A 72,089-nucleotide genomic window follows, 5' to 3' on the forward strand; every position below is an offset into this window, starting at 1 on the left:
TTTTTATTTACGATGTACCCCTTTTCTAAATCATACAAAATCTATTAAAATAAATATCTTGTAGTTCTAATTAATCATTTTACACATCAACATAAAAAAAGTTTTAGTCCTATAGCATTTTTTTGACTATTTTTGTATTAAAAAAATAACGAAAAGCATCAACATGCAAACGCACATAGGCAAGGCCAACAGGCGACTGCATGACTCAATAGCCACGCGCCAAAAGCGACGAAAACAATAGCTTACGAAAATATAGCTGTTTCTTTGTCTCTCATTGATTCATCGATCAACAAGAATATGCAAGCGAACAGTCAAAAACATGACTTATCGCTACCGCCTTTAAATCCTACTTTGGAACGTAGAAATGTATAAATGTATATTTTTACGATGTACCCCTTTTCTAAATCATACAAAATCTTTTAAATTAATTTTCTTGTAGTTCATTCTAGGAATAAAAGAATTATCGGGTGTATAGCTTTGAAAACCACATAGTTATTACGAAAAACGTAAACATTGGGGCACTTGCATACCCCACTTCAGTGAAGGAGGGTGAAAAAACTCCCATAAACCATGGAATATTCTAAAATTAGCGCCAAAAAATAAACAAAACATTGCGATGAAACCTTTTCCCCTTGTTTGGATCGGTTCTTAATACTGGCCAACAACAATGGCGTGTTTTACAGTTCCTCAAGATAAATTATTTGCAAGTTGGAATGGGTGGGTGGACTTAGGGGATGGGGAGGGGGGTAGATACCAATTTTTAACCGGGCCTCGAATTGAGACAGCACGCGGGCCGAAAACACGTCGGCCACAAATCAATCGACGCGCTATCAGCGAGGAAAGATCGGCCGTATCGGCTTCGTTAGCGATTTACACAGGGGTTGCCCTATACCACCCCACAGACCACCCACCCCGACTGAATAAAGTCGAGGGCCGGTTAAAGGGCGGGGGGGGATGGTGGTAATTTGTCGAGAGTCGGTTTTGAGGCTCGGAACCGCATAGCGTGCGTAGCCTTATGCAAATTCGCGACTGAAAATCTCTTATAATTATTGAGGATAGCGAAGAACGATCACTATTTCTACTAAGCCCCATCCCCTTGGCTTTCACAATTCGCAAAAGTTGAGAGCGTGCCGCAAAGCCACCTAATCACCCTGCGATTAAAGTGATGTTGGATTGGGGTTGACTCTTCGCAACGCGTGCCGCTAAAGTGGCGTCTAAACGACACGATCGCTCTAATCGTTATTTAAAAAGACCCTCGGATTTATTTTCGTAGAGTGGTTTATTCGATTTGAAGGATTTGGTCTGGTGAAAAATTGAAATGTCTACCGATATGAGAATTAAAAGGTTGTCGTTACTGATATTAGAATTAAATAATGTGTTTTCTATTGCACTCTGTAGGTGGATGAAAATTAACACAGAAATTTAAACACTCACGTTTTTCTTGTTTTAAAATGTTGATGCAAATCTTCTGAAATGATATCAAACTTAACAGGTGATGCAAATATTGTGTGGGGTTTGAACTGCGAATTATTTATATTGTTTCAAGAATGAATACGTATGTATAAAAAATGAACACGTATGAATAAGCGTTTGGAAAAAAATCATTTGTTTTGATTTTCATTGTTTTTGTTTGAATTTGAATTTAATAATGTATTTAATTTTTAATATTACCTACTTACAGTTATGTTTTATGTCCAGATTTTTAATATTTTTTTTAAATTCGAAGATAATAGCAATGTTTTCCATATATTACTTAGGTGCGTGTTTTTATTTTTATTTTTAAATGCTTTTTATTATTACTAAATTACATTTGTTCAAAATATAAATTATATATATATTTTTTAATACATCTTAAATACATGTCTATACCTATATTACAATATATGTATATTATTAAACAGCTACTGATCTACTGATCATTTTCTATTTTACATTATTTTTTTATGTTAGTCATTAAGTATTATATTATTTTAATGTAAATGTACAGCATAATTGGATAAAGAGCTCAAAACTTATTAAAAATTATGTATTGTATATGTAAATATGTATACATATGTATAAAGTATACATACCTATACAGTTAAAATTTTCAAATAATTAATTTTAATATTCCCCTAAGTGGTTGTTGAAAATTTTCGGCATTACTATTTTGATTAAATATAGGTATTTTAGAATTAAATATAGTTATTTGGAACAGCTAACCAGACTTTTGTAATTAATGAAACTGTAGATATAACGCTTATAATTTTTCTAGTAATATGATTGAGAGAAAATTTCGTAAATTTCACTGTAGTCAAAACGAAAAAGGAGATGCTGTGTAAAACTTGACATAAGATAATAAACAAAATCGAAATATCAGTAATATATTATTTAAACTGAGGTGATCTTTAAAAAAAATCAAATTTAAAAAAGACAGACTGTCTAAACTTTATTGTAATGTTATCAAAATCAGACGAGATAATACAGAAATCTTAACTGAATTTTTAAAAGGTTTTTTTTATTAGAATATTCTTCTGATTTACATTTTTATTTTATAGCGTTCTAATTTTTAAAAACACAATGTCTACCCAGTCAATTAAATAAGGATGTATATTTTTTAAAAGTCGGCCGATGCCTTTTCGAAAGAATAGACATGAAATCACAAACGGAAATTATTGAATTGTGAAAGTAGTATATATGTATGTATGTGTGTATGTATTTATGTATTTACATATGTACATATGTACATAGGTGTATAATAAAATGGCATATACTGTGTGAATAGTATACCGAGACATAATACATATGAATATGCTAAATAACGCCAACGATTTTCATAAAATCTAATTACAAAATATACATTATTAAACTCATCGGGGAATCAAATGATTTGGGCAACAATTATACGATATACATACATATGTATGTTCATTTGTATAAATATGGTGAAATACAATTTACAGCCACAACATAATCCTCCCCAGTTTTTTCATCAGAAGCTTATTTAAATTATTTATTTTTAAATTTTATTTACAATCATTGCATTAATAATAGTTTTAGCTCTTAAGTTTAGTTTTTAAATATGTCACGTTATTTTGATTTTTAAATGCTTTTTATTATTACTAAATTATGTTCACAATACATCTTATATCTATTTTAATAGCGACTGATCTACTGATCATTTTCTATTTTACAATTTTAATTTAATTTTGTTAGTAATCATAGTATTATATTATTCTAATGTTAATGTACAGCATAATAGCAAAGATAGCTCAAAAACCTATTTACAAGTCTTATAAATGCTCATAATACGTCTAATACATAATATTAATTAAAGACTCTCTAAAGTCGACGATCTAAAGCAAATTGTGTTCAGGTAATTTGTGTGTTTGTACGTTATAATAAGTAGTGGGTTTATCAATTGTTATATTTGTAAAAATGATGAATTATTTTACTTCAAATGCCAATTTTAGAAATCAAACCAAAAGCCTAAAGTATTGTTATTTTAAATTGTTTTAAATAAAATTTAAAACCACAATTTTGGATTAGGCTGTGGTGGTGAATGAAATTACATCTTTTAAGAATGGTAACTGAATTAAAATCATATATGAAATAATACGAATTACCTTTTGTCTCCAAATTTAATCAACTTGTAATAGCAAAAGGTTGTAATAAATTATACAAAACCGAGTTTAAAACCCAAAAAAAAATAAAAAATCGTAAGTAAACGAAGCATGCGAAAAAGCGGCATATATCGACAGTTGCCAAACAAGTTGGCCGCACAAAAGAGCGACACATAAAGACGTGAACGTTAACCGTCCGTTGGATATATATTTATGTCTTTTCCACTGAATACCATTTTCTTTCCAATGATTTTTATTCCTACCCCTACCCTTGAGTCCCTCTCTTTCCTCCAACCCCCGCGCGCGTGCGATCATAAATCACCCGGTCGCACAATAAATGTATTTCCCAATGTATACCCCCCAATTTCAGTGGCGAAAGTTCCTTTTTTTCCCTTCACTTCTTTTTGAACTTCGTTCTAAACCTCGCACTTCTCCTATGTAGACCCCCTCGCCTCCTTATCACCCCCTCTCTCAGGCGTCCTTTAAACAACGACGCGAAGAAGGGCTTAGTCCTCGAATAATAACACGTCGCGCGCGGAACAATATTGGCTTAAATCTTCCGGATCGAAAGTTGAACGAACCATATTCATAAGTAAACTGTTGCAAGAGTAAAGGAAGTGTATAAAAGTTCTCTACAAATCTTCACTTTTTATGTCTATACACATATAATCCATCCCAATCAAATAGCACAGTAGCGTAATCCACAAACACTTGTTTATCATTACATAAATTAATTTAAAAAAAAAAAACCTTACTTATGCAAAGTTTGCATTGATAACACTCAGCGACTAAAAAAATGGACAATTTATACAGATTCTTGATTTTTGGTGTCTAATTTAAAATCTTGTATTTCTGTGCCAAAAGTGAGTATTGTAATCAATAATCAATTTTTTTTTCTATTGACTGATTTTCTATTGCTTTAAAATACGTATAATTAATTATCTATCAAATTTTTAATGTAAAAAATATGCTTATTTTTCTGTGATATTATTTAATTGATCTCGCTTTTTTGACAATATTTTTTGTTTTATTGATACGTACTTATTCTAGCGGTAAATGATTTTAAATTGAGTTTGAAAATGCACACAAATAGATGATGCAAAAGTGAAATGAAAAATTAAAAGCATTCACTCAATCTCACTCTTGCTTACGAAGGATGAGCAATGAACCTAAAACATTTCATATTGTAATTTAAAATCATTTACTGCTAGAATTACTACGTTCAGATAAAATAAAAAATATAATGAAACCAACCCTTTTAAGCGTGGTAAAGTGAAAAATTTGAAAAATTAAACTATTTTGACTGATTTTAATACTTACTTTTGGCACAATAACATGTAATAGATTTTGAATTAAGGATCGCAAAAGCCAAAAATTTGTAAAAGTTAAACATTTTAAACGCTCATATCTCTTAACCTTTGAAGGACGGAGCGTTGAGATCGAACGATTACCCCTAACCGGGTTCGAGTAAGACCCCAGTATTTTTTAAATCAAAATACAGCTTTTCTGAATACAAATGGGTTCAATATACATATATCTTATTAATCATTTTATACTATTTTATATCAACATAAAAAAGTTTTAGTCCTATAGCGTGTTTTTGACTATTTTTGTATTAAAAAATTACGACAAGCATCAACATGGAAAAACACATAGGCAAGGACAACAGGCGACTGCATGACTCAATAACCACGCGCCAAAAGCGATGAAAACAATAACTTACGAAAATATAGCTGTCTCTTTCTCTCGCATTGATTCATCGATCAACAAGAATATACAAGCGAACAATCAAAAACATGATTTATCGCTACCGCCTTTAAATCCTACTTTGGATCGTAGAAATGTATAAATGTATATTTTTACGATGTACCCCTTTTCTAAATCATACAAAATCTTTTAAAATAAATGTCTTGTAGTTCATTCTAGAAATACAATAAATATAGGGTGTAAAGCTTTGAAAACCACATAGTTATTACGAAAAACGTAAAAGTTGGAGCACTTGCATACTCCATTTCGGTGAAGGAGGCTTAAGCAGGAGTAAGCCTATAATATTCGAATTTAGTGGGTTAATCTTAGTTAAGATTATCTCCACTCTGGTAAGTAAAAAACGTGATATTTTGTTGTTCACCATTATATAAATCAAATTTTGATTTTACTATTTCAAAGAATCATATATGTATGATGCTTTATTATAAAGAACATGTTAATAGAACGTCACTCACAAAAGTATAAACCTATAACATTTAACTCGTGTGTCTTTCATTGAATTTCATATGATGTTTGTAGGAGTTGGGACTTTAAGTTTGGCCATATGAAAGCTTTTCACGAGTGTAATACATAATGCAACTGCTCGACCCGAGATAGAAGATGACGACTCCCCTTCGAGTGCCACTTGACGAGTGTTTGTCCAGATTTACGTGGTAAACTTTTCAGACCCCATTTCCCATCAACAGTGAACGGCGTTCGACGACTTAAAAATTGACAAACCATGAAGAATCGAGTCAATCGTCAGAAAGTGGCATATATTTAGAACAAGAGACTTTGGGTTCATCGAAAAAAAATTGATAAACGCGTAATAAGCATATTTATGAGGAGGGCAGGTGGTTTTGGTTGGCTCAAGCCACCCCCTTTGGTAATTGCGTATAGCCGCTGCAGGGCTGTCGAAAGTGGCACTTTCTTTATAAAAATGCAAATTCTTCACAAGAGGGGTTTTGATAAATTGATTGCTTATGGAAAGCATATGCCGGCGCGGATACACCCCATCCTCCCCCTTATATCACCCGCTTAGCAACCCCTGCGGCCCGTCTTCGAGATGACTATTATAAAAGAAAACCAACTAAAACTTCGCAGATGTTTATTCAAACGTGATCGATTCAATGTGGAAAAATTTCAGCTTCGTTATATACCAAGTCCAAATCTAATAGACGGCTTAATTTCGTTATCTTATTAAACTATACGTGGCCAGCAAATGGTTAATCAACGGCCACCAGCCGGCGTGAAACTATACTGGAATATTGACCCTTAATTGTCTAATATTATATATGTAAGTTCATTATAGGTAGGGGCAGTCGTCGAGAGTTTAGCATTAAAATGTTTTAATATAATAGTATAATTAAGAATATGTTTGAATCTCATCTGATTAAATTTCCATTTTGACTTCAAAAGTAGGTACACATATGTACAATTCAATGGAAAAATGTTCATATACAAGTTATGTGGAATCTGAATGTTTTTATTTGATTTTGAATGGAATATTAACTTTTTCGAATGATTGTAGCATTTTTAATGAGATATAGATATATGTATATACTAACTTGAAAAAAACTGCATGCCATATATAATATTCCGTTTATTACAGACATTACTAACAAACTAACCAGTAGATTCTATGACAGAATCACTAATAACCATACTAACACACTTGTGAAGAGTCTCGGTGATTACAACTGAATTTCTATACCCTTCAAGTATAAACACAGATTACCTAAACACAATCTGCTTGAGGTCATCGACTTTAGAGAGTCTTTAATTAATATTATGTATTAAACGTATTATGAGTAGTTATAAGAATTTTAAATAGGTTTTTAAGCTATTTTTCCTATTTTGCTGTACATTAACATTATATGTAGAATAATATAATACTATGATTACTAACCAAATTAAATTAAAATTGTAAAATAGAATATGATCAGTAGATCAGTAGCTATTAAAATAGATATAAGATGTATTGCGAACATAATTTATTTACAAGCATTTAAAAAAATAAAAATAAATAATGAGATATTGTGTTTGAAATTTTATTTTATTTTTCTTTTTTATACATAAGCATTAACAATTTTTCAAACATATGTAACAGTACATAGAATACAAATAGAGACATCTATTGACAGAGAATTACTACTACCCTTATACGAATTCTAAAAAAAACCTTATCAACTCTAAGTTAGAACATAAAGAATACACATTTAATTTTCAGCTTGATACGTTCAGTGGTGTGAAAAAAATCGTGTGACAATTTTGAAGGTAAGTGGAAAAAATACCACTTCCGGTTGTTTAAATTTGATGACTTTATTTTTTTTATCACATTGGTACAAGGATTATACTTGAATGTTCTAGTAAAGAGCACAAATATTTGAAAAAAATAGTGAACTGCAACTTCCGGTTGACGCAGTGGTTTCCAAGCTGGGAGGCGCGCCTCCCTGGGAAGACGTGGACTATTACCAGGGGAGGCTCCAAAACTTTTTAATAAAAAAATAATTTTCATACCATAATGTCTACAAATAAATAAAACTTCATATCGTAGCTTAACAGTAAAAATTCAATGCATGAATGTTTTTATTTTTATTTCATTTTTACATATACATTTAATTAGCAACCTTTCTCGAAGAAAACTAACATGAAAAGGCACATCTGTGGATGAACGATAATTTTATTGTTAAACTTGCCTATTTGGTTGAAATTTTTGTAAAATTGAGCGGTTTAAATAAATCAATGCAGGGATCACAAATACATCCACTTGTTCAAAAAGACAAAGTAAAAGCTTTCATTAAAAAGTTGAAGTTATGGAAATCAAATTTACAAAAGAACGAGTTGGATATGTTTTCACTTTCCTAAGATTTATGGGCCACAGCCAATAGTAAAAATCTTTTTATTGACCACTTGGATGCTTTAGTGCTGCATTTTTCCAATTATTTCAAAGACCTTGATTTCTCAAAGTTTTTGTGTATACAGAATCCATTTAACTACAATAAAGAAGATGAATTCGAGCTGACAACCATCGAAAAAGAAAAATTGATAGAATTATCATGCGATAGCTCACTAAAACAAAAGTTTCAAAATGAAACCATAATTAAATTTTGGAATCTTAGTGGAGAGTATGAATCTTTGTATTGCAAAGCAATGCAAGTGCTTCTACCGTTTGTAACGTCTTATTTATGCGAAACAGGCTTTTCGGCACTAGCTGCAATGGAAACCAAATATCGAGCCAGGTTAATAGTCGAAAAGGAGTTACGAGTGGCACTCTCCATATTGCCCACAAAATTTGATAAACTTTGTGCCAATAAACAACATCCTTCGCATTAAATTTTGATGTGTTAGATGTAGTTTAATTAGTTATTTAATATATGTGTTCGTATAAATTTATGTTATAGCAAAACCTTTTTATTATTCTGTCTATTGTAGTGCTCAGTATTTTTTTTTAAATAAAGGTTTATTATTTAAAACGTGTCTATATTATTATATCTATTAAAAAATAAACAGTAGGGAGGCGCGGAAAAAGGGAGGCGTAGTAGCATAAAGTTTGGAAACCGATGGGTTGACGGATATTGACCAAATTTTATATAAAACTAGGTAAAAATTGCAGTCGAATTTAGTTAGCGGCTTGGGAGATAATTGAATTCAAAAACTTAAAAAAAAGAGGACACATAATATAAGGGGAGGTAGCATTTCCGGTCAACTTAAAAATTTGAAAAAAAAAATTAGGTCGTGTCTATAAGAATTTTAGTAACCAATACTAAGTTTCATTTCGATAGGACTAACGGTGATCAAAAAATCCCCAAACTACACAAAAACACAGACACACACATTTTTTCTAGATCATGAAAACGTGATACGTACATAGATCATTAAAAAATTTGGAAACCCGTTGTTCCAAAATTGTTGTGACCCCACTGGCTTCCACTACCGACACTCTTAATGAGTTTTGCGTATTGTTTGACTATTTGAATCAGACGCTGCTTCAGGTATTCTAGATAACACACAGTTGAAATCTTGAATTAGAGTGACTATTTGTTTCGTAACATCGTTAGAAACTTTAAATGAGTTCACTGTTTTACAAACGAGTCATTCACTACCAGTCTTCGCGCTATAGAGAATTGAAATTAAAAGTTTTCAAAGAAAACCGCAATGACGATGATAACTTCTCAATTAGAAACGCCAGCACACTATAGATATATTCAAATTGATTTACTTATCACAAAGTTACACTTTAAATATCCCAATTTCAACCGCATCTACGTCGCCTTGACGGTTTGAATTCGATAAAACAGAGTCATGCTATCCAGCTAAGAATGTAACCCGTTGCATTTTAGACAGTGAGGTTTGAATTACGAGGCCAAATAGTCATATTCCATAAATTCAGAAATAGAGGCTATCCCAGTGTATACGCTTACTAATGCAGGATAAATAACTCGGCGTTACGGGTGTATAACGGCGTTACGCTTCCTGCGCTCACCTGCACTAACGGAATGCATTTCAAGCATTTTATATTAAACTGAATTAGCTATTTGATGCAATGAAATATTATAATTATAAAAAAAATATTGATAAACTACATATAATTTCAGTTCAATGTGCCATATCATTCTATGACACGTTTGTTTTTAAAATGCTTTTTATTATTACTAAATTATGTTCGCAATACATCTTATATCTATTTTAATAGCTACTGATCTACTGATCATTTTCTATTTTACAATTTTAATTTAATTTTGTTAGTAATAATATTATTATATTATTCTAATGTTAATGTACAGCATAATAGGAAAACGAGCTCAAAAACCTATTTACAATTCTTATAAATGCTCATAATACATCTAATACATAATATGAATTAAAGACTCTCTAAAGTCGATGACCTAAAGCTGATTGTATTTAGCTAATTTGTGTTTATACCTGAAGGGTAGAGACATTTTGTTGTAATCACCGAGACTCTTCACAAGTGTGTTTCACTGATAATTTTCTATTTTATTTTTTTGTTAGTAATTTTATGTAGTATTATATTTTTTTAATGTTATTGTACAGCATAATAGAAAAAAGAGCTCAAAAACTCATAATACATAATATTAACCACAGACTCTCTAAATTCGACGATCTAAAGCAGATTGTGTTTAGATAATATGTGTTTATACCTGAATGGTATAGATATTTTTTTGCTATCACTGAAACTCTTCACAACTGTGTTAGTATGTATGGTTATTAGTGATTGTACATATCATAGAATCTACTGGTTAGTTTGTCAGTAATGTCTGTAACAAGGCATGCAGTTTTTTCAACTTAGTATATATGGGTGTATTATAAATTATTTTTAGGGATTTATTTTGTATTACTTGGAGCTCGGAAAGATTAGTATTCGAGGCGTTATTCCATACAGGTGAAGCATAGGTTAATAATGGTAATATGAGCGCGCGATATAATTTTATTTTATTTTGAGTTGATAAAGAACTATGTCGATTAAATATTGGGTATATTGAGGATATACCCCGCATCGCCTTGCATTTCGCTCCCTCATTGTGAGGTGCCCATCTCATTCTTTTATCGAACGTTACTCCTAAATATTTTATTACTGACTGCCATTTCAGACTTTCTCCATAGGGTATTTTCTGATCTGAACTTGGCTTATGCTTTCTAACACTAATAACAAGAATAATAATAAGAATACGGCGTTTGTTTTGGTTTGATTAATTTGAATTTTCCACTTCGAGAAGTGTTCCGTAATTGTTTTAATTACAAATTCAAGATTTTTACAAATAGTGTCTGATTTTTTGCTACTTGTGAATCAAGCGGTATCATCTGCATATACGGCTATGTGACAGTTTTTGGAATAGGTATGTCATTTATATATGCATATGGAGAACAAGAGTGGGCCAATCAAACTCCCCTTCTATGACACATACAAAACTGTATATGTTTCAATTTATCCATTTTTTTTTTAATATTAATTTAAATATTAATTAGAATCTTGTTTATATATATATATATCATATACAGATATGTAGGTACGTTGTACATTGCCATAAATGCACATTTGCATTTTTGTTCGTTAGCTTCCCAACGCCATAAGCGTTTATGGTCACCGCTAGGAAAACCGTTCTAAGCTGAACTATACATGAAAAAACTTTAATACGGCTATGAGATTTTCTAATATACCCGTGTATGTTCGTATGTTGCACATATTGGTGTGTACTTTTGTGTCTACGGGTCACATTTATAGGGTGGCTGTTTCAAAATGTACCACGATGAATCTATACGCTTAATCGATTGCGCAATGTTTTGTAAATTCTCCCGTGTACAAAACGGTTTCAATTCGATGATTTGTTACAGCATAAAAGCGGTCGTTCGGCTCTTTCGACTAATGGTATGCGTTCAATTCACCGCAAATTACATTTGCAAATTGTATGACGACCGCTGAAAAGTGCTGGCAATTTTTCTACAATGAAAAATTTGGAGCCCAGCGGCTACAGCAATCATTTCAGCTACAATACTGTATGAAAATATATATTTAACAGTAAAGTTGCATTCAATAGGCATTGAAAAATTCTACATCATTTACTCTGGTGGTTTGATAAAGAGATAACGATTAAACAGTTATAACATAATATGACACAAATGTTTCATTTTCTAATAAAATACCAATTGATATACCATTTTTTACGTAAATATACCATATATACATATATAATCAACTATTTGAATTCTAAAATAAAATATTGATCACTCGCCATTTGTTGCACTAACTCATATTTTTATTAAATAAACAGATCATTTTCATTATAACAAACCAAAAGCATTAAACGTGACTGAACAATTAAATACAGGCCATTTATAATATTTTATCACAAAACTCATGGTGCAAAATTGATAGCGTTATACTATTTATAATCAGAAATATATTTTATAAACGAATACTTAATACTGAATAGGTATTTAAAACCTTAAAATTACCAAAATTTTTATTTTTATTAACCATACATTATACAAGACATCGTATATTAAAAAACATATTTTCTTTTTGTTCAGATTTTCTGTTAACCTTTCACGACACACGAGTTGAAAACCGTTGCATAATCTGCTTAAATGCCTTTGACAAAAATTTATTACATCACTTTGTCCATTTTATATGCCTCTATTTATATAATTTATTTATAATAATCTATCTATATAACAAAAAGTTTCATATTTCCAAAATAAAGCCATCAATCTCAAATAAATTCACATCATCACTCTTATATTTCAATTATTTATTTAAAGAATTAAATAGAAAATCACTTAAGGGTAAATTTACGGTAAAGAATACAAAAAAATATTTTGAAGCAACAATACGTGACTCTTTAAAAGAATACTAGCACTAGCATATTCTCACCGACGAATCAGTAATAATAGGCTTTATAAATAGTTTTAGAACCATCCCTAGTTTTCCATCTGCTAATAAATCTATATTTACAAGTATATTTCAAAACAGAACCAACGAGAATTAACAGTTTGAAAAACGAAATACATAAGTAACTTTATAGTGGCATAGTAGGGGTCTTATAAATTCAAGGGTACGTTCCTTTTTTGTAAGAATTTTGGGATCAGGCACGTCTAATCCCCTTCAATTTCATAAGGGCGTATTCGACAATCCGTCTGCTTGTTTATTTGGGAACGTGCCGGTAATTTAAGGGTTTTATGGTGGCAGCGTGCATTTTTCACAATTTCTCCTGGCCTTATTCGAGACACGGCTTTTTCATCTGTGGGCCGATAGCCTGTCGCTGGTATCCGGCGCGATATGTAAGTTTATCTCAATTTATCTTTATTTCTCTATTTTACCCTTGTCTTTCGACCCCCCTTCCTCTCTTATCCCGGGCGCAGGTACGGCCCTGTGCGCCGCCCCTCCCCCACCCACTTTTGCTACGTGTTATGCTTCGGAAATAACCGCTAAATAAATTATCCTCTTCGCCGTTTTGACATCGAATTTATTATGAAGAACAGCCGCAATATCAATATAAAAGTCAAACGCGATTCGTCTTATAATCTTAATGTTTTTACGACAAAAGCGAAAAAATCTGATTAAATTCGTGGGAAATTTTACTTTTATTTTAACCCACGTAAAAGTATTGTTATATTAGCTAACCATCACCGAAATCAAAGAATTCGAGATTGTAAAATTTACACAAAACTCGCAAACCTCACCAAACCTAACCCAACCTAACCTAAACATCAACGAAATCATAGAATTCGAGATTGTAAAATTAACACGAAACTGGCAAACCAAACCAAACCTAACCCAACCTAACCTAAACATCAAAGAATCAAAGAATTCGACATTACAAAAATATACACAATTCATGCTAACCCCACCAAACCTAACCCAACCTTGCCTAACTATCACCAAAATCAAAGAATTCGACATTGCAAATATATAAAAAAAACTCGCTAACCTCACCAAACCTAACCCAACCTAACCTAACCATCACCGAAATCAAAGTATTTGACATTGCAAAAATATACACAAAACTCGCTAACCTCACCAAACCTAACCCAACCTAACCTAACCATCACCGAAATCAAAAAATTCGAGATTGTAAAATTTACACAAAACTCGCAAACCTCACCAAACCTAACCCAAACTAACCGAAACATCAACAAAATCATAGAATTCGAGATTGTAAAATTTAAACAAAACTCGCAAACCAAACCGAACCTAACCCAACCTAACCTAAACATCAACGAATCAAAGAATTCGACAATACAAAAATATACACAATTCGTGCCAACCTCACAAAACCCAACCTAACCTAACCATCACCGAAATCAAAGTATTTGACATTGCAAAAATATACACAAAACTCGCTAACCTCACCAAACCTAACCCAACCTAACCTAACCATCACCGAAATCAAAAAATTCGAGATTGTAAAATTTACACAAAACTCGCAAACCTCACCAAACCTAACCCAAACTAACCGAAACATCAACAAAATCATAGAATTCGAGATTGTAAAATTTAAACAAAACTCGCAAACCAAACCGAACCTAACCCAACCTAACCTAAACATCAACGAATCAAAGAATTCGACAATACAAAAATATACACAATTCGTGCCAACCTCACAAAACCTAACCCAACCTAAACTAACCATCACCGAAATCAAAGAAGTCGACATTGCAAAAATATACAAAAAACTCGCTAACCTCACCAAACCAAACCCAACCTAACCTAACCATCACCGAAATCAAAGAATTCGACATTGCAAAAATATACAAAAAACTCGCTAACCTCACCAAACCTAACCCAACCTAACCTAACCATCACCGAAATCAAAAAATTCGACATTGCAAAAATATACACAAAACTCGCTAACCTCACCTAACCTAACCAAACCTAACCTTACCATCACCGAAATCAAAGAATTAAAAATTGCAAAAATATACACAAAACTCGCTAACCTCACCAAACCTCACCCAACCTAACCTAATCATCACCGAAATCAAAGAATTCGACATTGCAAAAATATACACAAAACTCGAAAACCTCACGAAACCTAACCCAACCTAGCCTAACTATCACCGAAATAAAAGAATTCGAAATTGCAAATAAATAAAAAAAAAACTCGCTAACCTCACCAAACCTAACCCAACCTAACCTAACCATCACCGAAATCAAAGAATTTGAGATTGTAAGATTTACACAAAACTCGCTAGCCTCACCAAACCTAACCCAACCTAACCTAACCATCACCGAAATCAAAGAATTCGACATTGTAAAATTTACACAAAACTCGCTAGCCTCACAAAAGCTAACCCAGCCTAACCTTACCATCACCGAAATCAAAGAATTCGACATTGCAAAAATATACACAAAACTCGCTAACCTCACGAAACTTACCCCCAACCTAGCCTTACTATCACTGAAATCAAAGAATTCGACATTGCAAAAATATAGACAAAACTCGCTAGCTACACGAAACCTAACCCCAACCTAGACTAACTATCACCGAAATCAAAGGAATCGACATTGCAAAAATATACACAAAACTCGCTAACCTCACCAAACCAAACCCAACCTTGCCTAACTATCACCGAAATCAGAGAATCCGAGATTGTACGATTTACACAAAACTCGCTAGCCTCATAAAAGCTAACCCAACCTAACCTTACTATCACCGAAATCAAAGAATTCGACATTGCAAAAATATACAAAAAACTCGTTCACCTCACCAAACCTAACGCAACCTAGCCTTACTATCGCCGAAATCAAAGAATTCGAAATTGCAAAAATATGCACAAAACTCGCTAACCTCACCTAACCTAACCTAACCTAGCCTAACTATCACCGAAATAAAAGAATTCGACATTGCAAATATATAAAAAAAAACTCGCTTACCTCACCAAACCTAACCCAACCTTACCTAACCATCACCGAAATCAAAGAATTTGAGATTGTAAGATTTACACAAAACTTGCTAGCCTCAACAAACCTAACCCAACCTAACCTAAACATCAACGAAATCAAAGAATTCGACATGAAAAAAATATACAAAATTCATGCCAACCTCACGAAACATAACCCAACCTAACTATCACCGAAATCAAAGAATTTGACATTGCAAAAATATACAAAAAACCCGCTCACCTTACAGATCCTGACCCATCCTAGCCTTACTATCACCGAAATCAAAGAATTCGACATTGCAAAAATATACACAAAACTCGCTTACCTCTCCAATACTAACCCAACCTAACCTAACCATCAACGAAATCAAAGAATTCGAGATTGTTAAATTTGCAGAAAACTCGCAAACCTCACCAAACTTAACCCAACCTAACCTTAACATCAACGAAATCAAAGAATTCGAGATTGTAAAATCTACAAAAAACTCGCAAACCTCACCGAACCTAACCCAACCTAACCTAAACATCAACGAAATCCAAGAATTCGACATGACAAAAATATACACAATTCATGCTAACCTCAAAAAACCTAACCCAACCTAACCTAACCATGACCGAAATCAAAGAATTCGAGATTGCAAAAATATAGACAAAACTCGCTTACTACACGAAACCTTACCCTAACCTAGCTTAACTATCACCGAAATCAAAGAATTCGACATTGCAAAAATATACACAAAACTCGCTTACCTCTCCAATACTAACCCAACCTAACCTAACCATCACCGAAATCAAAGAATTCGAGATTTAAAATTTACACAAAACTCGCTTACTTCACCAAACCTAACCCAACCTAACCTAACCATTACCGAAATAAAAGAATTCGACATGACAAAAATATACACAATTCATGCTAACCTCACAAAACCTAACCCAACCTAACCTAACCATGACCGAAATCAAAGAATTCGAGATTGCAAAAATATAGACAAAAATCGCTTACTACACGAAACCTTACCCTAACCTAGCTTAACTATCACCGAAATCAAAGAATTCGACTTTGCAAAAATATACACAAAACTCGCTAACCTCACCAATCCTAACCCAACCTAACCTAACCATCACCGAAATCAACGAATTCGAGATTGTAAAATTTACACAAAACTCGCTACACTTACGAAACCTAACCCCACCCTAGCCTTACTATCACCGAAATCAAAGAATTTGACATTGAAAAAATATACAAAAAACTTGCTCACCTTACAAATCCTAACCCAACCTAGCCTAACTATCACCGAAATTAAAGAATTCGACATTGCAAATATATAAAAAAAAACTCGCTTACCTCACCAAACCTAACCCAACCTTACCTAACCATCACCGAAATCAAAGAATTTGAGATTGTAAGATTTACACAAAACTTGCTAGCCTCAACAAACCTAACCCAACCTAACCTAAACATCAACGAAATCAAAGAATTCGACATGAAAAAAATATACAAAATTCATGCCAACCTCAGAAACATAACCCAACCTAACTATCACCGAAATCAAAGAATTTGACATTGCAAAAATATACAAAAAACTCGCTCACCTTACAGATCCTAACCCATCCTAGCCTTACTATCACCGAAATCAAAGAATTCGACATTGCAAAAATATACACAAAACTCGCTTACCTCTCCAATACTAACCCAACCTAACCTAACCATCAACGAAATCAAAGAAGTCGAGATTGTTAAATTTACAGAAAACTCGCAAACCTCACCAAACCTAACCCAACCTAACCTTAACATCAACGAAATCCAAGAATTCGACATGACAAAAAAAAACACAATTCATGCTAACCTCACAAAACCTAACCCAACCTAACCTAACCATGACCGAAATCAAAGAATTCGAGATTGCAAAAATATAGACAAAACTCGCTTACTACACGAAACCTTACCCTAACCTAGCTTAACCATCACCGAAATCAAAGAATTCGAGATTGTAAAATTTACACAAATTTCGAAAACCTCACCAAACCTAACCCAACCTAACCTAAACATCAACGAAACCAAAGAATTTAAGATTGTAAATTTTACACAAAACTCGCTAACCTCACCAAACCTAACCCAACCTAACCTAACCATCACCGAAATCAAAGAACTCGATTATGTAAGATTTAAAAAAACCTACTAGCCTCACCAAACCTAACCCAACCTAACCTAACCATCACCGAAATCAAAGAATTCGACATTGCCAAAATATACAAAAACTCGCTAACATCATCAAACCTAACCCAACCTAACCCAACCATCACCGAAATCAAACTATTCGACATTGCAAAAATATACACAAAACTCGCTCCCAACTCAACCTAACCTAACCATCACGGAAATCAAAGAATTCCAGATTGTGAAATTTACACAAAACTCGCAAACCTCCCCAAACCTAACCCAACCTATCCTAAACATCAACGAAATCAAAGAATTCAACATGGCAAAAATATACAAAATTCATGCTAACCTCACGAAACCAAACCCAACCTAACCTTACTATCACCAAAATCAAAGAATTCGACATTGCAAATATATAAATAAAACTCGCTTACCTCACCAAACCTAACCCAACCTAACCTCAACATCAACGAAATCAAAGAATTCGACATGACAAAAATATACACAATTCATGCTAACCTCACAGAACATAATCCAACTTACCTTACCATCACCGAAATCAAAGAGTTCGACATTGCAAAAATATACACAAAACTCTCCGCCAACTCAACCTTACCTAACCTAACCTAACCTAACCCAACCTAGCCTAACTATCACCGAAATCAGAGAATTCGATTCTGTACGATTTACACAAAACTCGCAAGCCTCACAAAACCTAACCCAACCTAACCTTTCCATCAACAAAATCAAAGAATTCGACATTGCAAATATATAAAAAAAACTCGCTTACCTAACCAAACCTAACCCAACCTAACCTAAACATCAACGAAATCAAAGAAATCGACATGACATAACTATACGCAATTCATGCTTACCTCACAGAACATAATCCAACCTAACCTAACCATCACCGAAATCAAAGAATTCGACATTGCAAAAATATACACAAAACACGAAAACCTCACGAAACCTAACCCAACCTAGCCTAACTATCACCGAAATCAGAGAATTCGAGTCTGTACGATTTACACAAAACTCGCTAGCCTCACAGGACCTAACCTTAACCTAGCCTAACTATCACCAAAATCAAAGAATTCGACATTGCAAATATATAAAAAAAACTCGCTAACCTAACGAAACCTAACCCCAACCTAGCCTAACTATCACCGAAATAAAAGAATTCGACATTGCAAATATATAAAAAATACTCGCTAACCTCACCAAACCTAACCCAACCTAGCCTAACTATCACCGAAATCAGAGAATTCGAGATAGTACGATTTACACAAAACTCGCTAGCCTCACAAAACCTAACCCAACCTAACCTTACCATCACCGAAATCAAAGAATTTGACATTGCAAGAATATATACAAAACTCGAAAACCTCACAAAACCTAACCTTAACCTAGCATAACTATCACTAAAATCAAAGAATTCGACATTGCAAATATATAAAAAAAACTCGCTTACCTAACCAAACCTAACCCAACCTAACCTAACCATCACCGAAATCAAAGAATTCGACATTGAAAACTTTACACAAAACTCGAAAACCTCACGAAACCTAATCCAACCTAGCCTAACCATCACCGAAATCAAAGAATTCGAGATTTTAAGATTTACAAAAAACCCGCTAGCCTCACCAAACCTAATCCAACCTAACCTAACCATCACCAAAATCAAAGAATTCGACCTTGCAAAAATATACACAAAACTCGCTAACCTCGCCAAACCTAACCCAACCAAACCCAACCATCACCGAAATCAAAGAATTCGACATTGCAAAAATATACACAAAACTCGCCCCCAACTCAACCTAACCTAACCATCACCGAAATCAAAGAATTATAGATTGTAAAATTTACACAAAACTCGCAAACCTCACCGAACCTAACCCAACCTAACTTAAACATCAACGAAATCCAAGAATTCGGCATGACAAAAATATACACAATTCATGCTAACCTCACGAAACTTAACCCAACCTATCCTAACCATCACCGAAATCAAAGAATTCAAATTGTAAGATTTACAAAAAACTCGCTAGCCTCACCAAACCTAACCCAACCTAACCCAACCATCACCGAAATCAAAGAATTCGACATTGCAAAAATATACACAAAACTCGCTTACCTCACGAAACCTTACCCCAATCTAGCCTAACTATTACCGAAATCAAAGAATTCAACATTGCAAAAATATACACAAAACTCGCTTACCTCACCAAACCTCACCTAACTAACACCGAAATCAAAGAATTCAAGATTGTAAATTTTACACAAAACTCGCTTACCTCACCAAACCTAACCCAACCTAACCTAACCATCACCGAAATCAAAGAATTCGACATTGCAAAAATATACACAAAACTCGCTAACCTCACCAAACCTAACCCAACCTAACCTAACCATCACCGAAATCAAAAGAATTCGTTATTGCAAAAATATACACAAAACTCGCTAACCTAACGAAACCTAACCCTAACCTAGCCTAACTATCACCGAAATAGAAGAATTCGACATTGCAAATATATAAAAAAAACTCGCTAACCTCACCAAACCTAACCCAACCTAGCCTAACTATCACCGAAATCAGAGAATTCGAGATAGTACGATTAAAACAAAACTCACTAGCCTCACAAAACTTAACCCAACCTAACCTTATCATCACCGAAATCAAAGAATTCGACATTGCAAAAATATACACAAAACTCGAAAACCTCACAAAACCTAACCTTAACCTTGCATTACTATCACTAAAATCAAAGAATTCGACATTGCAAATATATAAAAAAAACTCGCTTACCTAACCAAACCTAACCCAACCAAACCTAACCATCACCGAAATCAAAGAATTCGACATTGCAAAAATATACACAAAACTCGCTAACCTCACCAAACCTAACCCAACCTAACCCAACCATCACCGAAATCAAAGAATTCGACATTGCAAAAATATACACAAAACTCGCCCCCAACTCAACCTAACGTAACCATCACCGAATTCAAAGAATTATAGATTGTAAAATTTACACAAAACTCGCAATTCTCACCAAACCTAACCCAACCTAACCTAACCATCACCGAAATCAAAGAATTCAACATTGCAAAAATATACACAAAACTCGCTTAACTCACGAAACCTTACCCCAACCTAGCCTAACTATCACCGAAATCATAGAATTTAACATTGCAAATATATAAGAAAAACTCGGAAACCTCACCAAACCTAACCCAACCTAACCTAACCATCACCGAAATCAAAGAATTCGACATTGCAAAAATATACACAAAACTCGCTAACCTCACCAAACCTAACCCAACCTAACCCAACCATCACCGAAATCAAAGAATTCGACATTGCAAAAATATACACAAAACTCGCCCCCAACTCAACCTAACGTAACCATCACCGAAATCAAAGAATTCGAGTTTGTTAGATTTACACAAAACTCGGAAACCTCACCAAACCTAACCCAACCTAACCTAACCATCACCGAAATCAAAGAATTCGACATTGCAAAAATATACACAAAACTCGCTAACCTCACCAAACCTAACCCAACCTAACCTAACCATCACCGAAATCAAAAGAATTCGTTATTGCAAAAATATACACAAAACTCGCTAACATAACGAAACCTAACCCTAACCTAGCCTAACTTTCACCGAAATAAAAGAATTCGACATTGCAAATATATAAAAAAAACTCGCTAACCTCACCAAACCTAACCCAACCTAGCCTAACTATCACCGAAATCAGAGAATTCGAGATAGTACGATTAACACAAAACTCGCTAGCCTCACAAAACTTAACCCAACCTAACCTTATCATCACCGAAATCAAAGAATTCGACATTGCAAAAATATTCACAAAACTCGAAAACCTCACAAAACCTAACCTTAACCTTGCATTACTATCACTAAAATCAAAGAATTGCGAAAAAACTCGCTTACCTAACCAAACCTTACCCAACCAAACCAAACCATCACCGAAATCAAAGAATTCGACATTGCAAAAATATACACAAAACTCGAAAACCTCACGAAACCTAAACCAACCTAGCCTAACCATCACCGAAATCAAAGAATTAGAGATTTTAAGATTTACAAAAAACCCGCTAGCCTCACCAAACCTAACCCAACCTAACCTAACCATCACCGAAATCAAAGAATTCGACATTGCAAAAATATACACAAAACTCGCTAACCTCACCAAACCTAACCCAACCTAACCCAACCATCACCGAAATCAAAGAATTCGACATTGCAAAAATATATAAAAAACTCGCCCCCAACTCAACCTTACCTAACCATCACCGAAATCAAAGAATTCGAGATTGTAAATTTTACACAAAAGTCGCTTACCTCACCAAACCTAACCCAACCTAACCTTACCATCACCGAAATCAAAGAATTCGAGTTTGTTAGATTAACACAAAACTCGGAAACCTCACCAAACCTAACCCAACATAACCTAACCATCACCGAAATCAAAGAATTCGTTATTGCAAAAGTATACACAAAACTCGCTAACCTAACGAAACCTAACCCCAACCTAGCCTAACTATCACCGAAATAAAAGAATTCGACATTGCAAATATATAAAAAAAAACTCGCTAACCTCACCAAACCTAACCCAACCTAACCTAACCATCACCGAAATCAAAGTATTTGACATTGCAAAAATATACACAAAACTCGCTAACCTCACCAAACCTAACCCAACCTAACCTAACCATCACCGAAATCAAAAAATTCGAGATTGTAAAATTTACACAAAACTCGCAAACCTCACCAAACCTAACCCAAACTAACCGAAACATCAACAAAATCATAGAATTCGAGATTGTAAAATTTACACAAAACTCGCAAACCAAACCGAACCTAACCCAACCTAACCTAAACATCAACGAATCAAAGAATTCGACAATACAAAAATATACACAATTCGTGCCAACCTCACAAAACCTAACCCAACCTAAACTAACCATCACCGAAATCAAAGAAGTCGACATTGCAAAAATATACAAAAAACTCGCTAACCTCACCAAACCAAACCCAACCTAACCTAACCATCACCGAAATCAAAGAATTCGACATTGCAAAAATATACAAAAAACTCGCTAACCTCACCAAACCTAACCCAACCTAACCTAACCATCACCGAAATCAAAAAATTCGACATTGCAAAAATATACACAAAACTCGCTAACCTCACCTAACCTAACCAAACCTAACCTTACCATCACCGAAATCAAAGAATTAAAAATTGCAAAAATATACACAAAACTCGCTAACCTCACCAAACCTCACCCAACCTAACCTAATCATCACCGAAATCAAAGAATTCGACATTGCAAAAATATACACAAAACTCGAAAACCTCACGAAACCTAACCCAACCTAGCCTAACTATCACCGAAATAAAAGAATTCGAAATTGCAAATAAATAAAAAAAAAACTCGCTAACCTCACCAAACCTAACCCAACCTAACCTAACCATCACCGAAATCAAAGAATTTGAGATTGTAAGATTTACACAAAACTCGCTAGCCTCACCAAACCTAACCCAACCTAACCTAACCATCACCGAAATCAAAGAATTCGACATTGTAAAATTTACACAAAACTCGCTAGCCTCACAAAAGCTAACCCAGCCTAACCTTACCATCACCGAAATCAAAGAATTCGACATTGCAAAAATATACACAAAACTCGCTAACCTCACGAAACTTACCCCCAACCTAGCCTTACTATCACTGAAATCAAAGAATTCGACATTGCAAAAATATAGACAAAACTCGCTAGCTACACGAAACCTAACCCCAACCTAGCCTAACTATCACCGAAATCAAAGGAATCGACATTGCAAAAATATACACAAAACTCGCTAACCTCACCAAACCAAACCCCACCTTGCCTAACTATCACCGAAATCAGAGAATCCGAGATTGTACGATTTACACAAAACTCGCTAGCCTCATAAAAGCTAACCCAACCTAACCTTACTATCACCGAAATCAAAGAATTCGACATTGCAAAAATATACAAAAAACTCGTTCACCTCACCAAACCTAACGCAACCTAGCCTTACTATCGCCGAAATCAAAGAATTCGAAATTGCAAAAATATGCACAAAACTCGCTAACCTCACCTAACCTAACCTAACCTAGCCTAACTATCACCGAAATAAAAGAATTCGACATTGCAAATATATAAAAAAAAACTCGCTTACCTCACCAAACCTAACCCAACCTTACCTAACCATCACCGAAATCAAAGAATTTGAGATTGTAAGATTTACACAAAACTTGCTAGCCTCAACAAACCTAACCCAACCTAACCTAAACATCAACGAAATCAAAGAATTCGACATGAAAAAAATATACAAAATTCATGCCAACCTCACGAAACATAACCCAACCTAACTATCACCGAAATCAAAGAATTTGACATTGCAAAAATATACAAAAAACCCGCTCACCTTACAGATCCTGACCCATCCTAGCCTTACTATCACCGAAATCAAAGAATTCGACATTGCAAAAATATACACAAAACTCGCTTACCTCTCCAATACTAACCCAACCTAACCTAACCATCAACGAAATCAAAGAATTCGAGATTGTTAAATTTGCAGAAAACTCGCAAACCTCACCAAACCTAACCCAACCTAACCTTAACATCAACGAAATCAAAGAATTCGAGATTGTAAAATCTACAAAAAACTCGCAAACCTCACCGAACCTAACCCAACCTAACCTAAACATCAACGAAATCCAAGAATTCGACATGACAAAAATATACACAATTCATGCTAACCTCACAAAACCTAACCCAACCTAACCTAACCATGACCGAAATCAAAGAATTCGAGATTGCAAAAATATAGACAAAACTCGCTTACTACACGAAACCTTACCCTAACCTAGCTTAACTATCACCGAAATCAAAGAATTCGACATTGCAAAAATATACACAAAACTCGCTTACCTCTCCAATACTAACCCAACCTAACCTAACCATCACCGAAATCAAAGAATTCGAGATTTAAAATTTACACAAAACTCGCTTACTTCACCAAACCTAACCCAACCTAACCTAACCATTACCGAAATAAAAGAATTCGACATGACAAAAATATACACAATTCATGCTAACCTCACAAAACCTAACCCAACCTAACCTAACCATGACCGAAATCAAAGAATTCGAGATTGCAAAAATATAGACAAAAATCGCTTACTACACGAAACCTTACCCTAACCTAGCTTAACTATCACCGAAATCAAAGAATTCGACTTTGCAAAAATAAACACAAAACTCGCTAACCTCACCAATCCTAACCCAACCTAACCTAACCATCACCGAAATCAACGAATTCGAGATTGTAAAATTTACACAAAACTCGCTACACTTACGAAACCTAACCCCACCCTAGCCTTACTATCACCGAAATCAAAGAATTTGACATTGAAAAAATATACAAAAAACTTGCTCACCTTACAAATCCTAACCCAAGCTAGCCTAACTATCACCGAAATTAAAGAATTCGACATTGCAAATATATAAAAAAAAACTCGCTTACCTCACCAAACCTAACCCAACCTTACCTAACCATCACCGAAATCAAAGAATTTGAGATTGTAAGATTTACACAAAACTTGCTAGCCTCAACAAACCTAACCCAACCTAACCTAAACATCAACGAAATCAAAGAATTCGACATGAAAAAAATATACAAAATTCATGCCAACCTCAGAAACATAACCCAACCTAACTATCACCGAAATCAAAGAATTTGACATTGCAAAAATATACAAAAAACTCGCTCACCTTACAGATCCTAACCCATCCTAGCCTTACTATCACCGAAATCAAAGAATTCGACATTGCAAAAATATACACAAAACTCGCTTACCTCTCCAATACTAACCCAACCTAACCTAACCATCAACGAAATCAAAGAAGTCGAGATTGTTAAATTTACAGAAAACTCGCAAACCTCACCAAACCTAACCCAACCTAACCTTAACATCAACGAAATCCAAGAATTCGACATGACAAAAAAAAACACAATTCATGCTAACCTCACAAAACCTAACCCAACCTAACCTAACCATGACCGAAATCAAAGAATTCGAGATTGCAAAAATATAGACAAAACTCGCTTACTACACGAAACCTTACCCTAACCTAGCTTAACCATCACCGAAATCAAAGAATTCGAGATTGTAAAATTTACACAAATTTCGAAAACCTCACCAAACTTAACCCAACCTAACCTAAACATCAACGAAACCAAAGAATTTAAGATTGTAAATTTTACACAAAACTCGCTTACCTCACCAAACCTAACCCAACCTAACCTTACCATCACCGAAATCAAAGAACTCGATTATGTTAGATTTAAAAAAACCTACTAGCCTCACCAAACCTAACCCAACCTAACCTAACCATCACCGAAATCAAAGAATTCGACATTGCCAAAATATACAAAAACTCGCTAACATCATCAAACCTAACCCAACCTAACCCAACCATCACCGAAATCAAACTATTCGACATTGCAAAAATATACACAAAACTCGCTCCCAACTCAACCTAACCTAACCATCACGGAAATCAAAGAATTCGAGATTGTGAAATTTACACAAAACTCGCAAACCTCCCCAAACCTAACCCAACCTATCCTAAACATCAACGAAATCAAAGAATTCAACATGGCAAAAATATACAAAATTCATGCTAACCTCACGAAACCAAACCCAACCTAACCTTACTATCACCAAAATCAAAGAATTCGACATTGCAAATATATAAATAAAACTCGCTTACCTCACCAAACCTAACCCAACCTAACCTCAACATCAACGAAATCAAAGAATTCGACATGACAAAAATATACACAATTCATGCTAACCTCACAGAACATAATCCAACTTACCTTACCATCACCGAAATCAAAGAGTTCGACATTGCAAAAATATACACAAAACTCTCCGCCAACTCAACCTTACCTAACCTAACCTAACCTAACCCAACCTAGCCTAACTATCACCGAAATCAGAGAATTCGATTCTGTACGATTTACACAAAACTCGCTAGCCTCACAAAACCTAACCCAACCTAACCTTTCCATCAACAAAATCAAAGAATTCGACATTGCAAATATATAAAAAAAACTCGCTTACCTAACCAAACCTAACCCAACCTAACCTAAACATCAACGAAATCAAAGAAATCGACATGACATAACTATACGCAATTCATGCTTACCTCACAGAACATAATCCAACCTAACCTAACCATCACCGAAATCAAAGAATTCGACATTGCAAAAATATACACAAAACACGAAAACCTCACGAAACCTAACCCAACCTAGCCTAACTATCACCGAAATCAGAGAATTCGAGTCTGTACGATTTACACAAAACTCGCTAGCCTCACAGGACCTAACCTTAACCTAGCCTAACTATCACCAAAATCAAAGAATTCGACATTGCAAATATATGAAAAAAACTCGCTAACCTAACGAAACCTAACCCCAACCTAGCCTAACTATCACCGAAATAAAAGAATTCGACATTGCAAATATATAAAAAAAACTCGCTAACCTCACCAAACCTAACCCAACCTAGCCTAACTATCACCGAAATCAGAGAATTCGAGATAGTACGATTTACACAAAACTCGCTAGACTCACAAAACCTAACCCAACCTAACCTTACCATCACCGAAATCAAAGAATTTGACATTGCAAGAATATATACAAAACTCGAAAACCTCACAAAACCTAACCTTAACCTAGCATAACAATCACTAAAATCAAAGAATTCGACATTGCAAATATATAAAAAAAACTCGCTTACCTAACCAAACCTAACCCAACCTAACCTAACCATCACCGAAATCAAAGAATTCGACATTGAAAACTTTACACAAAACTCGAAAACCTCACGAAACCTAATCCAACCTAGCCTAACCATCACCGAAATCAAAGAATTCGAGATTTTAAGATTTACAAAAAACCCGCTAGCCTCACCAAACCTAATCCAACCTAACCTAACCATCACCAAAATCAAAGAATTCGACCTTGCAAAAATATACACAAAACTCGCTAACCTCGCCAAACCTAACCCAACCTAACCCAACCATCACCGAAATCAAAGAATTCGACATTGCAAAAATATACACAAAACTCGCCCCCAACTCAACCTAACCTAACCATCACCGAAATCAAAGAATTATAGATTGTAAAATTTACACAAAACTCGCAAACCTCACCGAACCTAACCCAACCTAACTTAAACATCAACGAAATCCAAGAATTCGGCATGACAAAAATATACACAATTCATGCTAACCTCACGAAACTTAACCCAACCTATCCTAACCATCACCGAAATCAAAGAATTCAAATTGTAAGATTTACAAAAAACTCGCTAGCCTCACCAAACCTAACCCAACCTAACCCAACCATCACCGAAATCAAAGAATTCGACATTGCAAAAATATACACAAAACTCGCTTACCTCACGAAACCTTACCCCAATCTAGCCTAACTATTACCGAAATCAAAGAATTCAACATTGCAAAAATATACACAAAACTCGCTTACCTCACCAAACCTAACCTAACTAACACCGAAATCAAAGAATTCAAGATTGTAAATTTTACACAAAACTCGCTTACCTCACCAAACCTAACCCAACCTAACCTAACCATCACCGAAATCAAAGAATTCGACATTGCAAAAATATACACAAAACTCGCTAACCTCACCAAACCTAACCCAACCTAACCTAACCATCACCGAAATCAAAAGAATTCGTTATTGCAAAAATATACACAAAACTCGCTAACCTAACGAAACCTAACCCTAACCTAGCCTAACTATCACCGAAATAGAAGAATTCGACATTGCAAATATATAAAAAAAACTCGCTAACCTCACCAAACCTAACCCAACCTAGCCTAACTATCACCGAAATCAGAGAATTCGAGATAGTACGATTAACACAAAACTCACTAGCCTCACAAAACTTAACCCAACCTAACCTTATCATCACCGAAATCAAAGAATTCGACATTGCAAAAATATACACAAAACTCGAAAACCTCACAAAACCTAACCTTAACCTTGCATTACTATCACTAAAATCAAAGAATTCGACATTGCAAATATATAAAAAAAACTCGCTTACCTAACCAAACCTAACCCAACCAAACCTAACCATCACCGAAATCAAAGAATTCGACATTGCAAAAATATACACAAAACTCGCTAACCTCACCAAACCTAACCCAACCTAACCCAACCATCACCGAAATCAAAGAGTTCGACATTGCAAAAATATACACAAAACTCGCCCCCAACTCAACCTAACGTAACCATCACCGAATTCAAAGAATTATAGATTGTAAAATTTACACAAAACTCGCAATTCTCACCAAACCTAACCCAACCTAACCTAACCATCACCGAAATCAAAGAATTCAACATTGCAAAAATATACACAAAACTCGCTTAACTCACGAAACCTTACCCCAACCTAGCCTAACTATCACCGAAATCATAGAATTTAACATTGCAAATATATAAGAAAAACTCGGAAACCTCACCAAACCTAACCCAACCTAACCTAACCATCACCGAAATCAAAGAATTCGACATTGCAAATATATAAATAAAACTCGCTTACCTCACCAAACCTAACCCAACCTAACCTCAACATCAACGAAATCAAAGAATTCGACATGACAAAAATATACACAATTCATGCTAACCTCACAGAACATAATCCAACTTACCTTACCATCACCGAAATCAAAGAGTTCGACATTGCAAAAATATACACAAAACTCTCCGCCAACTCAACCTTACCTAACCTAACCTAACCTAACCCAACCTAGCCTAACTATCACCGAAATCAGAGAATTCGATTCTGTACGATTTACACAAAACTCGCAAGCCTCACAAAACCTAACCCAACCTAACCTTTCCATCAACAAAATCAAAGAATTCGACATTGCAAATATATAAAAAAAACTCGCTTACCTAACCAAACCTAACCCAACCTAACCTAAACATCAACGAAATCAAAGAAATCGACATGACATAACTATACGCAATTCATGCTTACCTCACAGAACATAATCCAACCTAACCTAACCATCACCGAAATCAAAGAATTCGACATTGCAAAAATATACACAAAACACGAAAACCTCACGAAACCTAACCCAACCTAGCCTAACTATCACCGAAATCAGAGAATTCGAGTCTGTACGATTTACACAAAACTCGCTAGCCTCACAGGACCTAACCTTAACCTAGCCTAACTATCACCAAAATCAAAGAATTCGACATTGCAAATATATAAAAAAAACTCGCTAACCTAACGAAACCTAACCCCAACCTAGCCTAACTATCACCGAAATAAAAGAATTCGACATTGCAAATATATAAAAAATACTCGCTAACCTCACCAAACCTAACCCAACCTAGCCTAACTATCACCGAAATCAGAGAATTCGAGATAGTACGATTTACACAAAACTCGCTAGCCTCACAAAACCTAACCCAACCTAACCTTACCATCACCGAAATCAAAGAATTTGACATTGCAAGAATATATACAAAACTCGAAAACCTCACAAAACCTAACCTTAACCTAGCATAACTATCACTAAAATCAAAGAATTCGACATTGCAAATATATAAAAAAAACTCGCTTACCTAACCAAACCTAACCCAACCTAACCTAACCATCACCGAAATCAAAGAATTCGACATTGAAAACTTTACACAAAACTCGAAAACCTCACGAAACCTAATCCAACCTAGCCTAACCATCACCGAAATCAAAGAATTCGAGATTTTAAGATTTACAAAAAACCCGCTAGCCTCACCAAACCTAATCCAACCTAACCTAACCATCACCAAAATCAAAGAATTCGACCTTGCAAAAATATACACAAAACTCGCTAACCTCGCCAAACCTAACCCAACCAAACCCAACCATCACCGAAATCAAAGAATTCGACATTGCAAAAATATACACAAAACTCGCCCCCAACTCAACCTAACCTAACCATCACCGAAATCAAAGAATTATAGATTGTAAAATTTACACAAAACTCGCAAACCTCACCGAACCTAACCCAACCTAACTTAAACATCAACGAAATCCAAGAATTCGGCATGACAAAAATATACACAATTCATGCTAACCTCACGAAACTTAACCCAACCTATCCTAACCATCACCGAAATCAAAGAATTCAAATTGTAAGATTTACAAAAAACTCGCTAGCCTCACCAAACCTAACCCAACCTAACCCAACCATCACCGAAATCAAAGAATTCGACATTGCAAAAATATACACAAAACTCGCTTACCTCACGAAACCTTACCCCAATCTAGCCTAACTATTACCGAAATCAAAGAATTCAACATTGCAAAAATATACACAAAACTCGCTTACCTCACCAAACCTCACCTAACTAACACCGAAATCAAAGAATTCAAGATTGTAAATTTTACACAAAACTCGCTTACCTCACCAAACCTAACCCAACCTAACCTAACCATCACCGAAATCAAAGAATTCGACATTGCAAAAATATACACAAAACTCGCTAACCTCACCAAACCTAACCCAACCTAACCTAACCATCACCGAAATCAAAAGAATTCGTTATTGCAAAAATATACACAAAACTCGCTAACCTAACGAAACCTAACCCTAACCTAGCCTAACTATCACCGAAATAGAAGAATTCGACATTGCAAATATATAAAAAAAACTCGCTAACCTCACCAAACCTAACCCAACCTAGCCTAACTATCACCGAAATCAGAGAATTCGAGATAGTACGATTAAAACAAAACTCACTAGCCTCACAAAACTTAACCCAACCTAACCTTATCATCACCGAAATCAAAGAATTCGACATTGCAAAAATATACACAAAACTCGAAAACCTCACAAAACCTAACCTTAACCTTGCATTACTATCACTAAAATCAAAGAATTCGACATTGCAAATATATAAAAAAAACTCGCTTACCTAACCAAACCTAACCCAACCAAACCTAACCATCACCGAAATCAAAGAATTCGACATTGCAAAAATATACACAAAACTCGCTAACCTCACCAAACCTAACCCAACCTAACCCAACCATCACCGAAATCAAAGAATTCGACATTGCAAAAATATACACAAAACTCGCCCCCAACTCAACCTAACGTAACCATCACCGAATTCAAAGAATTATAGATTGTAAAATTTACACAAAACTCGCAATTCTCACCAAACCTAACCCAACCTAACCTAACCATCACCGAAATCAAAGAATTCAACATTGCAAAAATATACACAAAACTCGCTTAACTCACGAAACCTTACCCCAACCTAGCCTAACTATCACCGAAATCATAGAATTTAACATTGCAAATATATAAGAAAAACTCGGAAACCTCACCAAACCTAACCCAACCTAACCTAACCATCACCGAAATCAAAGAATTCGACATTGCAAAAATATACACAAAACTCGCTAACCTCACCAAACCTAACCCAACCTAACCCAACCATCACCGAAATCAAAGAATTCGACATTGCAAAAATATACACAAAACTCGCCCCCAACTCAACCTAACGTAACCATCACCGAAATCAAAGAATTCGAGTTTGTTAGATTTACACAAAACTCGGAAACCTCACCAAACCTAACCCAACCTAACCTAACCATCACCGAAATCAAAGAATTCGACATTGCAAAAATATACACAAAACTCGCTAACCTCACCAAACCTAACCCAACCTAACCTAACCATCACCGAAATCAAAAGAATTCGTTATTGCAAAAATATACACAAAACTCGCTAACATAACGAAACCTAACCCTAACCTAGCCTAACTTTCACCGAAATAAAAGAATTCGACATTGCAAATATATAAAAAAAACTCGCTAACCTCACCAAACCTAACCCAACCTAGCCTAACTATCACCGAAATCAGAGAATTCGAGATAGTACGATTAACACAAAACTCGCTAGCCTCACAAAACTTAACCCAACCTAACCTTATCATCACCGAAATCAAAGAATTCGACATTGCAAAAATATTCACAAAACTCGAAAACCTCACAAAACCTAACCTTAACCTTGCATTACTATCACTAAAATCAAAGAATTGCGAAAAAACTCGCTTACCTAACCAAACCTTACCCAACCAAACCAAACCATCACCGAAATCAAAGAATTCGACATTGCAAAAATATACACAAAACTCGAAAACCTCACGAAACCTAAACCAACCTAGCCTAACCATCACCGAAATCAAAGAATTAGAGATTTTAAGATTTACAAAAAACCCGCTAGCCTCACCAAACCTAACCCAACCTAACCTAACCATCACCGAAATCAAAGAATTCGACATTGCAAAAATATACACAAAACTCGCTAACCTCACCAAACCTAACCCAACCTAACCCAACCATCACCGAAATCAAAGAATTCGACATTGCAAAAATATATAAAAAACTCGCCCCCAACTCAACCTTACCTAACCATCACCGAAATCAAAGAATTCGAGATTGTAAATTTTACACAAAAGTCGCTTACCTCACCAAACCTAACCCAACCTAACCTTACCATCACCGAAATCAAAGAATTCGAGTTTGTTAGATTAACACAAAACTCGGAAACCTCACCAAACCTAACCCAACATAACCTAACCATCACCGAAATCAAAGAATTCGTTATTGCAAAAGTATACACAAAACTCGCTAACCTAACGAAACCTAACCCCAACCTAGCCTAACTATCACCGAAATAAAAGAATTCGACATTGCAAATATATAAAAAAAAACTCGCTAACCTCACCAAACCTAACCCAACCTAACCTAACCATCACCGAAATCAAAGTATTTGACATTGCAAAAATATACACAAAACTCGCTAACCTCACCAAACCTAACCCAACCTAACCTAACCATCACCGAAATCAAAAAATTCGAGATTGTAAAATTTACACAAAACTCGCAAACCTCACCAAACCTAACCCAAACTAACCGAAACATCAACAAAATCATAGAATTCGAGATTGTAAAATTTACACAAAACTCGCAAACCAAACCGAACCTAACCCAACCTAACCTAAACATCAACGAATCAAAGAATTCGACAATACAAAAATATACACAATTCGTGCCAACCTCACAAAACCTAACCCAACCTAAACTAACCATCACCGAAATCAAAGAAGTCGACATTGCAAAAATATACAAAAAACTCGCTAACCTCACCAAACCAAACCCAACCTAACCTAACCATCACCGAAATCAAAGAATTCGACATTGCAAAAATATACAAAAAACTCGCTAACCTCACCAAACCTAACCCAACCTAACCTAACCATCACCGAAATCAAAAAATTCGACATTGCAAAAATATACACAAAACTCGCTAACCTCACCTAACCTAACCAAACCTAACCTTACCATCACCGAAATCAAAGAATTAAAAATTGCAAAAATATACACAAAACTCGCTAACCTCACCAAACCTCACCCAACCTAACCTAATCATCACCGAAATCAAAGAATTCGACATTGCAAAAATATACACAAAACTCGAAAACCTCACGAAACCTAACCCAACCTAGCCTAACTATCACCGAAATAAAAGAATTCGAAATTGCAAATAAATAAAAAAAAAACTCGCTAACCTCACCAAACCTAACCCAACCTAACCTAACCATCACCGAAATCAAAGAATTTGAGATTGTAAGATTTACACAAAACTCGCTAGCCTCACCAAACCTAACCCAACCTAACCTAACCATCACCGAAATCAAAGAATTCGACATTGTAAAATTTACACAAAACTCGCTAGCCTCACAAAAGCTAACCCAGCCTAACCTTACCATCACCGAAATCAAAGAATTCGACATTGCAAAAATATACACAAAACTCGCTAACCTCACGAAACTTACCCCCAACCTAGCCTTACTATCACTGAAATCAAAGAATTCGACATTGCAAAAATATAGACAAAACTCGCTAGCTACACGAAACCTAACCCCAACCTAGCCTAACTATCACCGAAATCAAAGGAATCGACATTGCAAAAATATACACAAAACTCGCTAACCTCACCAAACCAAACCCCACCTTGCCTAACTATCACCGAAATCAGAGAATCCGAGATTGTACGATTTACACAAAACTCGCTAGCCTCATAAAAGCTAACCCAACCTAACCTTACTATCACCGAAATCAAAGAATTCGACATTGCAAAAATATACAAAAAACTCGTTCACCTCACCAAACCTAACGCAACCTAGCCTTACTATCGCCGAAATCAAAGAATTCGAAATTGCAAAAATATGCACAAAACTCGCTAACCTCACCTAACCTAACCTAACCTAGCCTAACTATCACCGAAATAAAAGAATTCGACATTGCAAATATATAAAAAAAAACTCGCTTACCTCACCAAACCTAACCCAACCTTACCTAACCATCACCGAAATCAAAGAATTTGAGATTGTAAGATTTACACAAAACTTGCTAGCCTCAACAAACCTAACCCAACCTAACCTAAACATCAACGAAATCAAAGAATTCGACATGAAAAAAATATACAAAATTCATGCCAACCTCACGAAACATAACCCAACCTAACTATCACCGAAATCAAAGAATTTGACATTGCAAAAATATACAAAAAACCCGCTCACCTTACAGATCCTGACCCATCCTAGCCTTACTATCACCGAAATCAAAGAATTCGACATTGCAAAAATATACACAAAACTCGCTTACCTCTCCAATACTAACCCAACCTAACCTAACCATCAACGAAATCAAAGAATTCGAGATTGTTAAATTTGCAGAAAACTCGCAAACCTCACCAAACCTAACCCAACCTAACCTTAACATCAACGAAATCAAAGAATTCGAGATTGTAAAATCTACAAAAAACTCGCAAACCTCACCGAACCTAACCCAACCTAACCTAAACATCAACGAAATCCAAGAATTCGACATGACAAAAATATACACAATTCATGCTAACCTCACAAAACCTAACCCAACCTAACCTAACCATGACCGAAATCAAAGAATTCGAGATTGCAAAAATATAGACAAAACTCGCTTACTACACGAAACCTTACCCTAACCTAGCTTAACTATCACCGAAATCAAAGAATTCGACATTGCAAAAATATACACAAAACTCGCTTACCTCTCCAATACTAACCCAACCTAACCTAACCATCACCGAAATCAAAGAATTCGAGATTTAAAATTTACACAAAACTCGCTTACTTCACCAAACCTAACCCAACCTAACCTAACCATTACCGAAATAAAAGAATTCGACATGACAAAAATATACACAATTCATGCTAACCTCACAAAACCTAACCCAACCTAACCTAACCATGACCGAAATCAAAGAATTCGAGATTGCAAAAATATAGACAAAAATCGCTTACTACACGAAACCTTACCCTAACCTAGCTTAACTATCACCGAAATCAAAGAATTCGACTTTGCAAAAATAAACACAAAACTCGCTAACCTCACCAATCCTAACCCAACCTAACCTAACCATCACCGAAATCAACGAATTCGAGATTGTAAAATTTACACAAAACTCGCTACACTTACGAAACCTAACCCCACCCTAGCCTTACTATCACCGAAATCAAAGAATTTGACATTGAAAAAATATACAAAAAACTTGCTCACCTTACAAATCCTAACCCAAGCTAGCCTAACTATCACCGAAATTAAAGAATTCGACATTGCAAATATATAAAAAAAAACTCGCTTACCTCACCAAACCTAACCCAACCTTACCTAACCATCACCGAAATCAAAGAATTTGAGATTGTAAGATTTACACAAAACTTGCTAGCCTCAACAAACCTAACCCAACCTAACCTAAACATCAACGAAATCAAAGAATTCGACATGAAAAAAATATACAAAATTCATGCCAACCTCAGAAACATAACCCAACCTAACTATCACCGAAATCAAAGAATTTGACATTGCAAAAATATACAAAAAACTCGCTCACCTTACAGATCCTAACCCATCCTAGCCTTACTATCACCGAAATCAAAGAATTCGACATTGCAAAAATATACACAAAACTCGCTTACCTCTCCAATACTAACCCAACCTAACCTAACCATCAACGAAATCAAAGAAGTCGAGATTGTTAAATTTACAGAAAACTCGCAAACCTCACCAAACCTAACCCAACCTAACCTTAACATCAACGAAATCCAAGAATTCGACATGACAAAAAAAAACACAATTCATGCTAACCTCACAAAACCTAACCCAACCTAACCTAACCATGACCGAAATCAAAGAATTCGAGATTGCAAAAATATAGACAAAACTCGCTTACTACACGAAACCTTACCCTAACCTAGCTTAACCATCACCGAAATCAAAGAATTCGAGATTGTAAAATTTACACAAATTTCGAAAACCTCACCAAACTTAACCCAACCTAACCTAAACATCAACGAAACCAAAGAATTTAAGATTGTAAATTTTACACAAAACTCGCTTACCTCACCAAACCTAACCCAACCTAACCTTACCATCACCGAAATCAAAGAACTCGATTATGTTAGATTTAAAAAAACCTACTAGCCTCACCAAACCTAACCCAACCTAACCTAACCATCACCGAAATCAAAGAATTCGACATTGCCAAATATACAAAAACTCGCTAACATCATCAACCTAACCCAACCTAACCCAACCATCACCGAAATCAAACTATTCGACATTGCAAAAATATACACAAAACTCGCTCCCAACTCAACCTAACCTAACCATCACGGAAATCAAAGAATTCGAGATTGTGAAATTTACACAAAACTCGCAAACCTCCCCAAACCTAACCCAACCTATCCTAAACATCAACGAAATCAAAGAATTCAACATGGCAAAAATATACAAAATTCATGCTAACCTCACGAAACCAACCCAACCTAACCTTACTATCACCAAAATCAAAGAATTCGACATTGCAAATATATAAATAAAACTCGCTTACCTCACCAAACCTAACCAACCTAACCTCAACATCAACGAAATCAAAGAATTCGACATGACAAAAATATACACAATTCATGCTAACCTCACAGAACATAATCCAACTTACCTTACCATCACCGAATCAAAGAGTTCGACATTGCAAAAATATACACAAAAACTCTCCGCCAACTCAACCTTACCTAACCTAACCTAACCTAACCCAACCTAGCCTAACTATCACCGAAATCAGAGAATTCGATTCTGTACGATTTACACAAAACTCGCTAGCCTCACAAAACCTAACCCAACCTAACCTTTCCATCAACAAAATCAAAGAAATTCGACATTGCAATATATAAAAAAAAACTCGCTTACCTAACCAAACCTAACCCAACCTAACCTAAACATCAACGAAATCAAAGAAATCGACATGACATAACTATACGCAATTCATGCTTACCTCACAGAACATAATCCAACCTACCTAACCATCACCGAAATCAAAGAATTCGACATTGCAAAAATATACACAAAACACGAAAACCTCACGAAACCTAACCCAACATAGCCTAACTATCACCGAATCAGAGAATTCGAGTCTGTACGATTTACACAAAACTCGCTAGCCTCACAGGACCATAACCTTAACCTAGCCTAACTATCACCAAAATCAAAGAATTCGACATTGCAAAATATATAAAAAAACTCGCTAACCTAACGAAACCTAACCCCAACCTAGCCTAACTATCACCGAAAATAAAAGAATTCGACATTGCAAATATATAAAAAAAACTCGCTAACCTCACCAAACCTAACCAACCTAGCCTAACTATCACCGAAATCAGAGAATTCGAGATAGTACGATTTAACACAAAACTCGCTAGACTCACAAAACCTAACCCAACCTAACCTTACCATCACCGAAATCAAAGAATTTGACATTGCAAGAATATATACAAAACTCGAAAACCTCACAAAACCTAACCTTAACCTAGCATAACAATCACTAAAATCAAAGAATTCGACATTGCAAATATATAAAAAAAACTCGCTTACCTAACCAAACCTAACCCAACTAACCTAACCATCACCGAAATCAAAGAATTCGACATTGAAAACTTTACACAAAACTCGAAAACCTCACGAAACCTAATCCAACCTAGCCTAACCATCACCGAAATCAAAGAATTCGAGATTTTAAGATTTACAAAAAACCCGCTAGCCTCACCAAACCTAATCCAACCTAACCTAACCATCACCAAAATCAAAGAATTCGACCTTGCAAAAATATACACAAAACTCGCTAACCTCGCCAAACCTAACCCAACCTAACCCAACCATCACCGAAATCAAGAATTCGACATTGCAAAAAATATACACAAAACTCGCCCCCAACTCAACCTAACCTAACCATCACCGAAATCAAAGAATTATAGATTGTAAAATTTACACAAAACTCGCAAACCTCACCGAACCTAACCCAACCTAACTTAAACATCAACGAAATCCAAGAATTCGGCATGACAAAAATATACACAATTCATGCTAACCTCACGAAACTTAACCCAACTATCCTAACCATCACCGAAATCAAAGAATTCAAATTGTAAGATTTACAAAAAACTCGCTAGCCTCACCAAACCTACCCACCTAACCCAACATCACCGAAATCAAAGAATCGACATTGCAAAAATATACACAAAACTCGCTTACCTCACGAAACCTTACCCCAATCTAGCCTAACTATTACCGAAATCAAAGAATTCAACATTGCAAAAATATACACAAAACTCGCTTACCTCACCAAACCTAACCTAACTAACACCGAAATCAAAGAATTCAAGATTGTAAATTTACACAAAACTCGCTTACCTCACCAAACCTAACCCAACTAACCTAACCATCACCGAATCAAAGAATTCGACATTGCAAAAATATACACAAAACTCGCTAACCTCACCAAACCTAACCCAACCTAACCTAACCATCACCGAAATCAAAAGAATTCGTTATTGCAAAAATATACACAAAACTCGCTAACCTAACGAAACCTAACCCTAACCTAGCCCTAACTATCACCGAAATAGAAGAATTCGACATTGCAAATATATAAAAAAACTCGCTAACCTCACCAAACCTAACCCAACCTAGCCTAACTATCACCGAAATCAGAGAATTCGAGATAGTACGATTAACACAAAACTCACTAGCCTCACAAAACTTAACCCAACCTAACCTTATCATCACCGAAATCAAAGAATTCGACATTGCAAAAATATACACAAAACTCGAAAACCTCACAAAACCTAACCTTAACCTTGCATTACTATCACTAAAATCAAAGAATTCGACATTGCAAATATATAAAAAAAACTCGCTTACCTAACCAAACCTAACCCAACCAAACCTAACCATCACCGAAATCAAAGAATTCGACATTGCAAAAATATACACAAAACTCGCTAACCTCACCAAACCTAACCCAACCTAACCCAACCATCACCGAAATCAAAGAGTTCGACATTGCAAAAATATACACAAAACTCGCCCCCAACTCAACCTAACGTAACCATCACCGAATTCAAAGAATTATAGATTGTAAAATTTACACAAAACTCGCAATTCTCACCAAACCTAACCCAACCTAACCTAACCATCACCGAAATCAAAGAATTCAACATTGCAAAAATATACACAAAACTCGCTTAACTCACGAAACCTTACCCCAACCTAGCCTAACTATCACCGAAATCATAGAATTTAACATTGCAAATATATAAGAAAAACTCGGAAACCTCACCAAACCTAACCCAACCTAACCTAACCATCACCGAAATCAAAGAATTCGACATTGCAAAAATATACACAAAACTCGCTAACCTCACCAAACCTAACCCAACCTAACCCAACCATCACCGAAATCAAAGAATTCGACATTGCAAAAATATACACAAAACTCGCCCCCAACGCAACCTAACGTAACCATCACCGAAATCAAAGAATTCGAGTTTGTTAGATTTACACAAAACTCGGAAACCTCACCAAACCTAACCCAACCTAACCTAACCATCACCGAAATCAAAGAATTCAACATTGCAAAAATATACACAAAACTCGCTTAACTCACGAAACCTTACCCCAACCTAGCCTAACTATCACCGAAATCATAGAATTTAACATTGCAAATATATAAGAAAAACTCGGAAACCTCACCAAACCTAACCCAACCTAACCTAACCATCACCGAAATCAAAGAATTCGACATTGCAAAAATATACACAAAACTCGCTAACCTCACCAAACCTAACCCAACCTAACCCAACCATCACCGAAATCAAAGAATTCAACATTGCAAAAATATACACAAAACTCGCTTAACTCACGAAACCTTACCCCAACCTAGCCTAACTATCACCGAAATCATAGAATTTAACATTGCAAATATATAAGAAAAACTCGGAAACCTCACCAAACCTAACCCAACCTAACCTAACCATCACCGAAATCAAAGAATTCGTTATTGCAAAAGTATACACAAAACTCGCTAACCTAACGAAACCTAACCCCAACCTAGCCTAACTATCACCGAAATAAAAGAATTCGACATTGCAAATATATAAAAAAAACTCGCTAACCTCACCAAACCTAACCCAACCTAGCCTAACTATCACCGAAATCAGAGAATTCGAGATAGTACGATTTACACAAAACTCGCTAGCCTCACAAAACCTAACCCAACCTAACCTTACCATCACCGAAATCAAAGAATTTGACATTGCAAGAATATATACAAAACTCGAAAACCTCACAAAACCTAACCTTAACCTAGCATAACTATCACTAAAATCAAAGAATTCGACATTGCAAATATATAAAAAAAACTCGCTTACCTAACCAAACCTAATCCAACCTAACCTAACCATCACCAAAATCAAAGAATTCGACCTTGCAAAAATATACACAAAACTCGCTAACCTCACCAAACCTAACCCAACCTAACCCAACCATCACCGAAATCAAAGAATTCGACATTGCAAAAATATACACAAAACTCGCCCCCAACTCAACCTAACCTAACCATCACCGAAATCAAAGAATTATAGATTGTAAAATTTACACAAAACTCGCAAACCTCACCGAACCTAACCCAACCTTACTTAAACATCAACGAAATCCAAGAATTCGGCATGACAAAAATATACACAATTCATGCTAACCTCACGAAACTTAACCCAACCTATCCTAACCATCACCGAAATCAAAGAATTCAAATTGTAAGATTTACAAAAAACTCGCTAGCCTCACCAAACCTAACCCAACCTAACCCAACCATCACCGAAATCAAAGAATTCGACATTGCAAAAATATACACAAAACTCGCTTACCTCACGAAACCTTACCCCAATCTAGCCTAACTATTACCGAAATCAAAGAATTCAACATTGCAAAAATATACACAAAACTCGCTTACCTCACCAAACCTAACCTAACTAACACCGAAATCAAAGAATTCAAGATTGTAAATTTTACACAAAACTCGCTTACCTCACCAAACCTAACCCAACCTAACCTAACCATCACCGAAATCAAAGAATTCGACATTGCAAAAATATACACAAAACTCGCTAACCTCACCAAACCTAACCCAACCTAACCTAACCATCACCGAAATCAAAAGAATTCGTAATTGCAAAAATATACACAAAACTCGCTAACCTAACGAAACCTAACCCTAACCTAGCCTAACTATCACCGAAATAGAAGAATTCGACATTGCAAATATATAAAAAAAACTCGCTTACCTCACCAAACCTAACCCAACCTAGCCTAACTATCACCGAAATCAGAGAATTCGAGATAGTACGATTAACACAAAACTCACTAGCCTCACAAAACTTAACCCAACCTAACCTTATCATCACCGAAATCAAAGAATTCGACATTGCAAAAATATACACAAAACTCGAAAACCTCACAAAACCTAACCTTAACCTTGCATTACTATCACTAAAATCAAAGAATTCGACATTGCAAATATATAAAAAAAACTCGCTTACCTAACCAAACCTAACCCAACCAAACCTAACCATCACCGAAATCAAAGAATTCGACATTGCAAAAATATACACAAAACTCGCCCCCAACTCAACCTAACGTAACCATCACCGAATTCAAAGAATTATAGATTGTAAAATTTACACAAAACTCGCAATTCTCACCAAACCTAACCCAACCTAACCTAACCATCACCGAAATCAAAGAATTCAACATTGCAAAAATATACACAAAACTCGCTTAACTCACGAAACCTTACCCCAACCTAGCCTAACTATCACCGAAATCATAGAATTTAACATTGCAAATATATAAGAAAAACTCGGAAACCTCACCAAACCTAACCCAACCTAACCTAACCATCACCGAAATCAAAGAATTCGACATTGCAAAAATATACACAAAACTCGCTAACCTCACCAAACCTAACCCAACCTAACCCAACCATCACCGAAATCAAAGAATTCGACATTGCAAAAATATACACAAAACTCGCCCCCAACTCAACCTAACGTAACCATCACCGAAATCAAAGAATTTGAGATTGTAAGATTTACACAAAACTCGCTAGCCTCACCAAACCTAACCCAACCTAACCTAACCATCACCGAAATCAAAGAATTCGACATTGTAAAATTTACACAAAACTCGCTAGCCTCACAAAAGCTAACCCAGCCTAACCTTACCATCACCGAAATCAAAGAATTCGACATTTCAAAAATATACACAAAACTCGCTAACCTCACGAAGCTTACCCCCAACCTAGCCTTACTATCACTGAAATCAAAGAATTCGACATTGCAAAAATATAGACAAAACTCGCTAGCTACACGAAACCTAACCCCAACCTAGCCTAACTATCACCGAAATCAAAGGAATCGACATTGCAAAAATATACACAAAACTCGCTAACCTCACCAAACCAAACCCAACCTTGCCTAACTATCACCGAAATCAGAGAATCCGAGATTGTACGATTTACACAAAACTCGCTAGCCTCATAAAAGCTAACCCAACCTAACCTTACTATCACCGAAATCAAAGAATTCGACATTGCAAAAATATACAAAAAACTCGTTCACCTCACCATACCTAACGCAACCTAGCCTTACTATCGCCGAAATCAAAGAATTCGAAATTGCAAAAATATACACAAAACTCGCTAACCTCACCTAACCTAACCTAACCTAGCCTAACTATCACCGAAATAAAAGAATTCGACATTGCAAATATATAAAAAAAAACTCGCTTACCTCACCAAACCTAACCCAACCTTACCTAACCATCACCGAAATCAAAGAATTTGACATTGCAAAAATATACAAAAAACCCGCTGACCTTACAGATCCTGACCCATCCTAGCCTTACTATCACCGAAATCAAAGAATTCGACATTGCAAAAATATACACAAAACTCGCTTACCTCTCCAATACTAACCCAACCTAACCTAACCATCAACGAAATCAAAGAATTCGAAATTTTTAAATTTACAGAAAACTCGCAAACCTCACCAAACCTAACCCAACCTAACCTTAACATCAACGAAATCAAAGAATTCGAGATTGTAAAATCTACAAAAAACTCGCAAACCTCACCGAACCTAACCCAACCTAACCTAAACATCAACGAAATCCAAGAATTCGACATGACAAAAATATACACAATTCATGCTAACCTCACAAAACCTAACCCAACCTAACCTAACCATGACCGAAATCAAAGAATTCGAGATTGCAAAAATATAGACAAAAATCGCTTACTACACGAAACCTTACCCTAACCTAGCTTAACTATCACCGAAATCAAAGAATTCGACTTTGCAAAAATATACACAAAACTCGCTAACCTTTTTTTTTTTTTTTTTTTTTTTTTTTTTTTTTTTATCGTCGGAGGTGGGGAATCTTCCAAAGACATCCTCCAGCCCGAACTGGAGGATAGTGTCGGATTTTTACCGACTAAACCCCACCCCCTTGACACCTCTGCTCCCCGGACACATTTTCATGTTTTGCTTCGGGAAAGCAGTTTTGTCTTAGCCATTTATGGCTCTTCCTTCGAGTTCTCGGGTTCTTTCTGCTTCTTCTTTATTTTTCATTATCATCGAAGCAAATGCTTCCCACGCTGACCAGGCAGTTGCGCTATCCAGTATGACGAAGATTATGTTTATCGGCGTCAGGTGTTCTACGCCGATTACAGTTCTGAATGTTCTTCTGTCGTCTTCCCATGCTGGACAATCAAAGGTTGTGTGGGCCGCGTCGTCTTTCTTGTTTTCACAGTGGTGGCACTTCGGAGTTGTTTCCTTTCCTATTTTGTGTAGGTAGGTCCCGAAGCACCCGTGACCTGTGAGTATTTGGGTCGTGTGGTGATTTAGTTCGCCGTGCTTTCTTTGGCACCACGCTTTTAGGTCTCCGATGAGATGGTGTGTCCATCGACCTTTTTCAGAGTTGTTCCATCTGTCTTGCCATTTGATCATCGTTATTTCTCTGGCTGTACTCTTTTTTTCACCTCTGTAGATCGCTTGTCGTTCTAGAGCGAGTAATTCGATCGGTGGAATGGCGCACAACACCAGGATGGCATCTTCTGATACTGTTCGGTATGCCGCTGCGACTCTTAATGCAGCTCTTCTTTGTACTCTAGCGAGGCTGAGCCTCGTCCTCTCAACCTTTGTTTTTTCCGCCCAAATCGGAGCACCGTACAGGAGGACTGAGTGTACTACTTCACAGTATAGTTTTCTTCTCCTCTGTTTCGGTCCACCGATGTTGGGCATCAGTCTGGCGAGGTCTTCTGCTATTTGGGCCGCCCTAGCTCCCGCTTTTTCCGCATGTTTTGCAAAGCGTAGTTTGTCATCTAACTGCACTCCCAAATACCGCAGTGATCTGCTGAACGTCACCTCAAAACCGCTGACTGTTATTTGAGGAGGCAGCAGCTTTCTACGTCTTGTGAAGAATACAGCTTCGGTTTTCTGGACGGCGAGCTCCAAGCCCGCATCCACGAGCCATTTTTTAACCCTTCTTATGGCTTCTTCGCTTCTTAGGCGTAAAGATGTTGTGTTCTTTGCGGTGACAAGCAACGCGACATCGTCAGCAAAGGCGACCAGGCTCGTTTCATCTGGCATTTGGATCTTCAACAAGCCGTCGTACAAAAATATACACAAAACTCGCTTACCTCACCAAACCTAACCCAACCTAACCCAACCATCACCGAAATCAAAGAATTCGACATTGCAAAAATATATAAAAAAACTCGCCCCCAACTCAACCTTACCTAACCATCACCGAAATCAAAGAATTCGAGATTGTAAATTTTACACAAAAGTCGCTTACCTCACCAAACCTAACCCAACCTAACCTTACCATCACCGAAATCAAAGAATTCGAGTTTGTTAGATTAACACAAAATTCGGAAACCTCACCAAACCTAACCCAACCTAACCTAACCATCACCGAAATCAAAGAATTCGTTATTGCAAAAGTATACACAAAACTCGCTAACCTAACGAAACCTAACCCCAACCTAGCCTAACTATCACCGAAATAAAAGAATTCGACATTGCAAATATATAAAAAAAACTCGCTAACCTCACCAAACCTAACCCAACCTAGCCTAACTATCACCGAAATCAGAGAATTCGAGATAGTACGATTTACACAAAACTCGCTAGCCTCACAAAACCTAACCCAACCTAACCTTACCATCACCGAAATCAAAGAATTTGACATTGCAAGAATATATACAAAACTCGAAAACCTCACAAAACCTAACCTTAACCTAGCATAACTATCACTAAAATCAAAGAATTCGACATTGCAAATATATAAAAAAAACTCGCTTACCTAACCAAACCTAACCCAACCTAACCTAACCATCACCGAAATCAAAGAATTCGACATTGAAAACTTTACACAAAACTCGAAAACCTCACGAAACCTAATCCAACCTAGCCTAACCATCACCGAAATCAAAGAATTCGAGATTTTAAGATTTACAAAAAACCCGCTAGCCTCACCAAACCTAATCCAACCTAACCTAACCATCACCAAAATCAAAGAATTCGACCTTGCAAAAATATACACAAAACTCGCTAACCTCACCAAACCTAACCCAACCTAACCCAACCATCACCGAAATCAAAGAATTCGACATTGCAAAAATATACACAAAACTCGCCCCCAACTCAACCTAACCTAACCATCACCGAAATCAAAGAATTATAGATTGTAAAATTTACACAAAACTCGCAAACCTCACCGAACCTAACCCAACCTAACTTAAACATCAACGAAATCCAAGAATTCGGCATGACAAAAATATACACAATTCATGCTAACCTCACGAAACTTAACCCAACCTATCCTAACCATCACCGAAATCAAAGAATTCAAATTGTAAGATTTAGAAAAAACTCGCTAGCCTCACCAAACCTAACCCAACCTAACCCAACCATCACCGAAATCAAAGAATTCGACATTGCAAAAATATACACAAAACTCGCTTACCTCACGAAACCTTACCCCAATCTAGCCTAACTATTACCGAAATCAAAGAATTCAACATTGCAAAAATATACACAAAACTCGCTTACCTCACCAAACCTAACCTAACTATCACCGAAATCAAAGAATTCAAGATTGTAAATTTTACACAAAACTCGCTTACCTCACCAAACCTAACCCAACCTAACCTAACCATCACCGAAATCAAAGAATTCGAGTTTGTTAGATTTACACAAAACTCGGATACCTCACCAAACCTAACCCAACCTAACCTAACCATCACCGAAATCAAAGAATTCGACATTGCAAAAATATACACAAAACTCGCTAACCTCACCAAACCAAACCCAACCTAACCTAACCATCACCGAAATCAAAAGAATTCGTTATTGCAAAAATATACACAAAACTCGCTAACCTAACGAAACCTAACCCTCACCTAGCCTAACTATCACCGAAATAGAAGAATTCGACATTGCAAATATATAAAAAAAACTCGCTAACCTCACCAAACCTAACCCAACCTAGCCTAACTATCACCGAAATCAGAGAATTCGAGATAGTACGATTAACACAAAACTCACTAGCCTCACAAAACTTAACCCAACCTAACCTTATCATCACCGAAATCAAAGAATTCGACATTGCAAAAATATACACAAAACTCGAAAACCTTACAAAACCTAACCTTAACCTTGCATTACTATCACTAAAATCAAAGAATTCGACATTGCAAATATATAAAAAAAACTCGCTTACCTAACCAAACCTAACCCAACCAAACCTAACCATCACCGAAATCAAAGAATTCGACATTGCAAAAATATACACAAAACTCGCTAACCTCACCAAACCTAACCCAACCTAACCCAACCATCACCGAAATCAAAGAATTCGACATTGCAAAAATATACACAAAACTCGCCCCCAACTCAACCTAACGTAACCATCACCGAATTCAAAGAATTATAGATTGTAAAATTTACACAAAACTCGCAATTCTCACCAAACCTAACCCAACCTAACCTAACCATCACCGAAATCAAAGAATTCAACATTGCAAAAATATACACAAAACTCGCTTAACTCACGAAACCTTACCCCAACCTAGCCTAACTATCACCGAAATCATAGAATTTAACATTGCAAATATATAAGAAAAACTCGGAAACCTCACCAAACCTAACCCAACCTAACCTAACCATCACCGAAATCAAAGAATTCGACATTGCAAAAATATACACAAAACTCGCTAACCTCACCAAACCTAACCCAACCTAACCCAACCATCACCGAAATCAAAGAATTCGACATTGCAAAAATATACACAAAACTCGCCCCCAACTCAACCTAACGTAACCATCACCGAAATCAAAGAATTCGAGTTTGTTAGATTTACACAAAACTCGGAAACCTCACCAAACCTAACCCAACCTAACCTAACCATCACCGAAATCAAAGAATTCGACATTGCAAAAATATACACAAAACTCGCTAACCTCACCAAACCTAACCCAACCTAACCTAACCATCACCGAAATCAAAAGAATTCGTTATTGCAAAAATATACACAAAACTCGCTAACATAACGAAACCTAACCCTAACCTAGCCTAACTATCACCGAAATAAAAGAATTCGACATTGCAAATATATAAAAAAAACTCGCCAACCTCACCAAACCTAACCCAACCTAGCCTAACTATCACCGAAATCAGAGAATTCGAGATAGTACGATTAACACAAAACTCGCTTGCCTCACAAAACTTAACCCAACCTTACTTTATCATCACCGAAATCAAAGAATTCGACATTGCAAAAATATACACAAGACTCGAAAACCTCACAAAACCTTACCTTAACCTTGCATTACTATCACTAAAATCAAAGAATTCGACATTGCAAATATATAAAAAAAACTCGCTTACCTAACCAAACCTAACCCAACCAAACCTAACCATCACCGAAATCAAAGAATTCGACATTGCAAAAATATACACAAAACTCGAAAACCTCACGAAACCTAAACCAACCTAGCCTAACCATCACCGAAATCAAAGAATTAGAGATTTTAAGATTTACAAAAAACCCGCTAGCCTCACCAAACCTAACCCAACCTAACCTAACCATCACCGAAATCAAAGAATTCGACATTGCAAAAATATACACAAAACTCGCTAACCTCACCAAACCTAACCCAACCTAACCCAACCATCACCGAAATCAAAGAATTCAACATCGCAAGAATATATACAAAACTCAAAAACCTCAAAAAACCTAACCTTAACCTAGCATTACTATCACTAAAATCAAAGAATTCGACATTGCAAGCATATAAAAAAAACTCGCTTACCTTACCAAACCTAACTTAACCTAACCTAACCATCACCGAAATCAAAGAATTCGACATTGCAAAAATATACACAAAACTCGAAAACCTCACAGGCCTAACCTTAACCTAGCCTAACTATCACCAAAATCAAAGAATTCGACATTGCAAATATATAAAAAAAACTCGCTTACCTCACCAAACCTAACGCAACCTAACCTAACCATCACCGAAATCAAAGAATTCGACATTGCAAAAATATACACAAAACTCGCCCCCAACTTAACCTAACGTAACCATCACCGAAATCAAAGAATTCGAGTTTGTTAGATTTACACAAAACTCGGAAACCTCACCAAACCTAACCCAACCTAACCTTACCATCACCGAAATCAAAGAATTCGACATTGCAAAAATATACACAAAACTCGCTAACCTCACCAAACCTAACCCAACCTAACCTAACCATCACCGAAATCAAAAGAATTCGTTATTGCAAAAATATACACAAAACTCGCTAACATAACGAAACCTAACCCTAACCTAGCCTAACTATCACCGAAATAAAAGAATTCGACATTGCAAATATATAAAAAAAACTCGCTAACCTCACCAAACCTAACGCAACCTAGCCTAACTATCACCGAAATCAGAGAATTCGAGATAGTACGATTAACACAAAACTCGCTAGCCTCACAAAACTTAACCCAACCTTACTTTATCATCACCGAAATCAAAGAATTCGACATTGCAAAAATATACACAAGACTCGAAAACCTCACAAAACCTAACCTTAACCTTGCATTACTATCACTAAAATCAAAGAATTCGACATTGCAAATATATAAAAAAAACTCGCTTACCTAACCAAACCTAACCCAACCAAACCTAACCATCACCGAAATCAAAGAATTCGACATTGCAAAAATATACACAAAACTCGAAAACCTCACGAAACCTAAACCAACCTAGCCTAACCATCACCGAAATCAAAGAATTAGAGATTTTAAGATTTACAAAAAACCCGCTAGCCTCACCAAACCTAACCCAACCTAACCTAACCATCACCGAAATCAAAGAATTCGACATTGCAAAAATTTACACAAAACTCGCTAACCTCACCAAACCTAACCCAACCTAACCCAACCATCACCGAAATCAAAGAATTCGACATTGCAAAAATATATAAAAAACTCGCCCCCAACTCAACCTTACCTAACCATCACCGAAATCAAAGAATTCGAGATTGTAAATTTTACACAAAAGTCGCTTACCTCACCAAACCTAACCCAACCTAACCTTACCATCACCGAAATCAAAGAATTCGAGTTTGTTAGATTAACACAAAACTCGGAAACCTCACCAAACCTAACCCAACCTAACCTAACCATCACCGAAATCAAAGAATTCGTTATTGCAAAAGTATACACAAAACTCGCTAACCTAACGAAACCTAACCCCAACCTAGCCTAACTATCACCGAAATAAAAGAATTCGACATTGCAAATATATAATAAAAACTCGCTAACCTCACCAAACCTAACCCAACCTAGCCTAACTATCACCGAAATCAGAGAATTCGAGATAGTACGATTTACACAAAACTCGCTAGCCTCACAAAACCTAACCCAACCTTACCGTACCATCACCGAAATCAAAGAATTCGACATTGCAAGAATATATACAAAACTCAAAAACCTCACAAAACCTAACCTTAACCTAGCATTACTATCACTAAAATCAAAGAATTCGACATTGCAAATATATAAAAAAAACTCTTTTACCTAACCAAACCTAACCCAACCTAACCTAACTATCACCGAAATCAAAGAATTAGAGATTGTAAAATTTACACAAAACTCGCTAACCTTTTTTTTTTTTTTTTTATCGTCGGAGGTGGGGAATCTTCCAAAGACATCCTCCAGCCCGAACCGGAGGATAGTGTCGGATTTTTACCGACTAAACCCCACCCCCTTGACACCTCTGCTCCCCGGACACATTTTCATGTTTTGCTTCGGGAAAGCAGTTTTGTCTTAGCCATTTATGGCTCTTCCTTCGAGTTCTCGGGTTCTTTCTGCTTCTTCTTTATTTTTCATTATCATCGAAGCAAATGCTTCCCACGCTGACCAGGCAGTTGCGCTTTCCAGTATGACGAAGATTATGTTTATCGGCGTCAGGTGTTCTACGCCGATTACAGTTCTGAATATTCTTCTGTCGTCTTCCCATGCTGGACAATCAAAGGTTGTGTGGGCCGCGTCGTCTTTCTTGTTTTCACAGTGGTGGCACTTCGGAGTTGTTTCCTTTCCTATTTTGTGTAGGTAGGTCCCGAAGCACCCGTGACCTGTGAGTATTTGGGTCGTGTGGTGATTTAGTTCGCCGTGCTTTCTTTGGCACCACGCTTTTAGGTCTCCGATGAGATGGTGTGTCCATCGACCTTTTTCAGAGTTGTTCCATCTGTCTTGCCATTTGATCATCGTTATTTCTCTGGCTGTACTCTTTTTTTCACCTCTGTAGATCGCTTGTCGTTCTAGAGCGAGTAATTCGATCGGTGGAATGGCGCACAACACCAGGATGGCATCTTCTGATACTGTTCGGTATGCCGCTGCGACTCTTAATGCAGCTCTTCTTTGTACTCTAGCGAGGCTGAGCCTCGTCCTCTCAACTTTTGTTTTTTCCGCCCAAATCGGAGCACCGTACAGGAGGACTGAGTGTACTACTTCACAGTATAGTTTTCTTCTCCTCTGTTTCGGTCCACCGATGTTGGGCATCAGTCTGGCGAGGTCTTCTGCTATTTGGGCCGCCCTAGCTCCCGCTTTTTCCGCATGTTTTGCAAAGCGTAGTTTGTCATCTAACTGCACTCCCAAATACCGCAGTGATCTGCTGAACGTCACCTCAAAACCGTTGACTGTTATTTGAGGAGGCAGCAGCTTTCTACGTCTTGTGAAGAATACAGCTTCGGTTTTCTGGACGGCGAGCTCCAAGCCCGCATCCACGAGCCATTTTTTAACCCTTCTTATGGCTTCTTCGCTTCTTAGGCGTAAAGATGTTGTGTTCTTTGCGGTGACAAGCAACGCGACATCGTCAGCAAAGGCGACCAGGCTCGTTTCATCTGGCATTTGGATCTTCAACAAGCCGTCGTACATTACATTCCAAAGCGCCGGGCCCAGGACCGATCCCTGTGGTACGCCCGCAGTGACTGATCGTTCGTATTTTTTGCCCATGCATTCATACAGAAGGATTCTGTCCGAAAAATAGCTTTCGATCATCTTGATAAGTTTTTCCGGAGCATTGATAGTGACTAATGCATCGAGAGTCCTTCCCCAGTTGGCAGTGTTGAATGCATTTTTTATGTCGAGCGCGATCATCACAACATGTTTGCTCGCCTTGACGCTCCCACGCCATGCAAGTCTTACGGTGTTTACGACTTCACTGATCGCGTCAATAGTTGAGCGACCGGGTCGAAATCCAAATTGCTGCGATGACAGTCCTGTGTCGCTGTTTTCTAGCTGTTGTTGTAGTCGCTGTAGGAGAAGTCTCTCTAGTAACTTTCCTACTCCGTCAAGTAGGTAGAGTGGCCTGTATGATGAAGGTCCTGGTGGGCCTCCCTTTCCTTTTGAAATCAGCACGAGTTTTTGTCTTTTCCATGGTTTTGGAAAGGTTCCTTCCGACAGACAAGCATTGAAGGTCGTCAACAGCAACGCAGGATCGCTCAAGGCAATTCTTTTAATAACTGCGTTTGGAATGCAGTCCGGTCCCGGCGCCTTTTCAATATTTATTCGTTTGGCGGCTGCTACGACTTCTTCCTCCGTGAAAATCGGCATCTCATCACCAGTACTGCTCGCCGATCGTCTTTCCATCACTGGGTGTTGCGGAAAGAGGCCATCTATGACCAATTCAAGACTCGCCTTATTTTCAAGATATGGATCGACAGTTCCAATTCGGAGCTTTTTCCTTATGATCTTATATGGGCTCCCCCACGGATCCACATCAATCGATTTGCAGAGCTCTTTCCAGCATCTCTCTTTACTTTCTTTTATAGCTTTTCGTAAAGCTATCCTGGCTTCTTGATATTTCACTCTGTGCTGTTCATTGCTTGACCGTCGTTGTGCTCGGCGTCTGCAGGTTAAGCACTCGCGGCGAAGTATGGCGATGTTTTCGGTCCACCAGAAGACCGGGTGCCTCTTTTTACCTCCGCGTCTCGGCATCGATGCGTCGCAGCTCTCACTCAATAGGTCATTTAATGAGTTGGCAATGTCTTCAGCTCCAACCCCGCTGCTTGCGACGTCAGTCACTTTTGATCTTAGTTCTGCAACGGCTTCGTCCAAAGCTACGATGTCCAGCTTACGAGCTCCCCAGCCAGAACTAGAAGGTAACATTTGTGGCCCGGCGAGGCGATCTTCCAACTCGAAGCCAATGTAGCGATGGTCACTGTGAGAGTAGCTGTCAAGCACTTGCCATTTTCGGATCCTGCCAATTATTGTTTCAACTGCAAATGTGACATCGATGACCGATCCGGTGCTGCCCCGAACGAACGTGTAAGCACTTCCTACGTTGGCCGCATGCAGATGTAAATGCGATGCCATTTCAGAGAGTAAAATACCTCTGCGATCCGTTTTTTGAGAGCCCCACTCTGGAGCTTTTGAGTTAAAATCTCCGGCAACGACAACAGGTAAGGTCGATGTTCTCACGTCATCTTCAAGGCAGACGAGATCTCTCTTGAACTCCTCTACTGTTGCACTAGGAGAAAAATAGCAGCTATAGAACCTCACTCCCCTCATCTCCACCCACGTCCAGCCTTGGACGCCAATTGAAACAGCATTCGTGATTCGCAGGTGGGCAGTTGGTGTGTACATTGCAGATCTTGAGCTTGCATCCGAATACCATCGATGAGGAATGTTGCGGTACTGTTCAGACACAATCACGATGTCCGCTCGCCGCTCCTCTGCTGTCTGTATCATCACATCCTGCGCCGCCTGGCATCCATTCAGATTGATCTGGAGTATGCGGATCATTGTTGTGTTCGTCCTTTCAGAGCAGTCCGGAGGGCTGCACAGCTTCGACTACCGGTCTGATGACCGCTGCTTATTTTTTCTCCTTCACAAATGCTGCAGTGTGGGTCGTTCTTACAAATCACAGCTTTATGGCCTTCCTGGCCGCACTTGTTGCATTCTTGTTTGCTGGCGCATTCTACCGCAATGTGTCCGAATCCCCGACACCTGAAGCATCTTATTATATGGACTCGGGGCCTCAAACGACAATTGACCCATCCGATTCGAATTCTTCCAGCCTTAATCAATTCAGTGGCATCGTCTCTCGGGAGTTTGACCATCGCCATCTGAGTGCCTCCATAAGCCGGTTTGAACGTGATCAATCGCGCATTTCTCACCACATGTGGTGAAGCGCTTGCTAATGCCTCCATCAATTCTGTCTCATCCGTGGCCCCATCGATGTCCCGTATTTCAATGACGACTCCAGGGACGAGCTTCTTCACAGTCGCACCATTGCCCAGAATCGCGGAAATCGCACGCATTAGCTCTTCCGTTTTTGTTGTTCCTTTTTGCATTTTTATTAGAACTTCTCCACCCTTTGTTTGACGAATAGCGGCAACATCTACATTCTCCATTGGAATTTCTTTTCTGATTTTCTTTAAGGTGTCTGCATATGTCACCGTGCCTTCTGACTTTATTGTTATAGCCTCATTTCTGGGGCCTGGTGGAAATCGCGCATATCGATCTTGAAAGCTATTTTCAATGTTTGGCTGACGCCGATCGTTGTTGTTGTTGGTGTTCTTTGTATTATTTGTTCTTTTATTGTTTTTATTCCGCCTTCTTTTTGACCTTACTTCTTTCCAGGAATCCTCTTTTGGTTGATCTAGTGAGGATGCCGAGTCCATGATTGCGGGATTTTCCGGTATTAAAGCATTTGGAGGATTCTTTAAAACATCGCTCGAGGTGGGATTGAGTTCTATTAGTGTTTTAGTTTGTAATCTATGCTTTAACAGGTCTAGTTTTATGTCTTTATATGTATTAAAGGCTATCATTGCCTCTTCAATTCCATCCTTGATTGGAACGTAGGTATTTTTACGTATTTTGCTATTGAGATCAATTAGAATTAATTCTAATTTGTGGAATACCTTCTGCTCGAGAGCTTCTTTAGCAGTAATCTCACACATTTCCAAAGATATGCTAGCCATTGTTGTCATTATTCCAATTTCTCCGTGATCGTTAATTTTTCAATCGGTACGCGCTCGCACACTATTTATTTTGGTCGTTGTTAGTGGTACTTTGATCTGCCGTAATCGCAACAAGTCGTTAGCAACGTAGTTGTTATTGTTATTAATGAGCTGTTGTAAGACGTTTATGTTGTGATGGACACTTAAACACTAACTTTGTCTCTTGTCTCCAGTCAACAGTGTTACGATTCACCGTGGGTGTGTGTAAATAATAGTAATTCGAGTTTTTCAAAGCAATGTGTCTAATTCGTTTGCCGAATCCAATCTAACCAATGCAAAAATTCACCGTTGCCGTTTATTATTTATTCAGCACACACATGCGCATTGGTCATATTTAATGTTATTTCGTTTTGCTGCAAGCGCATAAAGCCGTTAGCAACGTAGTTGTTGTTGGTATCGATAAGTTTTCCTTAGCCACCTGTATTGTGCTGAGGAAATGAAACCCAAATCTGTCTCTTGCCTCCAATTCCAGCTATAAATTACAACAGTTGAAGTGCTTTTGTGCAATATGTAAAACGAATCCAATCCTTCCGCTACAACGTTCACCGTGGTCGTTGATTTTTCAATCGGCACTCGATTGCACTGTTAAAAAACAGCTGTTAGCAACACAATTGTTATCGATGCCTTTTCGTTGGGCGTTTGTGTTGTGATTGAGATGTGAACGCCAACTATGCCTTTAAGCACCAGTTGACAGTCCCAAAATTCACCGCGCGATGATGAAATAAACTTGATTGCTTCCATGCAACGTCTTCTATGTATTCGATGTGATCGCAGATTGCAATTTTTTCGACGCAAAGTTCTTCGTAGCCGTTGGTTTTTATTTACTTTTTTTTGAACACGCGCATGCGCAATGCTTCACTTGTTCGGAGTTAGTGGTATTACGATCAACCGCAAGCGTAGCCAGCTGTAAACAAGGTTAGCGTATCTATGCAACGTAACGGATTTTTAATGAAAACTTACCTCGATTCCTTACCTCGTCTGGAGCTGATGCAGATGCTATTAGAATGCTAATACATTACTTTGGAGTCAATGAAGTCCTCTGGACACCGCAATGCGACGTTGGAGAGCAGTTGCAGTCAGCTTCAGCAATAGCAGCAAAGACCGCCGCTATCCCGTCCGCTCACCACGGCTGCTCATACCCGAAAAACTCGCTTACCTTACCAAACCTAACACAACCTAACCTAACCATCACTGAAATCAAAGAATTCGAGATTGTAAAATTTACACAAAACTCGCAAACCTCACCGAACCTAACCCAACCTAACCTAAACATCAACGAAATCCAAGAATTCGACATGACAAAAATATACACAATTCATGCTAACCTCACGAAACCTAACCCAACGTAACCTAACCATGACCGAAATCAAAGAATTCGAGATTGTAAGATTTACAAAAAACTCGCTAGCCTCACCAAACCTAACCCAACCTAACCTTACCATCACCGAAATCAAAGAATTCGACATTGCAAAAATATAGACAAAACTCGCTAACTACACGAAACCTAACCCCAACCTAGCCTAACTATCACCGAAATCAAAAGTTTCGACATTGCAAAAATATACACAAATCTCGAAAACCTCACAAAACCTAATCCATCCTAGCCTAACTATCACCGAAATAAAAGAATTCGACATTGCAAATATATAAAAAAAAACTCGCTAACCTCACCAAACCTAACCCAACCTAACCTAACCATCACCGAAATCAAAGAATTAGACATTGCAAAAATATACAAAAAACTCGTTCACCTCACCAAACCTAACGCAACCTAGCCTTACTATCACCGAAATCAAAGAATTCGACATTGCAAAAATATACACAAAACTCGCTCACCTTACAAATTTAAACCCAACCTAGCCTAACTTTTACCGAAATCAAAGAATTCGACATTGCAATAATATACACAAAACTCGCTTACCTCACCAAACCTAACCCAAACTAACCTAACCATCACCGAAATCAAAGAATTCGAGATTGCAAAAATATACACAAAACTCGCTAACCTCACCAAACCTATTCCAACCTAACCTAACCATCACCGAAATCAAAGAATTCGACATTGCAAAAATATACACAAAACTCGCTAACCTCACCAAAACTATTCCAATCCAACCTAACCATCACCGAAATCAAAGAATTCGTTATTGAAAAAATATACACAAAACTCGCTTACCTAACGAAACCTAACCCCAACCTAGCCTAACTATCACCGAAATAAAAGAATTCGACATTGCAAATATATAAAAAAAACTCGCTAACCTCATCAAACCTAACCCAACCTAGCCTAACTATCACCGAAATCAGAGAATTCGAGATTGTACGATTTACACAAAACTCGCTAGCCTCACAAAACCTAACCCAACCTAACCTTACCATCACCGAAATCAAAGAATTCGAGATTGTAAGATTTACAAAAAACCCGCTAGTCTCACCAAACCTAACCCAACCTAACCTAACCATCACCGAAATCAAAGAATTCGACATTGCAAAAATATACACAAAACTCGAAAACCTCACGAAACCTAACCCTTGCCTTACTATCACCAAAATCAAAGAATTCGACATTGCAAATATATAAAAAAAAACTCGCTTATCTTACCAAACCTAACCCAACCTAACCTTAACATCAACGAAATCAAAGAATTCGACAAGACAAAAATATACACAATTCATGCTTACCTCACGAAACCTTACCCAACCAAACCTTACCATCACCGAAAGCAAAGAATTCGAGATTGTAAGATTTACAAAAAACCCGCTAGTCTCACCAAACCTAACCCAACCTAACCTAACCATCACCGAAATCAAAGAATTCGACATTGCAAAAATATACACAAAACTCGAAAACCTCACGAAACCTAACCCTTGCCTTACTATCACCAAAATCAAAGAATTCGACATTGCAAATATATAAAAAAAAACTCGCTTATCTTACCAAACCTAACCCAACCCAACAATTTTGTAAGATTTACGAAAAACTCGCTAGCCTCACTAAATCTAACCCAACCTAACCCATCCGACACCGAAATCAAAGAATTCGACATTGCAAAATTATACACAAAACACGCTAACCTCACCAAACCTAACCCAACCTAACCCAACCATCACCGAAATCAAAGAATTCGACATTGCAAAAATATACACAAAACTCGCCCCCAACTCAACCTAACCTAACCATCACCGAAATCAAAGAATTCGAGATTGTAAATTTTACACAAAACTCGCTTACCTCACCAAACCTAACCCAACCTAACCTAACCATCACCGAAATCAAAGAATTCGAGATTGTAAGATTTACAAAAAACCCGCTAGCCTCACCAATTCTAACCCAACCTAACCTTACCATCACCGAAATCAAAGAATTCGACATTGCAAAAATATACACAAAACTCGCTAACCTCACCAAACCTAACCCAACCTAACCCAACCATCACCGAAATCAAAGAATTCGACATTGCAAAAATATACACAGAACTCGCCCCCAACTCAACCTTACCAAACCATCACCGAAATCAAAGAATTCGACATTGCAAATATTTAAAAAAAAACTCGCAAACCTCACCAAACCTAACCCAACCTAACCCAACCAGCACCGAAATCAAAGAATTCATATTGCAAAATTATACACAAAACTCGCTAACCTCACGAAAATTAACCCCAACCTAGCTCAACTATTACCGAAATCAAAGAATTCGATATTGCAAAAATATACAAAAAACTCGCTCACCAACTCAACCTAACCTAACCATCACCGAAAACAAAGAATTCGAGATTGTAAAAGTTACACAAAACTCGCTAACCTTACCAAACCTAACCCAACCTAACCTAACCATCACTGAAATCAAAGAATTCGAGATTGTAAAATTTACACAAAACTCGCAAACCTCACCGAACCTAACCCAACCTAACCTAAACATCAACGAAATCCAAGAATTCGACATGACAAAAATATACACAATTCATGCTAACCTCACCAAACCTAATCCAACCTAACCTAACCATCACCGAAATCAAAGAATTCGACATTGCAAAAATATAGACAAAACTCGCTAACTACACGAAACCTAACCCCAACCTAGCCTAACCATCACCGAAATCAAAGAATTCGAGATTGTAAGATTTACAAAAAACTCGCTAGCCTCACCAAACCTAACCCAACCTAACCTAACCATCACCGAAATCAAAGAATTCGACATTGCAAAAATATAGACAAAACTCGCTAACTACACGAAACCTAACCCCAACCTAGCCTAACCATCACCGAAATCAAATAATTCGAGATTGCAAGAATTACACAAAACCCGCTAGTCTCACTAAACCTAACCCAACCTAACCTAACCATCACCGAAATCAAAGAATTCGACATTGCAAAAATATACACAAAACTCGCTAACCTCACCAAACCTAACCCAACCTAACCCAACCATCACCGAAATCAAAGAATTCGACATTGCAAAAATATACACAAAACTCGCCCCCAACGCAACCTAACGTAACCATCACCGAAATCAAAGAATTCGAGTTTGTTAGATTTACACAAAACTCGGAAACCTCACCAAACCTAACCCAACCTAACCTAACCATCACCGAAATCAAAGAATTCAACATTGCAAAAATATACACAAAACTCGCTTAACTCACGAAACCTTACCCCAACCTAGCCTAACTATCACCGAAATCATAGAATTTAACATTGCAAATATATAAGAAAAACTCGGAAACCTCACCAAACCTAACCCAACCTAACCTAACCATCACCGAAATCAAAGAATTCGACATTGCAAAAATATACACAAAACTCGCTAACCTCACCAAACCTAACCCAACCTAACCCAACCATCACCGAAATCAAAGAATTCAACATTGCAAAAATATACACAAAACTCGCTTAACTCACGAAACCTTACCCCAACCTAGCCTAACTATCACCGAAATCATAGAATTTAACATTGCAAATATATAAGAAAAACTCGGAAACCTCACCAAACCTAACCCAACCTAACCTAACCATCACCGAAATCAAAGAATTCGTTATTGCAAAAGTATACACAAAACTCGCTAACCTAACGAAACCTAACCCCAACCTAGCCTAACTATCACCGAAATAAAAGAATTCGACATTGCAAATATATAAAAAAAACTCGCTAACCTCACCAAACCTAACCCAACCTAGCCTAACTATCACCGAAATCAGAGAATTCGAGATAGTACGATTTACACAAAACTCGCTAGCCTCACAAAACCTAACCCAACCTAACCTTACCATCACCGAAATCAAAGAATTTGACATTGCAAGAATATATACAAAACTCGAAAACCTCACAAAACCTAACCTTAACCTAGCATAACTATCACTAAAATCAAAGAATTCGACATTGCAAATATATAAAAAAAACTCGCTTACCTAACCAAACCTAATCCAACCTAACCTAACCATCACCAAAATCAAAGAATTCGACCTTGCAAAAATATACACAAAACTCGCTAACCTCACCAAACCTAACCCAACCTAACCCAACCATCACCGAAATCAAAGAATTCGACATTGCAAAAATATACACAAAACTCGCCCCCAACTCAACCTAACCTAACCATCACCGAAATCAAAGAATTATAGATTGTAAAATTTACACAAAACTCGCAAACCTCACCGAACCTAACCCAACCTTACTTAAACATCAACGAAATCCAAGAATTCGGCATGACAAAAATATACACAATTCATGCTAACCTCACGAAACTTAACCCAACCTATCCTAACCATCACCGAAATCAAAGAATTCAAATTGTAAGATTTACAAAAAACTCGCTAGCCTCACCAAACCTAACCCAACCTAACCCAACCATCACCGAAATCAAAGAATTCGACATTGCAAAAATATACACAAAACTCGCTTACCTCACGAAACCTTACCCCAATCTAGCCTAACTATTACCGAAATCAAAGAATTCAACATTGCAAAAATATACACAAAACTCGCTTACCTCACCAAACCTAACCTAACTAACACCGAAATCAAAGAATTCAAGATTGTAAATTTTACACAAAACTCGCTTACCTCACCAAACCTAACCCAACCTAACCTAACCATCACCGAAATCAAAGAATTCGACATTGCAAAAATATACACAAAACTCGCTAACCTCACCAAACCTAACCCAACCTAACCTAACCATCACCGAAATCAAAAGAATTCGTAATTGCAAAAATATACACAAAACTCGCTAACCTAACGAAACCTAACCCTAACCTAGCCTAACTATCACCGAAATAGAAGAATTCGACATTGCAAATATATAAAAAAAACTCGCTTACCTCACCAAACCTAACCCAACCTAGCCTAACTATCACCGAAATCAGAGAATTCGAGATAGTACGATTAACACAAAACTCACTAGCCTCACAAAACTTAACCCAACCTAACCTTATCATCACCGAAATCAAAGAATTCGACATTGCAAAAATATACACAAAACTCGAAAACCTCACAAAACCTAACCTTAACCTTGCATTACTATCACTAAAATCAAAGAATTCGACATTGCAAATATATAAAAAAAACTCGCTTACCTAACCAAACCTAACCCAACCAAACCTAACCATCACCGAAATCAAAGAATTCGACATTGCAAAAATATACACAAAACTCGCCCCCAACTCAACCTAACGTAACCATCACCGAATTCAAAGAATTATAGATTGTAAAATTTACACAAAACTCGCAATTCTCACCAAACCTAACCCAACCTAACCTAACCATCACCGAAATCAAAGAATTCAACATTGCAAAAATATACACAAAACTCGCTTAACTCACGAAACCTTACCCCAACCTAGCCTAACTATCACCGAAATCATAGAATTTAACATTGCAAATATATAAGAAAAACTCGGAAACCTCACCAAACCTAACCCAACCTAACCTAACCATCACCGAAATCAAAGAATTCGACATTGCAAAAATATACACAAAACTCGCTAACCTCACCAAACCTAACCCAACCTAACCCAACCATCACCGAAATCAAAGAATTCGACATTGCAAAAATATACACAAAACTCGCCCCCAACTCAACCTAACGTAACCATCACCGAAATCAAAGAATTTGAGATTGTAAGATTTACACAAAACTCGCTAGCCTCACCAAACCTAACCCAACCTAACCTAACCATCACCGAAATCAAAGAATTCGACATTGTAAAATTTACACAAAACTCGCTAGCCTCACAAAAGCTAACCCAGCCTAACCTTACCATCACCGAAATCAAAGAATTCGACATTTCAAAAATATACACAAAACTCGCTAACCTCACGAAGCTTACCCCCAACCTAGCCTTACTATCACTGAAATCAAAGAATTCGACATTGCAAAAATATAGACAAAACTCGCTAGCTACACGAAACCTAACCCCAACCTAGCCTAACTATCACCGAAATCAAAGGAATCGACATTGCAAAAATATACACAAAACTCGCTAACCTCACCAAACCAAACCCAACCTTGCCTAACTATCACCGAAATCAGAGAATCCGAGATTGTACGATTTACACAAAACTCGCTAGCCTCATAAAAGCTAACCCAACCTAACCTTACTATCACCGAAATCAAAGAATTCGACATTGCAAAAATATACAAAAAACTCGTTCACCTCACCATACCTAACGCAACCTAGCCTTACTATCGCCGAAATCAAAGAATTCGAAATTGCAAAAATATACACAAAACTCGCTAACCTCACCTAACCTAACCTAACCTAGCCTAACTATCACCGAAATAAAAGAATTCGACATTGCAAATATATAAAAAAAAACTCGCTTACCTCACCAAACCTAACCCAACCTTACCTAACCATCACCGAAATCAAAGAATTTGACATTGCAAAAATATACAAAAAACCCGCTGACCTTACAGATCCTGACCCATCCTAGCCTTACTATCACCGAAATCAAAGAATTCGACATTGCAAAAATATACACAAAACTCGCTTACCTCTCCAATACTAACCCAACCTAACCTAACCATCAACGAAATCAAAGAATTCGAAATTTTTAAATTTACAGAAAACTCGCAAACCTCACCAAACCTAACCCAACCTAACCTTAACATCAACGAAATCAAAGAATTCGAGATTGTAAAATCTACAAAAAACTCGCAAACCTCACCGAACCTAACCCAACCTAACCTAAACATCAACGAAATCCAAGAATTCGACATGACAAAAATATACACAATTCATGCTAACCTCACAAAACCTAACCCAACCTAACCTAACCATGACCGAAATCAAAGAATTCGAGATTGCAAAAATATAGACAAAAATCGCTTACTACACGAAACCTTACCCTAACCTAGCTTAACTATCACCGAAATCAAAGAATTCGACTTTGCAAAAATATACACAAAACTCGCTAACCTTTTTTTTTTTTTTTTTTTTTTTTTTTTTTTTTTATCGTCGGAGGTGGGGAATCTTCCAAAGACATCCTCCAGCCCGAACTGGAGGATAGTGTCGGATTTTTACCGACTAAACCCCACCCCCTTGACACCTCTGCTCCCCGGACACATTTTCATGTTTTGCTTCGGGAAAGCAGTTTTGTCTTAGCCATTTATGGCTCTTCCTTCGAGTTCTCGGGTTCTTTCTGCTTCTTCTTTATTTTTCATTATCATCGAAGCAAATGCTTCCCACGCTGACCAGGCAGTTGCGCTATCCAGTATGACGAAGATTATGTTTATCGGCGTCAGGTGTTCTACGCCGATTACAGTTCTGAATGTTCTTCTGTCGTCTTCCCATGCTGGACAATCAAAGGTTGTGTGGGCCGCGTCGTCTTTCTTGTTTTCACAGTGGTGGCACTTCGGAGTTGTTTCCTTTCCTATTTTGTGTAGGTAGGTCCCGAAGCACCCGTGACCTGTGAGTATTTGGGTCGTGTGGTGATTTAGTTCGCCGTGCTTTCTTTGGCACCACGCTTTTAGGTCTCCGATGAGATGGTGTGTCCATCGACCTTTTTCAGAGTTGTTCCATCTGTCTTGCCATTTGATCATCGTTATTTCTCTGGCTGTACTCTTTTTTTCACCTCTGTAGATCGCTTGTCGTTCTAGAGCGAGTAATTCGATCGGTGGAATGGCGCACAACACCAGGATGGCATCTTCTGATACTGTTCGGTATGCCGCTGCGACTCTTAATGCAGCTCTTCTTTGTACTCTAGCGAGGCTGAGCCTCGTCCTCTCAACCTTTGTTTTTTCCGCCCAAATCGGAGCACCGTACAGGAGGACTGAGTGTACTACTTCACAGTATAGTTTTCTTCTCCTCTGTTTCGGTCCACCGATGTTGGGCATCAGTCTGGCGAGGTCTTCTGCTATTTGGGCCGCCCTAGCTCCCGCTTTTTCCGCATGTTTTGCAAAGCGTAGTTTGTCATCTAACTGCACTCCCAAATACCGCAGTGATCTGCTGAACGTCACCTCAAAACCGCTGACTGTTATTTGAGGAGGCAGCAGCTTTCTACGTCTTGTGAAGAATACAGCTTCGGTTTTCTGGACGGCGAGCTCCAAGCCCGCATCCACGAGCCATTTTTTAACCCTTCTTATGGCTTCTTCGCTTCTTAGGCGTAAAGATGTTGTGTTCTTTGCGGTGACAAGCAACGCGACATCGTCAGCAAAGGCGACCAGGCTCGTTTCATCTGGCATTTGGATCTTCAACAAGCCGTCGTACAAAAATATACACAAAACTCGCTTACCTCACCAAACCTAACCCAACCTAACCCAACCATCACCGAAATCAAAGAATTCGACATTGCAAAAATATATAAAAAAACTCGCCCCCAACTCAACCTTACCTAACCATCACCGAAATCAAAGAATTCGAGATTGTAAATTTTACACAAAAGTCGCTTACCTCACCAAACCTAACCCAACCTAACCTTACCATCACCGAAATCAAAGAATTCGAGTTTGTTAGATTAACACAAAATTCGGAAACCTCACCAAACCTAACCCAACCTAACCTAACCATCACCGAAATCAAAGAATTCGTTATTGCAAAAGTATACACAAAACTCGCTAACCTAACGAAACCTAACCCCAACCTAGCCTAACTATCACCGAAATAAAAGAATTCGACATTGCAAATATATAAAAAAAACTCGCTAACCTCACCAAACCTAACCCAACCTAGCCTAACTATCACCGAAATCAGAGAATTCGAGATAGTACGATTTACACAAAACTCGCTAGCCTCACAAAACCTAACCCAACCTAACCTTACCATCACCGAAATCAAAGAATTTGACATTGCAAGAATATATACAAAACTCGAAAACCTCACAAAACCTAACCTTAACCTAGCATAACTATCACTAAAATCAAAGAATTCGACATTGCAAATATATAAAAAAAACTCGCTTACCTAACCAAACCTAACCCAACCTAACCTAACCATCACCGAAATCAAAGAATTCGACATTGAAAACTTTACACAAAACTCGAAAACCTCACGAAACCTAATCCAACCTAGCCTAACCATCACCGAAATCAAAGAATTCGAGATTTTAAGATTTACAAAAAACCCGCTAGCCTCACCAAACCTAATCCAACCTAACCTAACCATCACCAAAATCAAAGAATTCGACCTTGCAAAAATATACACAAAACTCGCTAACCTCACCAAACCTAACCCAACCTAACCCAACCATCACCGAAATCAAAGAATTCGACATTGCAAAAATATACACAAAACTCGCCCCCAACTCAACCTAACCTAACCATCACCGAAATCAAAGAATTATAGATTGTAAAATTTACACAAAACTCGCAAACCTCACCGAACCTAACCCAACCTAACTTAAACATCAACGAAATCCAAGAATTCGGCATGACAAAAATATACACAATTCATGCTAACCTCACGAAACTTAACCCAACCTATCCTAACCATCACCGAAATCAAAGAATTCAAATTGTAAGATTTAGAAAAAACTCGCTAGCCTCACCAAACCTAACCCAACCTAACCCAACCATCACCGAAATCAAAGAATTCGACATTGCAAAAATATACACAAAACTCGCTTACCTCACGAAACCTTACCCCAATCTAGCCTAACTATTACCGAAATCAAAGAATTCAACATTGCAAAAATATACACAAAACTCGCTTACCTCACCAAACCTAACCTAACTATCACCGAAATCAAAGAATTCAAGATTGTAAATTTTACACAAAACTCGCTTACCTCACCAAACCTAACCCAACCTAACCTAACCATCACCGAAATCAAAGAATTCGAGTTTGTTAGATTTACACAAAACTCGGATACCTCACCAAACCTAACCCAACCTAACCTAACCATCACCGAAATCAAAGAATTCGACATTGCAAAAATATACACAAAACTCGCTAACCTCACCAAACCAAACCCAACCTAACCTAACCATCACCGAAATCAAAAGAATTCGTTATTGCAAAAATATACACAAAACTCGCTAACCTAACGAAACCTAACCCTCACCTAGCCTAACTATCACCGAAATAGAAGAATTCGACATTGCAAATATATAAAAAAAACTCGCTAACCTCACCAAACCTAACCCAACCTAGCCTAACTATCACCGAAATCAGAGAATTCGAGATAGTACGATTAACACAAAACTCACTAGCCTCACAAAACTTAACCCAACCTAACCTTATCATCACCGAAATCAAAGAATTCGACATTGCAAAAATATACACAAAACTCGAAAACCTTACAAAACCTAACCTTAACCTTGCATTACTATCACTAAAATCAAAGAATTCGACATTGCAAATATATAAAAAAAACTCGCTTACCTAACCAAACCTAACCCAACCAAACCTAACCATCACCGAAATCAAAGAATTCGACATTGCAAAAATATACACAAAACTCGCTAACCTCACCAAACCTAACCCAACCTAACCCAACCATCACCGAAATCAAAGAATTCGACATTGCAAAAATATACACAAAACTCGCCCCCAACTCAACCTAACGTAACCATCACCGAATTCAAAGAATTATAGATTGTAAAATTTACACAAAACTCGCAATTCTCACCAAACCTAACCCAACCTAACCTAACCATCACCGAAATCAAAGAATTCAACATTGCAAAAATATACACAAAACTCGCTTAACTCACGAAACCTTACCCCAACCTAGCCTAACTATCACCGAAATCATAGAATTTAACATTGCAAATATATAAGAAAAACTCGGAAACCTCACCAAACCTAACCCAACCTAACCTAACCATCACCGAAATCAAAGAATTCGACATTGCAAAAATATACACAAAACTCGCTAACCTCACCAAACCTAACCCAACCTAACCCAACCATCACCGAAATCAAAGAATTCGACATTGCAAAAATATACACAAAACTCGCCCCCAACTCAACCTAACGTAACCATCACCGAAATCAAAGAATTCGAGTTTGTTAGATTTACACAAAACTCGGAAACCTCACCAAACCTAACCCAACCTAACCTAACCATCACCGAAATCAAAGAATTCGACATTGCAAAAATATACACAAAACTCGCTAACCTCACCAAACCTAACCCAACCTAACCTAACCATCACCGAAATCAAAAGAATTCGTTATTGCAAAAATATACACAAAACTCGCTAACATAACGAAACCTAACCCTAACCTAGCCTAACTATCACCGAAATAAAAGAATTCGACATTGCAAATATATAAAAAAAACTCGCCAACCTCACCAAACCTAACCCAACCTAGCCTAACTATCACCGAAATCAGAGAATTCGAGATAGTACGATTAACACAAAACTCGCTTGCCTCACAAAACTTAACCCAACCTTACTTTATCATCACCGAAATCAAAGAATTCGACATTGCAAAAATATACACAAGACTCGAAAACCTCACAAAACCTTACCTTAACCTTGCATTACTATCACTAAAATCAAAGAATTCGACATTGCAAATATATAAAAAAAACTCGCTTACCTAACCAAACCTAACCCAACCAAACCTAACCATCACCGAAATCAAAGAATTCGACATTGCAAAAATATACACAAAACTCGAAAACCTCACGAAACCTAAACCAACCTAGCCTAACCATCACCGAAATCAAAGAATTAGAGATTTTAAGATTTACAAAAAACCCGCTAGCCTCACCAAACCTAACCCAACCTAACCTAACCATCACCGAAATCAAAGAATTCGACATTGCAAAAATATACACAAAACTCGCTAACCTCACCAAACCTAACCCAACCTAACCCAACCATCACCGAAATCAAAGAATTCAACATCGCAAGAATATATACAAAACTCAAAAACCTCAAAAAACCTAACCTTAACCTAGCATTACTATCACTAAAATCAAAGAATTCGACATTGCAAGCATATAAAAAAAACTCGCTTACCTTACCAAACCTAACTTAACCTAACCTAACCATCACCGAAATCAAAGAATTCGACATTGCAAAAATATACACAAAACTCGAAAACCTCACAGGCCTAACCTTAACCTAGCCTAACTATCACCAAAATCAAAGAATTCGACATTGCAAATATATAAAAAAAACTCGCTTACCTCACCAAACCTAACGCAACCTAACCTAACCATCACCGAAATCAAAGAATTCGACATTGCAAAAATATACACAAAACTCGCCCCCAACTTAACCTAACGTAACCATCACCGAAATCAAAGAATTCGAGTTTGTTAGATTTACACAAAACTCGGAAACCTCACCAAACCTAACCCAACCTAACCTTACCATCACCGAAATCAAAGAATTCGACATTGCAAAAATATACACAAAACTCGCTAACCTCACCAAACCTAACCCAACCTAACCTAACCATCACCGAAATCAAAAGAATTCGTTATTGCAAAAATATACACAAAACTCGCTAACATAACGAAACCTAACCCTAACCTAGCCTAACTATCACCGAAATAAAAGAATTCGACATTGCAAATATATAAAAAAAACTCGCTAACCTCACCAAACCTAACGCAACCTAGCCTAACTATCACCGAAATCAGAGAATTCGAGATAGTACGATTAACACAAAACTCGCTAGCCTCACAAAACTTAACCCAACCTTACTTTATCATCACCGAAATCAAAGAATTCGACATTGCAAAAATATACACAAGACTCGAAAACCTCACAAAACCTAACCTTAACCTTGCATTACTATCACTAAAATCAAAGAATTCGACATTGCAAATATATAAAAAAAACTCGCTTACCTAACCAAACCTAACCCAACCAAACCTAACCATCACCGAAATCAAAGAATTCGACATTGCAAAAATATACACAAAACTCGAAAACCTCACGAAACCTAAACCAACCTAGCCTAACCATCACCGAAATCAAAGAATTAGAGATTTTAAGATTTACAAAAAACCCGCTAGCCTCACCAAACCTAACCCAACCTAACCTAACCATCACCGAAATCAAAGAATTCGACATTGCAAAAATTTACACAAAACTCGCTAACCTCACCAAACCTAACCCAACCTAACCCAACCATCACCGAAATCAAAGAATTCGACATTGCAAAAATATATAAAAAACTCGCCCCCAACTCAACCTTACCTAACCATCACCGAAATCAAAGAATTCGAGATTGTAAATTTTACACAAAAGTCGCTTACCTCACCAAACCTAACCCAACCTAACCTTACCATCACCGAAATCAAAGAATTCGAGTTTGTTAGATTAACACAAAACTCGGAAACCTCACCAAACCTAACCCAACCTAACCTAACCATCACCGAAATCAAAGAATTCGTTATTGCAAAAGTATACACAAAACTCGCTAACCTAACGAAACCTAACCCCAACCTAGCCTAACTATCACCGAAATAAAAGAATTCGACATTGCAAATATATAATAAAAACTCGCTAACCTCACCAAACCTAACCCAACCTAGCCTAACTATCACCGAAATCAGAGAATTCGAGATAGTACGATTTACACAAAACTCGCTAGCCTCACAAAACCTAACCCAACCTTACCGTACCATCACCGAAATCAAAGAATTCGACATTGCAAGAATATATACAAAACTCAAAAACCTCACAAAACCTAACCTTAACCTAGCATTACTATCACTAAAATCAAAGAATTCGACATTGCAAATATATAAAAAAAACTCTTTTACCTAACCAAACCTAACCCAACCTAACCTAACTATCACCGAAATCAAAGAATTAGAGATTGTAAAATTTACACAAAACTCGCTAACCTTTTTTTTTTTTTTTTTATCGTCGGAGGTGGGGAATCTTCCAAAGACATCCTCCAGCCCGAACCGGAGGATAGTGTCGGATTTTTACCGACTAAACCCCACCCCCTTGACACCTCTGCTCCCCGGACACATTTTCATGTTTTGCTTCGGGAAAGCAGTTTTGTCTTAGCCATTTATGGCTCTTCCTTCGAGTTCTCGGGTTCTTTCTGCTTCTTCTTTATTTTTCATTATCATCGAAGCAAATGCTTCCCACGCTGACCAGGCAGTTGCGCTTTCCAGTATGACGAAGATTATGTTTATCGGCGTCAGGTGTTCTACGCCGATTACAGTTCTGAATATTCTTCTGTCGTCTTCCCATGCTGGACAATCAAAGGTTGTGTGGGCCGCGTCGTCTTTCTTGTTTTCACAGTGGTGGCACTTCGGAGTTGTTTCCTTTCCTATTTTGTGTAGGTAGGTCCCGAAGCACCCGTGACCTGTGAGTATTTGGGTCGTGTGGTGATTTAGTTCGCCGTGCTTTCTTTGGCACCACGCTTTTAGGTCTCCGATGAGATGGTGTGTCCATCGACCTTTTTCAGAGTTGTTCCATCTGTCTTGCCATTTGATCATCGTTATTTCTCTGGCTGTACTCTTTTTTTCACCTCTGTAGATCGCTTGTCGTTCTAGAGCGAGTAATTCGATCGGTGGAATGGCGCACAACACCAGGATGGCATCTTCTGAT

At 37.1% G+C, this 72,089-nt stretch overlaps 1 protein-coding gene across 1 annotated transcript; it reads right to left on the bottom strand.

Annotated features, from left to right (window-relative positions):
* Window positions 1-9,771: 9,771 nt before the first annotated feature.
* Window positions 9,772-54,894, bottom strand: LOC143912067 (uncharacterized). Its single transcript, XM_077431236.1, has 2 exons — window positions 54,175-54,894; window positions 9,772-9,882 (listed from the first exon to the last, which is right to left on the bottom strand). Exons 1-2 carry the CDS (start codon window positions 54,892-54,894, stop codon window positions 9,772-9,774), a joined length of 831 nt encoding a protein of 276 aa, XP_077287362.1.
* Between the last annotated feature and the right edge of the window lie 17,195 nt (window positions 54,895-72,089).

This window comes from Arctopsyche grandis, chromosome 5, assembly GCF_051622035.1.
Source record: "Arctopsyche grandis isolate Sample6627 chromosome 5, ASM5162203v2, whole genome shotgun sequence".
Lineage (NCBI taxonomy): Eukaryota > Metazoa > Arthropoda > Insecta > Trichoptera > Hydropsychidae > Arctopsyche > Arctopsyche grandis.

Bases quoted from the DNA above. Each gene is read 5' to 3' on its own strand.
- LOC143912067 (XM_077431236.1), bottom strand. From the start codon at position 54,894: ATGATCCGCATACTCCAGATCAATCTGAATGGATGCCAGGCGGCGCAG. The intron at 9,883-54,174 runs GTGACTGACGTC...TGCATCAAATAG, and splicing joins TTGCAGAACTAAGATCAAAA to CTAATTCAGTTTAATATAAA.